Source organism: Brachyhypopomus gauderio, chromosome 2, assembly GCF_052324685.1.
Source record: "Brachyhypopomus gauderio isolate BG-103 chromosome 2, BGAUD_0.2, whole genome shotgun sequence".
NCBI classification, from domain to species: domain Eukaryota; kingdom Metazoa; phylum Chordata; class Actinopteri; order Gymnotiformes; family Hypopomidae; genus Brachyhypopomus; species Brachyhypopomus gauderio.
The window spans coordinates 35,733,412-35,800,100 of NC_135212.1; the positions used below are offsets into that span (position 1 = coordinate 35,733,412).

Consider the following 66,689-nt stretch of genomic DNA (forward strand, 5'->3'; position numbering starts at 1 on the left):
TCTGTGTTGTTTACATTTTATTGTTCTTTTACTGAGAGTGTTGTTTCATTTTCTTTTATCTGTTGTTTTCAGTCTCTTCAATAGGAATACGGTTGCAGTATTTAATATCTACATGTTCAAAAATTGTCGGACTTCCACTTAGGGCGTACTCACACTAGGCACGGTTTGCTCGTTCCGTGCTGGGGCCCGGTTATCCCCCCTCCCCACTTCCCCGCTGGCCTGCACTCACACTCGCTTCAGCAACCCGGCCCGAGCACGCTTACGTCATCACAACGCCGCTTTATTTGGAAAAAAGCGCGCTCGCACAACACTATAGAGTTCACGATTCTCTTTTTATTGTATTTTTGGAGTCGTTTTGGGAGTGCAGAAACACGGTGCAAGCACAGATTTATCGATAATTTAACACAACGATTGTCTGCTAATCGCTTTGCCGCTATGACTGTTTAACGTGAGCGTCGCATCACTGATGTCATGTTTGAGTTCCAGCGAAATGAACCAATCAGACGAGGCACCAAGCGGGCCCGGGCACGGATAGCGCTCACACTAGAAGCGAACCGTGCCCGAGTCCACATGAATCGTGCCCTGGCCCACCTCTTCAAAGCGGGCCCGAGCACGGTTAACTGATCCGGGCCCGGGCACGGTTGGAGCGCTCACACTAGCCAAACGAACCGTGCTTCGGCAGGCAACCGTGCCCGGGCCCGGATCACAGAGCCTAGTGTGAGTACGCCCTTAGATCTTTGAGTGCATTGCACAAACAGTTAACACTGAAGAAAGGTCGGTCTATTATTAATGATCCTTCACATGCTCTTCATTATGAGTTTGAACTTTTGCCTCATGGCCATAGGTATTGTTGTTCTAGATGTCGGACTGTTTGGCGGAGAGTGACCTTTGTTCCTGAAGCCATTAGACTACTAAATGAACACTGATGTTAATCTTTGGATATTAGACTCCTTGCTTGTGATTGGTACTCATGTTTTTTTGTTTGTCTGTCTTGTGATGTTGTGCCCAATATTAATTGCCCCCTTGGGGATAAATAAAGTTTATTCAGTTCAATTCAATTCAATCCCCATTTCTCATCTCATTAATCTCTCACTCACTTCTGGTCATGTTCCCTGCTCTCTAAAACAGGCAGCTATCACCCCTGTCCTTAAGAAACCCAGCCTTGACTGTTCAGATCTACATAACTACAGACCTATTTCCAATCTGCCTTTTCTATCCAAAGTTCTCGAGAGGGCTGTTGCCATCAGTGTTGCGAATAACGCCGTTAAAAATAACGACGTTAGGTAACGGCGTCATTATGTCAGTAACGGGATAATATAATTAGTTACTTTTCCTGTCGTTACAACGCCGTTTACGTTACTGGTCATTAAAAGCGGTGCGTTACTATATATTGATATACTAATGCGAGCGGACCGCTGCCCAGGCTACTGAGGAGTAACAGATCTCGATAGATCACAGTTCTCTGTGTAACACCTGTTTAACTTAACAAGTCAGTAAGCGATTGGCTAAGGCAGTGTTATGCTAGCCAATCAGAGCCAGTGTTTTTACATGCGCGCCGAAGCACGCGAGTCACACGACACAAACGGAGAAGAGGCCGAAATGGCTTCAGGTGCAAGCCGAAGAAAATTGAGCATTTTCAAGGCGATATAAACATTATTTAAGAAAATACATGAAGTTCCTGAATGTCTACCAGACTGGGTATTTGATTTATTTAATTAAGAATAGAGGTTTCATTGTTAAGTTTACTTCTGTTGTGAACAAACCAGTTTTCTCAGGTTGAGAGAATTTTATTTAATTTCATAGATGTAAATGCACTTTATATAGTGTAACTGTTTACTCTTGCATTTTTTTTTCTTCTTTTCAAAGATTTGGGATTTTAAAGGATTTTATCCTGCACTGGTCTGTGGATGTGCAATAAATATCAAAAGTTAAACAACTTTCTGATCTACTCACTTCAACTGACTGTGAAAAATGCTTTAAAAAAACATAATTAATTGGCATATAACCTTTTTTTAACTGTAACGCAAATAGTTACTTTCCCTGGTAATGAGTTACTTTTATTATAGAGTAATTCAGTTACTAACTCAGTTACTTTTTTGAACAAGTAGTGAGTAACTATAATGAATTACTTTTTTAAAGTAACGTTCCCAACACTGGTTGCCATACAGCTACAGGCTTTTCTGTCCACCAATAATCTTTTTGATACATTTCAGTCAGGTTTCCGCTCCCTTCACACCACTGAGACAGCTCTCCTTAGTGTACTAAATAATCTTCTCCTTTCCTCTGACTCTGGCCGTACATCTGTCCTTCTGCTCCTCGATCTCACTGCTGCTTTCGACACTGTTAACCATAACATACTCCTCTCACGTCTTTCCAGTATTGGTCTCTCTGGCACTGTGCTATCCTGGTTTACATCTTATCTTACTGACAGGTCTCAGTATGTTAGTATTGGGAAGCACAAGTCCATTTCTGCTCCAATCACCCAGGGTGTGCCACAAGGTTCCGTTCTCGGTCCCCTGTTATTTATCATATACATACTACCTCTTGGCAATATCATCCATTCTTTCAGTCTTAATTATCACTTTTATGCCGATGACACTCAGATCTACCTTGATTTCAAACCAACAGATTCCTTCCCTCCTTCCACACTGCTGTCCTGTATTCAGGAAATAACACACTGGCTTAGCTGCAATTTCCTCAAACTAAACGCATCTAAAACAGAACTCATAGTTATCGGCACCAAGTCAGCCATCTCTGCCTTTCCTGAGTGCAGCCTAAATGTTGATGACACCTCTGTTAGCCAGTCGCCTACTGTGCGTAATTTAGGTGTTCTGTTTGACTCCTGCCTCATGTTTGTACCTCTCATCAAATCAGTCTGTAAGTCTGCCTTTCTCCACCTCCGGAACATAGCTCGGCTTCGGCCCATACTTTCACCTACAGCTGCTGAAACCCTGGTTCATGCTTTCATTACTACTAGATTGGATTATTGTAACTCACTGCTCTATGGTCTACCTGCAAAAACGCTTCGCCCTCTTCAGTACATCCAAAATTCCGCAGCCAGAGTCCTTGTCTCTGCTAAAAAATTTGAACATATCACTCCAAACCTCCATAAACTTCACTACAAAATTCTCTTAATGACTTTTAAAGCCCTCCATGGCCTCACATCTGTCTACCTCTCCAACCTGTTGTACCCTCACGTTCCATCGCGTCAGCTCAGGTCCTCTAACTCCGGTCTATTAACCATTCCAAGACACAGACTCTCCACTATGGGTGGCAGATCTTTCAGTGTTGCTGCCCCCACTCTCTGGAACTCTCTACCTTCATCTCTTCGCTCCTCTGCCTCTCTTCCTATTTTCAAAGCTCAGCTAAAGACCTTCCTATTCTCTCACTACTTCCACACTCGCTGATACTCCCAACTCTTCTCTCTTATGTTTGACTATGTTTATGTAAAGCGACCTTGGGTTTGTGAAAGGCGCTATAAAAAATAAACTTATTATTATTATTATTAATATTATTATCCTTTATCATCCTAACTTGCTGCACATCCTGCCCATCACAGTTTCTCTGTCTGCCCAATCTGTACATATCCTTTTCCCCTTCCTTAGTGTCCAACTTCATACAGCTTGCTATATGCCTTCTCTTTAGCTTCTGCCACTGCTCTTTTTGCCTTACGACACATCTCCTTGTACCTCTGTCTACTTTCTTCATCTAGCTGAAAATCCCAATTCTTTTTATCCAACCGCTTTCCTCTCAAACTTTCCTGAACTTCCTCATTCCACCACCACGACTCCTTGTCTATCTTCCTCTGTCCTGAGGTCACAGCAAGTACCTTACTAGCCACATCCCTCACTGCATTTGAAGTCTCATCCCAGGTATCCAGAACACCATCACCATTACCCAGTACCTGCCTCACCTCATCCCTGAATTTTACACCACAGTCCTCATCTTTTAACTTCCACCACCTGATCTTAGGTTCTGCTCTCACTCTCTTCCTCTTCTTCACCTCCAAAACCATCCTACATATCAACATCCTATGCTGTTTAGCTACACTCTCTCCTTGTAACACCTTGCAATCACTAACCTCTTTTAGGTTTTGTCTCCTACAGAGGATATAGTCGACCTGTGTGCATCTTCCCCCACTCTTATACGTTACCCTGTGCTCTTCCTTTTTCTTAAAGTAAGTGTTACCTACAGCCATCTTTATCCTTTTAGCAAAATCTACCACCATTTGTCCTTCCGTATTCCTTTCTTTAACACCATACCTACCCAACACATCACCACTGTTCCTTCCACCAACATGTCCATTTAAATCTGCTCTAATTACCACTCTCTCTTCTTTAGGAACCTGCAAAACAATTTCATCTAACTCTCTCCAGAATTATTCTTTCTCCTCCACATCACAACCTACCTGAGGAGCATAAGCACTGATGACATTCATCATCACCCCATCAATCTCCAACTTTACACAGATCACCCTGTCACTTACTCTCTTTACCTCCACTACACTCTTACTAAACTCATCCTTCAGAATTACCCCAAATCCATTTCTCTTCCTGTCTACACCACAGAGGTGTCAATTCCAGATTCAGAAAGTAAAAGTCCTTACCAGGATTTTGCTCAAGCTTGCTAGATTTTCTAATTAGTGCAATACAGGTAATATTAGTAGAATCAACACAATCCAGGAAGCCTGAGCAAAATCCTGGTGAGGACTTTTACTTTCTGAACCTTAATCCCCTGCAATAAACAAAGACTCATTCAGTGTTGACCAAAGCTCCCCCCCCCCCCGCCCCAAAAGAGCACATATCACTTTATAAACAATTTAAAATGCAAATGTACATATGTCTATTTAATCTATTTTAGTGTTTACTTGCTAACTTATTTTGTATTTTGTAAGTTTTTGTAAATTGCTGCCATGGAAAGAGGATGCCAACCCAATTTCACTGCTGCAACACTGTTCCTAACATTGTTTCCTCAGCGACAATAAAAGACAATATTCGAATTGACACCTCTACTACACCATAACAGAAGAGTTTGAAGCCACCACCAATGCTCCTGGCCTTGCTCCCCTTCCACTTGGTCTCTTGTACACACAGTATATCTATCTTCCTCCTCTCCATTGCATCGCTAGCTCTCTCCCTTTACCTGTCATAGAGCCCACATTCAACGTACCAACTCTAACCTCCACCTTCCTGCTCTGCCTCCTCTCCTTCAGCTTCAGAACCCTCTTCCCCCCTCTCCTCCTCCTCCTCCTTGTCCCAACAGTAGTCCAATTTCCGCTAATGCCCTGTTGGAAAACAGCACCAGTGGCGGTCATTGTTAGCCCGGGCCTCAACCTATCCGGTATGGAATTTCTGTTTTTGATCCGCATCATTTGATTTGGCGCAGTTTTTACACCGGATGCCCTTCCTGACACAACCCTCCCTATTTATCCGGGCTTGGGACCGGCACTAAAATACACTGGTGTGTGCACCCTAGTGGCTAGGTTATAACCATGGTTTGAGGGGAGTGATATATCTTGCTGATAGGCAACAGTATGTCTCTGTGGACAGCAACAGATCAAGATACAGCCAGGATGAAGATGATACCTTCAATCTGTCTCATGGTGTTCCCCAGAATTCAGATCTTGAGCCCCTTCTTTTTATCATTTATATACTTCCAGTTAGCGATATTGTCCAACAACACAGTTTTCAGTTACACTGCTATTCAGTGCTATTCAAATCTTCATCTGCACCAGGCCCTCTGATGCATTGCTTCCGAATATTAATTGGTTAGCTGTCTGGTTGATATTAAAAATTGGATGACTAAGAATTTAATTAAATAGTAATAAATCTGAAGTAGTGCTGGTCGATATGGCCAAAAATGTTATCACAATAATTTGTTCTATATTGATCAATCTGAATGAATGTTGTGATATAAAATTTTGTAACACTGTCACAACTTTTAAAGGCAATTTGTCTTTCTAAAACAAAAGCAGACTGAATACTTACAGGCACATTTGAGTATGCAAATTACTCAAACCCTAACTTTAACCCCTAGCACCCCCAAGCTCTGGCCCTCACATCAGCATGTTTGTATTTTGGTGTCAATTGCACTCAGACTTAAGATATCCGAACCACCTCCATATGATGGACATGAATGTTCGATTTATATAGGGCCTTTCAGAATACCCAAGGCGCTTTACAATTTAACACAGGTACAAGCCACAGACAACCAATTGCGCACAGCGTACTCTCTACCGGAAGCCACAGCCCCCTGGGGGACTGAATGGGGTGCAGGAAGGGGAGAGAGGACAGACCCTAGTGGCAGAGCACCATCCACCACTGGGCATACAAGCACACACACACTCAGACACTATTTTTTATTGAACAGAGAGACACAGACACACACTCAGGGAGAATTTGTCAGAGACTGCCAATTTACCTAACCTCCATGTTTTTGGACATGAGGTTTCCTTTCCTTGTCATTGAGAGCAGAAGGCTCACCTTCATCTTCATCACCTTCATTTTCATATGTTCGTTCAGGGCTCTCTCCACTGGCCATCATGCTGTAATGTGTTACTGTTTAAACATCATCCTCCAACTCAGCATGCACATTATCAGTGTGCAGTATGATTGTGCAGCATGATTGTGCAACGTAATAGTGCAACGTGATGGTGCAACGTGATGATGCAGTGTGATGGTGCAGCTTGATTGTGCAGCGTGATGGTGCAGCGTGATGATGCTGCGTGATGGTGCAGCTTGATGGTGCAGCGTGAAGATGCTGCGTGATGGTGCTGTGTGATGGTGCAGCGAGATGGTGCAGAGTGATGGTGCAGCATCATGATGCTGTGTGATGGTGCAGGGTGAAGGTGCAGCATGATTGTGCTGCACGTTTATTGAATTATATTGTGCAAAGCTTATCATCATTATCGAGGAAAGATTTGTTGCGATACAAATCAAGATTGTGTCTTTCATCCAGGACTAATGTGAAGCAATTCATGTTGCATCCCCTGACTCCTTTAAGAAAATTTCTCAGTCTACACTATCTTTTCCAGGCTTCAGAACATCCCTGTGTTTTCAGAACATATTTTCCAGGCTATATTGCATTCCTGTGTTGCTGACCCAGCAGTTGAAACCCCATATTCACCTTTTCATTACATCCACAGTGGATTATTGCAATTGAGTTCTAGGGCTCCCTACCAGCAGTGCAACATCTCACACACTGATTCCCAGGAACACATTAGTTAGAAGACCTCCACTGGCTTCCAGTTCAGTAGCACCTTCAATACAGAATACTCCTCTTGGTTTGTGAATCTCTCCATGCTCTGGCTCCTCACAACCTTTCAGCTCTGCTGTCCAGTGTCAGTGTTATAGTTGTGGAACTCTGTTGAGATTACACACATGATGAAAGGGCTTTCAGAGTTGTAGTTGTGGAACTCTGTTCCCTTGTGTCTCCATCCATTACTTTCTACTTTCAAGAGGCATTTAAATATGAAATGTGTCATACTGCCTGTGTCATGCTGGTCATGGTTGTATTAGATGAATTTGTAATATAATGTTATGACCAAACACTAATCCATTAATGTCATGTCATCTGTGAAGAACCTATTTCTCCTGAATAGTTACCCATTTATTCACAGTATTCTTAAGAAAGCCTTGTTCCGATATTGTGAAAAGTGTGACTGCAGTTGTTGAGAATTACTTTTGCCTCACACAGATGATAAAATCTGATGTCATTGTTTCTGTATTTGCTGATAAATGTCAGGAAATCATGGATCCTGCCCAGCTGAGTTCAGAAGGATGCCCCTTGCTGCGGACTGCCATTTTAGCTTTTGTTTTTGATAAATTTTTCTACAGATCATCTTTTCCAGCATCATACCCCTTCTTTAAGTTGGTTTCAACTTTGCAGACCCCAGAAAAGCTCAGATAAATCATCCAGGTATGTCAGCCTCATCTTTCTTTAACCTATAAATAAATATCATTTACAAAACACCACTCCATGTTGGATTAGGTTGTCCATTTTCCATGCAGATCAAATGACCTCTATATTTTCATTCAGGCATTACACTTTCGGTTGTCACACTACAAAATTCTCAAAAATAAAGTTTACAAAACCAATCACAGCTTTCAATATAGTAATACTGTTCAGCAGATTGTTCAGGGTGGTTATCGTATTATGCAACATTTTTTCACACCTGCCTAAAACATTTGCACAGTTCATACATTCACACACAAACATACATATGCCCACATATTTCCCTTCACATATTTCCCTTCAAACTTCCCTTCACAGGCCTGGGATCATGAGGAACCTGCGCTGCTCATAGTCCTGTATTGTACTGGATGGTGATCTCAGATGTTGTTCCTGGGATCTGCTGGAGCTGTGTTTCCACTCTGGGGGATATACATAAGGATTATGCCCCTAATAACCTATTCTTGCTCAGTATCCAAATGAGTGTACAAGGAGGCTTGTGGATTACTGTGGCACAATAACAGAGTTATTTGTGGTTTGTATCAGGCTTTGCACACAGTAGTGTTTACCATGTGCATAAAAAAGCTGTATGAGATTAACTGATCAAGGCTTAATTCTCATTGCTTTTGTGTGTGAGTTCCATTTCAAATGGAGCTTGAATTTACTAAGAGAAGTAAATCTGGCACTAAACCAGACTACTAAAGTAAGTAAGTAAGTAAGTAAGTAATCTTTATTTATAGAGCACTTTTAAAACAACTTTCGTTGACCAAAGTGCTGTACATAAAAGTAACGAGAGAAAAAAAAGACAATATAAAAGGATCAAGAACAAGAACTGAAATACATGAAATAAAATGAGATTAAAATCAGAATAAATGAAATAAAATCAAATCAAATAAAATCAAATAAAATCACCTCTCACTACTCAAATGCCAGTTCATAAAAATAGGTTTTTAGCTGAGATTTAAAAACAGCAGCTGAAGGTGCGAGGCGGATATTTAGGGGAAGAGTATTCCAAAGCCTCGGAGCATAAACTGCAAACGCACGATCTCCCTTAAGCTTAAGACGAGCCCTAGGAACAGCTAACAAGTTCTGTGAGGCAGATCTCAGCGATCGCTTAGAGGCAGTAAACGACAGCAGATCACTGAGATAAGCCGGAGCTTGACCATTTAGTGCTTTAAAAACAAATAAAAGCACTTTAAACTGTATCCTGTACTGAACAGGCAGCCAGTGTAACGAGGCGAGGACCGGTGTGATATGGTCTCTCTTCTTGGTGTTGGTCAGTAATCTTGCTGCTGCATTTTGGACTAACTGTAAACGCTGCAGTAGAGACTGGTTGATCCCAATATACAACGAATTACAGTAGTCGATTCTTGAGGAAATAAAAGCATGAATAACTTTTTCCAGATCAGCAAAACTAAGAAATGGCTTCATTTTAGCTATATTTCTGAGCTGGTAAAAGCTGGACCTTACCACAGAATTAATTTGCTTATCAAATCTGAGGTCTGAATCAAAGATAACACCAAGATTTCTCACACTCTTCTTCACTGATGTAGACAAACGACCAAGGCTGCCTGAGACACTATCAGCATCATGACCACCACCAAAAATAATGACCTCAGACTTGCCTTCATTCAGATGAAGAAAATTAACTGACATCCATTTCTTAATGCATGGAGATCCCATAATAGATGCATAAATCTCTCTCTCTCTCTCTGTTGTATGTACAGAACAAGGACGATTGGTGGCTTGTGGCAAGCCAGGCACTTTCCAAACATCAAGTGTTAGAAACGATGCTGTTGCTATGGTGACAGAGGAACCACTGGGCTCTTTTTGGCTATTAGTGATTCTGTAAGATGTGCTTGGCGGGTTTGGTGGTGTAGGTGTGATATTTATTGTGAGTGCAATCCAGTGCTGCTAAGGCCAATGGGTGTTTGTGCTGGCTTCTGTTAATGTGGCTTTGATTACATATATGTCCTCTCTCCATGCAAAATGACAATAACTTTATTGTCCTTGTAGTCCTTCACAAGTTTACAATAAAATGGTTTGTACTTACATCTTTCCATGCCAAAACATGACTAGCCAGAATTGGACCATTTATTTACAGGAATATTCTAACAATCTACAAGAAAACTTATATATCTGCATGTATATTTGCTTTGAAAATTACATGGTGTGAAATGTATTCAGAGTGGCTAAAGTGGCTAAGCGGCAAAGTGGCTACATTATTTTTCAAAATTCTTTTGAAAAAATCTGTCATTTACATTTAGAAACTGTCATTTTCTCTTATTTACAGTACTTGCCTTCTTTAACCAAGAGCTGAGAATAACACCGAGCTTCTTCATAAACTGCCACTATCCCCAAAGAGCTCTTTACAAGACTTAGACAAACTCAAAAGTGGCTTGGATGGTCAGAATGTCTCTAACTACCAATCTTAGGCATATGCCGCCCCTAAGAGTTTGTGTGTCCCATATTGTTTCCCAGTCCTGAACCATGCTGACCAATGCTCTTAAGAACCACTCTGACTTCTGACTGTCCTGCCACTGCACAGTTTCAATCGACCACTGGCATGACTGTCTGCTAACACCATGTAACCTCAAATGTCTACAGTGCACTTCCAACCTGCTCAAGCAGAACAGAGCTTAGCAGCTGAGTCCAGTCTAGCTGCTGCTTTAATCAACATCTAGTATGACTTAAAGTCTCATAGATCTTAATTCAGAATGTGTCAGTGGAGGGAGGCCTATCTATCCAATGTTGTCTATTATATTCTAGAACTACACTTTGTGAAAGCTTGTAGACTTTGGAGTGAGCACATCTCCCATTTTTGTCTTGGTTTCCCATAAACTTTCAAGTTTAAAGGGCATTTTTTGTTGAATGTTGCCCACAAGTGTCTGAGGAATGCACAGCTTTGACCCTGAGCCAAGAAATGGTCTTACATTAAGCAAGAGCACTATACAAGAAGATATATAGGCTATATAAATGTGTTGAAACAGCTCGGGTTGGCTTGGAACTGGAGGTTTTCTATCATTATAGTACATTTGCAATGTTTTTGTGGATCTGTAGGCTGTAGCAGTGCTTATAGTCAGAGCTTGAGACTGTGCTCTCTATAAATTAGTTACTATAGGATTAGTAACAGTATGTTCTGATTGGCTCAATCCACTGAGCTGTTTGTGTGAGCACTTGAGGAGGGGTGTTGAGTGTTATAGAGGGCCTGTGTGTGATCGCTGATTGGTGGTGCCATGCCACCACATGCCAGTGACCCTCCACCTCAAAGGGTCACCCAGGGGTGAGACTGCAGCAGGTTGAAGATAAGGGTTATGTGAAGAGGTGGGTTTGGGACACTTTGGTCCAGGCCTTGATGTGCAATCCTCTTGGTGTGTGTCTCTCCCTTTCTGAGAACTGGAGGAAGGTGAGGCTAAAACTTTAGTACCCTCGTTAGCGCCTGGACGTTGCTGCTGAGGTGTGCTGGAAAGATCATGGGGCCCCTGTATGTATGCTGCTGATACTCTCCCCATGTGCTCCCACTCACTCTGGACACACTTCTCCTCATGTTCTCGCCATGTCACAGGCTCCAGTAATACACGCTAAATATTTTATCTTTTCCAACTCTTAAAAACATCTGAGTTTGTTCATGAAGGGATTTATAATAACCTGAAGATATGGATTGGGTGAGTTCAAGCAGGAACAAACAACCAATCTGCTACATGCAGGTTGCCTAATACTAGAAGTGTGTATCACACATAAACAGCTGGTTAACATGCTGGGGTCTGTCTGTGAAACACAAGCTGCTGAAACATGGAAGAGACATGTCAAATTGCGCTCTGTTTGCACACGGCCCTTTCTGGTGGAGAACATGGACACTGAAACCTTGCTGCAGAGGTGTGAGCATGTCCATGTGTCAGATGGGCTCCGTGGTTTGGTTTCCACCACTCTCCTGCAACCCACACTCCAAGTGGCTGGAAGGGTTCATCGTGCACCAACAGTTTTTCCTTTCGTTGACTTCATCAATCACCAGTGCCCTCGTTAAACCTGACAGATTGATCTTTCTTAGAAGATGACTCAGATCTTTCGACACCAACGAAAAGTACTGTGAGCTGAATGACACGCGCACGTGTGTGTGTGTGTGTGTGTATGTGTGTGAATTAGAAAGAGCATGACTATAGAAGTAGAAACACTGGTAACAATTTAAAAGAAGAAGATGAGTGTACCATCAGTAAATTAAAAGGTCAGAGAATCAAACATATCTGAGGCTGCTTTACTCTGCCCCATTTTTGGGGTAGTGAATGAAAGATCTCGGGCTTGTTTGTATATACATACAGGGTTTTACGATTTTGCTTGCACATGAGAGTGAGCGTGTTGGGCAGGGAGCCACCCTGAGCAGTTAAGGCAAGGCACGGCTCACTGTGCGTAGGGATATCTCTGGCCTGTGGTTCAAATTTCAGCTCTCGCATTAGCCCGTGTCTTGAGCTGCTATCAAGACACGGGCTAATGTGCTTCTAATGGGAGCTAGAGCAGCGGGGAGTATATTTAAGACACTCCTAGAGACCCGGTGAGGCCTACAGTGAGTGTGGCTCTGATGGAGATGGAGAGGACAAAAGATAACACCATTAAACCCTGCCACAGCGTCCAGCTGTATTCTGCAGTACGATTTGTTGATTTGTGGTAATGCAGCAGCGAGGCCACCTGCGGGGGGTCTACACCACGGCTGGCTCTAGCCAAAAGCCCTATGAAGGAATGAGACAAATAACAAATAAGAGTGTGTGTTTTGACCACAGGGCTGGTGCCCACCGCTGTCTCACAGGGGGCCTTTAACTGCCAAAGATAACCCTAGAAACACTGGGTTGCTTTTCCTCTCAAATGCCTGCTCTATAGGCTTTTTTAAGCTTCCTGGATTTCAGCTGGAAAACAGGGGCCCTCAGAGAGGAGCTGTTCAAAGAATAGAATACGGGAACACACAGGTTTAGCATCGACAATTTATTATTAAAACGAATTTCTCTTCTTGAAGATGTTTATTACAAAGTATCTAAATACAGGCATCTGAGGTATATCTGTCTGTGTGTGTACAAGCTGAGATGGATTTCTTCAGAGCAGTACTCAAGTGTTTGAAAGGCTGAAGGGCAGTGACTAGAAACGATAGAAACAAAATGCACAGACCAATACGAAAGCCTCAAGACATACAGGAAATGAACGAACAGAAAAACAGTAGCCTTGGGAGTGTACTTCCTTCTCAGCACAAAAAAAACGCTTCAGTCAGAAATCCAGTGATAAAGATTCATAGCTTTCCTTTAACAGGATCCAAATAGCAGTATAGAAAAAGAAGAAAATATACATCTTGTACAACTCAAAAATGAGTTATACATCTTGTACAACTCAAAATTGACATAAATGAGTTAACCGTACATGATCACAATGTGTATCTCAAAGCCATATATACTGATTTTCTTAAAAAATATAAGTCACTTTATACTATGTTTGGCTGTATCTGTAATTGCATGTGAAATTGCAACTAAAGAAAACGGAATTGTTTGGGACCAATATTTGGGAAAATAGTATTTCAGATTATTTGAAATCCCACAAGGTCACAGTTAACTTCTTTGGCATAAATGGTAGCTGTTTACATTGATTAAGCTGAACAGGTCCACCAAAGTTTGTACTTTTCTGTATAATGTAGATTATTGTGGAGAAAGCACTAGTTTACCTTAAGTCATTCTCTCATTGATGGTCAGTAGGTAAAAGAATGTGTCGTACATATACCTACATACATCAAGGCTACCAAAGACCTCAAAAACACATCTCACTTCCTCACACAAACACACACACTGTGCGTGTACACCTTGGCATAAAATACATTTCCTTCCCTCTTTAAATACAATTCTGAATCAAATGTCATATCCTGTACCATGAATCACCAAGCATGTTTAATGTGACTGTATCAAGTCAATGGTACTGGTACATCTGCAAATCTGCAGGTCTTCTAACACAGTATTCTAGTTGTGATTCTAGTTGTGATTGCCTAAGAATTTGGATATTTACACTGTTTTCCTGGATCATTATCCATGTAAATTTCAATGCATTACAAACCATAATCACAGATGAAGAGTCGTAATAGAAAATACTAATTTGAGATTTCAGTTACTTTAAATCTTTATACATTATTAGGCTACTGAAGGACATGTGCATCTAAAGGTACTGTACTAAATTTACTCTGAACTTGTTCATTGTTGTCCTCATCTTTGTCTAGGCACACAATTTGTGGGAATTAATGTAAAATACTAATTAGCTAATCAGATATAATTAGAGTTTCCATACGTAAATATATATTGAATGTTACTGATATTCCAGATTCAGAGTTTGATTTAATCTTTAGATGAACAGACTTAAATCTAACAATACTTTAAAATTGCCTGTAGGTTTTGCAGAACATCAACATTACATGAACAGATTCATGGGTTATGTGATGAGTTTGTTGACTAGAATCAACCGATCTGATCTGACCGAGTGATTTAAGGACTGCACCCCTAGATCTGTGTATGTTTGAAGTGCACTGGTGAATTGAGTGTTTGAGTGTTATCTACCCTGTGGAGCCCATCACATGTTCCCCACCTGGGACAAAGGCAGTCATACAATCAAAAGGGAAAGGACCACCGAGCCCCTGGGCCTCAGGGTTTCACACCCCCCTCATTTCCTCTGGGGCTTGATCACCAGACCTGGCAAGTCTTTTTAGGCACCATATAGTCATTTGCGTTGCACTGGAAAGCTTTGGCAAACTCTGGAAAATTCTGCAAGGATCCAAGAACTCTGCATGTAGGATTAAAAGCAGCTGTTATTATATATTATTATTATGATTATTATTACTATTATTATCATTATTATTATTACTGTTCTTGTTATTGCTATTATTATTATTATTATTATTATTATTATTATTATTATTATTATTATTAATCACTGCACAACCTGAAGATCAATAGCAAATGCATTAGAGCAGAAGCAGACTTGTGTCAATTCAGTGTTCAAAAGACAGAAAAAAAGTTTCTCAGAAGGTGGTCATACCTGAACTTCCCTGGACTATGGTCATCCGTTTTGATTGAGTTAACAGCATGTTCAGGCCTGTGTGTTCCACACCAAACCTGGAGGGTGAAGCATGTGTTATTGGCTATGAAGGTCAACTACCATATGTCTCTGTTAATCTTTGAATATGACATACTTAAATACTGGATATGTTAAGTATACAGTTGCTTTAGGGTGGCATTAGTAAGATAATGGATAAAATTCTCACTTGAGCAAAATTTAGGAAAAAGAGTTGTTCATGGTTAAGGTTAAGTCCAGGTAAAGGAGGTTCCTTTCCGTTCTTCTTGACGTAGTTCTGGTATGCCTTCAAACAGAAACAGCTCTGTGAGATGACTCATCGACAGCAACAGTTTTGCTCTCAGTCCAAATCTCTAAGTTCTGGTTGGTCTGTCTCAACTAGCCATGTGCTTCACACCACTGTTAAGGCCTGCTTGGTCGCTGCTGCACCCTGACAACAGGAATGGGTTAAAAACAAGAGTAATCAAAGCAGCCTTCTTCAGTCAGTGCTAAAGTCTCCTTTTATCCAGTGTGACACAGTCACAAATATCAACACCAACAAAGGCAGAACAAATGAAGAAGGCCAGCTTGAAATGGCACCATATCAGTGATTACCACCAAAATATTGCCAAAATTCAGCACCCTTCAAACTAGTCTCTGTTCTGATAGCTGTAAACCTTGGATGGGCCTGGATCCATGTCTTTCATAGAATAATTGTTATAAGAAAAAGAAAAGAAAAAGACTATAAGAGAAAAGTACATTACAAGTCTCTGTAATGTTTCTGAGGCAATTTTCTCTGATAGAAAGAGCAGGTCAGCACGATGCTGACAAAACGAAGGCTACGATGTCCTGGACTTACTTGATAGGACTGGCGAATTCCCCCGTTATCTGCAATATTCTCACCAAGGGTTTTGTTCCCATTCAACTGGCCATACAAAAAGAAGAGAAAAAAATGAAATGAAAAGAAATAAAGAAAATGGATGAACAAGAAAGAGACTGAAAAGCACACAGTAATTTAGTGCTTTCTTCATCTAAAAAAATTATTACAACGTTCCAGGAAAAGTGATTTGAGAACGACGTGACAGGAATCAGTGCTGTTAGCAGCTAAGTACGAATGATGGAGAGACACAGACACAAATAAAGACAGCTGCCGTGGTAACAAGGACTGCAAACCTGTCTACAAGAAGACGAAGCCATGTTGCCCAGGCACATTTTATCTCTCTCTCTCTATCTCTATATGTATTTGTTAAAAGTAGAATATGTAGCACAGCATCAACAGATTTGTGAATAACCATATCACCATGTCATGTGTATGCATGGCCGGAGTGGGCCACTTTTTCAGCCCGGGAGTTTCATGCGCAAATCCGGCCCAAAATTATTTTTCCATCCCAATCGGCCAAAACTAGACTGACATGAGCCGGCCCATCGGGAATCCTCCCAAATCTCCCGATTAGCCACTCCGGCTCTGTGTGTATGTGCCACACATAGTTGCACAGTAGGCAGTCATGAACCTGTGCTGCCATTGGTTAATTGGAGCTTTTTTATATTAATTGTTCCCAAAGATATTTAGAGCTGACACTTTCAATATCAACTTGTTTGCAGCTCCCTGGTGTTAAGATATCACAGTAAAAACACACCGACCATGGTATGAAGGCAATGTCAACAAGGGCTTTTGAGCCAAAAATGCTGAAAATATAGCCTATAGGAAATTTATTTGTCAGCATGTTTGATGATCCCACTGAGAAAAACCCAATGGATCAAATGCCATGCCTACTTTACAACAATTTGGCCAAATACTGAACAGGGTGAAGAGGGATACTCAGGTCAGACCAGTTCATGTCTAAACGTACATGCTGTCCATTCACCAGGTCCCAAGAGAAGTTGCTATACTGATCCACAATGCATTTCGAGAGCTCCTGGAACTTTTTTGTTGATGATGACGTCCACCAGTCCTTCAGGTCTCCATCTTTGTCAAAGTTACGCCCTGTGAGTGAACAAGCACTTCAGAGTAATGCCTTGCTACAGTAAAAGCTATTTCTGAACATGTCAAAAATGTCATTGTGCAGGTACAGCCTGTTAGGGCCTGCATCAAGACACATTCCTGCTTTGATATTTTCCACAGCAAGTCTGGCTAAACTTTAAAGACTGGATGTTAATTCAACATTGGAGAGTTTTTCTGTATATCTTATATTTCAAATGAAATGAAGCCTGTCACTCAGTTCCTCCAGCTGTAACTCAGTTCCTCTAGCTACAGTACAGCAGGGCTATAGCTCATTTCCTCTAGCTACAGTACAGTAGAACAAGGCTGTAGCTCGGTTCTTCTAGCTACAGTACAGTACAGCAGGGCTGTAAGGTGTGCACAGATAGGTGCCAATTCCTCACCATTGTCGTCAAAACCATGGGTGATCTCATGGCCAATCACCATGCCGATTCCACCATAGTTGAGGGACTGGGGCTGCCCTTTATCAAAGAACGGGGGCTGGAGTATCCCAGCAGGAAACACTGAGAGAGCACAGACCAGCAAGGGTCAGTCGCACTAAAACACCACACCAATTACCAAAAGTATTCTCTTCAGGGTCAGAGTTTTGTTACCTATTTGATTTCTACTGGGTGAATAGAACGCATTGACCACAGCAGCACCAGAGATCCACCTAGGGTTAAATGACACACCAAAAGTTAATAGATGCATTAATAGCCACATGTTAATGTTTCATGAGAGTTCTTCATCATTAAAGGTTTTTTATAGCAGTTACTACACTTAGAGAATGGCTTTCTATTTTTAATGTAATTTGTCCAAATGGAAAAATAATGGCCCATTATTTCAGAAGAAAATTACATCTAGTCTGGGACTAAATTACACTGTCAGTGGGGAATCGTTCTTAGTTAATCTGCTGCAGATAAATCCATTCCAAGAAGGTGAGGAGTGTCTTACTCTTCTTTGTTAACTTTCACCCTCAGCCTCTTCAATCGCTTCTTTTGACCAAATTCCAGATTCTTCAGTATGTTTTCAAAGTATTCCTCAGAACTGTAGCTCAGCTGAAAATGACAAAAGCAACATTTGCTCAAAAACACTTCTGTGGAAGCTAGAAAATTAGATAATATTTGTCTTACTCTGTTGGCATTACACTGGCATTAAATGGTCTTGCTCCCCAATATCTGAGTGAACTCATTGCATACTATAACCCATCTTGCCTTCTTTGCGCTTCCAAAATGCAGGATTTCTCCTGCATAGTCTTCCAGCTCCAATTCAAGATTCTGACACAGTTCCAATCTTTAAATCTAGACTTAAGACTCACCTATTTAATCAAGCTATAACTATAACTATAGAACTATATTTGAACTATAAACACGGACTTATGCAAGCGGGCCGCCCAATGGCATATAATTGCATACCCTGCGGAAGAACAAGCTGTGATGAAATTACTGTCACGATGCAGCCCCTGACCCCTCCCCTTTGGGCGTATGTTTATGTCGTCTGCGTCTAGTCGTCTGCGTCTGTGGATCTTCGTGGGTGTGAATATGTCTGAATGTGTTCATTGGTCTCACCTGTGGCTCGTCTCGTCATCACTCTGGGCTTATGTGGTTTGTCTATTTAATGTGCGTTCACACAGTGTCCCGTGCTCGTCTTTGTCAGAGTCGTTTGAATGTGTAAGTGTTTATGTTCCACGTGCGCTATCTGCGCCCTTGTTGTATGCAATAAAGTAACGTTCATGCCGACGGTAATAGGACTCCGTGCCTCGTCCTTGCCGACGCATCCAACGTCACAGAAAGACGAGCCGACCAAAACATGCCAGGCTATGCGTCCCACACTAAGAAGGGGAAGAGAGGAAGCAAGCACCATCACGCCTCTTCCCCTGCACATCGTTGCGACACCCCCGTAATAGTTGTAGAGATGCAGCAGGACCCCGTTTGTGCGAGTCTGCTGCATCAAGTTCACGAGACCGAAACGGAGGCGAGTGCGGAATGCTTCCAGCTGGCCGCATAGAGGGTGTGGAGTGGTTTGTCGGGGCTTATATGGTTTGTCTATTTAATGTCCCGTACTTGTCTTTGTCACTTTGAATGAGTCGTTTGAATGCGTAAGTGTTTATGTTCCACGTGCGCTATCTGCGCCCTTGTTGTATGTAATAAAGTAACGTTCGTGCCGACGGTAATAGGACTCCGTGCCTCGTCCTTGCCGACACATCCAACGTCACAATTACTCTCTAACTACAGCTCAATAATCTGCCTTATGAGGATGGATGTCAGTTAGAATGCTGCCTGCTTAAACAGCTGCCTACTGTTACACTCACCCTATTTCTCATTAATCATTGTGAAGACACTGACCACTGTACCACCACTGAACATACTGTACCGCCACTGGATGGAGGATCATTCTCACCATTAACACTGATATGGTAGTGCAATGGTTGTGTGTGAAGCAAGTTCAAGTTTATTCATCCATTACATGTCATAGGTGGGTGGAGTGCTATCAACCACCTACAATTATCAGTAAATATCCATCCCACGGGGGTTCTGTGTTGGAGGATAGCAGTCACAAATGGTGCATAGCAACAAACTTATTACAGTCTACTTGATCTGCAAAACTACAGGAAATCTCCAATAACATGTTGAGTTTGAGAATTTTCAAAAGCAGGTAATAGTTTGAATCCATTAGCATCATCTGTTTCCTGTCGTAATAGCAGAGATCACAGCTCACTTCCTTGTGCTCCTCGTCCAGGTACGTGTTGTTCATGATGTTTTCTGAGAATCCAATCCTCTCACGGATGGCCAGGGCCTGAAACATGGAAGGGCCAGAACTGTGAGCTGTGGACTCGTTAATGAAAAGGGCACTCTGTAACGAGATATTGAGGGTCCTGCTGATGAAACACACTAATGCTTTTATCAGCCTTGAAGTCAGCAGCCATGATACAGCGACAGCTTTGATCCTTATCTACACAGAATAGTTTACACAAAAAGCTTTTATCTGTGAAGCAGTATTTAAGAGTGGCAGAAGAAATGTGCTTAATTTACTAACAGAGATTAGAATCGCCTGGATGAGGTTACTTGGTTATATTTCCCTTTGCAGGCGTGCACTCAGCTTGCAATTGTGCCAAGATATCCACATAACATCCGACATGAGCCTCACCTTGTCTTCTGCAGCGGTCCTAGTATCCGCATCCATCCAGGTGAGGTCACGAAGGTTACTGACAAACACTTCTCTGATACTGGCAATCATCTCATCCATCTGAGCCAATTAGAAATCAATTCATTAGTCACATGTTTAGGTTTTGTGCATTATCTGGATGAAATGGTGAAGCACTGTCTACTCTCTGTGTGATCAGCCTACACAAAGAGCATGCTCAGACTAGCGAGGTTCCTTGGTCTCCCTGGAATATGGATTCTGGAGAAGATTGACTCATACCAACAACCGTTTTAACCACAACTGAAGCTCAGCAGGTAATAGCTTGTTTTAGTTTGCTGAACACAATGGAGTTCATTCCTGGCACAGACTACATAAGTCAGGAGCTAAAAACGTTTCTCATGCTACATTATAAGATTATAGACTTGGAGGATGTGAAAAAAGTCACTTGCTGTTCATAAAGATCAGTGCAGAAGTGATGCTTTAAAATCTTTCAGCCCATCTGTAACAATGTTGGGTAGAGTCTATATCCCTGTCACAGTGTTTAGTTAATATTCTTCAAAAAAATCTAATATGGCTTTACACTTAGCTACTGGTTGAAATGGAAAGCAGAAAGCTCCCAAGACTGCATAGAGAGGAGATTATTAGAAGGTTTAAAGAAAAGTAAGCCTCTTTCCCTCAGTTAGCTATCAGAGAGGATAAGCTATCAGGGTAAATGTTAGGAATTACCCTGACATGCTGTTAAGTACACAGTGTCCTTTGTCACCATTGCGAGAGAGACCGCAGGCCGCATGCATACATCAGTCCTAAAATAGCTCTGCATGCCTGAACTGACATTGGCCGCTGAGCGCTCCCTCAGTCACTGATAATGGTGATAATGGTGTACAATATCATGGGCTTGTTTTCACTGGGCTCTCTGGATGTCTCTTTTTCAATTTCATAAACCTACTGGCAGTGGTTCAGATTGTGCAGAGTTCACTTTAATGGAGGCATGCGTGTATCTGCAATGATATCCATGTGACTGAAGATAGAAGGGAAGAGCGGTGTGTGTGTGTGTGTGTGTGTGTGTGTGTGTTGAGGTGGGGCAGAAGAAGAGGTCATCTAACAGAGTCAACACAAGCGCTCATTCACACACTTTTACAGTATAAGTGTACTCAAACACATGCACCCACACACACACAATGAGGAGAATATAAACAACTACCAGACACAATTAAGTAAAATGGCATTCAGTAAAATAAACAGCAACAAGATTTTGGTATAATGCACAGTATACTGTATGGTGAATAAGAAATGTCTCTCCCTGTGACTTAAAGTGCATTGAATATGATAAAGTGAAAACTTGTGTCAGCCATGATGTTCAACATGTGCCAAGCACATAACTATGTCTTGTAAAAACTGTCTTGTTAGAAAGCTACCAGTACACTGGAAATACATTTCTAGCTGTAGCCAAAACCTTAGCAAACGATTAACAGCACTACTTCATGATTCAGCAGTGATGAGTAACCAGAATGTAGCAGTAACGTTTACAGGTACATGCATTTTCACACATGTAAAACCCAAGGAAATTATGTGGAGTTGTTAATTAATATAAGAGTGTAAAAACAGCCGATGCTTATAGACACAAGCCCATTGCATCAGGCTTGGGTCTTGAAGGGGCCAGTGATTAATGGGGTGTTGAGGGCTTAGCTCTCTGACAGGTGGTGCTGACCCACAACCTGCTCCACTGATCCTGTAGCTAACAGACAAGCATGGGTCCACTCATGGCTGTGTGGGTAACACAAACACACACTCGGGAACCTCTTAAACATTCTCAGGCAACAGTGAGTGTATACAGCTTACTCAGAGCTGAAGGCACTCTGCTGCCAGGAGGGGGCATTACACAGCTTTGTATGTGCACAAACGCAATACATACGTTACCAGGCCTCACCATGTCCTTGCTGTCTCCAGCGAAAGCCTCGTCCACGTACAGCCTTCCTACAGCGTTCTCCATGTTGTTGTTGACATAGATGGCACACTGCCTCCATACTGCAGCCTCTGAGGTGGTACCAAAGATGGCCTGAGAAAGAGGACGACAGCATGAGGGTGGAGAGGAGAGAAGGTCAGGGAGAAGAGGAAGGAATAGACAGGAGAAGAGAGAACTCCACACAAGGAGGAGAAGAGAACACCACACAAGAAAGAGAAGAAACAGGGAGAAGAGGAGAGGGAGGAGAAGAGAAGGAGAGGAGGTTGAGAGTAGGTTGGGAAAAAAGAGGACAGAAGAGGAGATGTGCTGGAATGATGAGATAAAGGACTGAAGACAGGCAAATTAAGTCAGTCAGATCATTTTATAATGCTTCTGTTAATTCCACTCCATTATCAGTGAAAGATAAGAGGAGAAATACTAACTTTTCTAAAGGCTTTCCTGGTGTCTCTGTATTGCCTACTCAATCCGACGACCATATTCATGGAAAAACGCCACACCATGTAGTTCTGGATGTCTCTACACACACACACACACAAAGTTCAATAGCTTCTCCAAGAGTAGTAAGAGTTGAGTGTTATTGCATTGATCCCTGTTATGTCTGAAAATGGCGTAAAGGTAAGTCACCTCTTTGTGTATCTGCCCAGGACAGGGTTGAGTCTCCTGAAGTAGTTGGGGGCATAAACAATCACCTGCTCACTGTCTGTAATGGGAATTTTGACTGTTTCCATGATCTTATTAGTGAAGAGGGTCCAGTTGAACACCTAAACAGAAAGAAAGTATCATTATTAATAACCTAGGAAGTGAAATTAAGTATCTGAAGGATTGGTGGAAATTGGATTAGATTGGGAACATAGATGGATATCTTTCACATATATTTGATGGACATCATTTGATGTCTGTACTCTTAATACTGAATCTTGCCTTTATACTTCTAATTTACACCACGTTCACATACTGTCAGCAAATTCAGTATGCCTTACTTGCTGACTGCCAGGCCTCTGGTTTAAGGGATTTGCCACAATACTTAGTGTGATCCTTTTGCATTAAAAATCAATAAAGACTGATGTTCACACGAAAGGTACACATGTCTTACGGAGGCCTGGAACTCCAGGGAGTAGTTGGTGTTGAGTGTCTCCAGGGGCATCTTGTTGTAGAGCAGCACAGGGTTGTTTCTGTCTTCAGGCGTGTCTGTCACCTGTGTGGACAAAAGCAAGCAGCAGGCTGTAGGATTGTAGAGAATGTGTGCAGTGGATGACAATGAAAAAGTACTCCGGGATTTTCAGTTTGTCTCCAGCTTATTCCTTGAGAAATATTTCCACATAAAATGTTCACTTTGCACTTCTGCCAGTTATATTGTTTTGTGATGTGGTGACCCGTACACACCATGTCTATTTAGCTGAATTAAACATGGCTAGAGCCTTGATAAATGGAATTTAAACCTGGTTTAGCCCCATTAGAGCTCTATGGAAGCTTGCTAGAGTTCAGCAGGGTTAGTCCACGGAGGGCTCGGGCAGCAGTGGGGAAGTGAACTCAGAGCACCTAGCTGACAGTGAGTTGTCTCTCCAGTTCCAACATCCCACAGGTTTACGAGACCTCTGTTGTACACACACTGTAAATGTCCAGAGAGTTCAGTGCTAGCCTAATAAACAGCAGTTCTTGCATACATAGCAGAAAAACATGTTTGATTTCTAACACAGCAATCTGATATGGAGCCTTGGGCGATTACCTCAGTACATTGACACGGCAGGTCCTGGGCCCAATAAACGCACCTCACGCTTTCTGCTCCAAACCAACCTCATTCCCTCGTTCAGCTAAATTATTTGTGTTTGGTTAATATGGAGTTCTCGAGGATGTTTACAAAATGTGGTTCATCACTGTAAAACAGTCCACCCTGTTTTGTTCTAAAGATCAAGAGGAAATTATTGTGGAGAACACACAGCACTCAGCCCTTGATCGTGATACCATGTGATTCTAATATTGCACCAAGTATCTAGAAGACGTGAACCTCTTTAAAGTCGAGCGGTCGTAATGGTGCTTACATTGGCGAGATCCTTTTCCAGCTGCATTACCCGAGCCACTTCCTCCCTGATGCTGGTGGCATTCACCGTCAGGCCTCTGTCTTGTCGGACCAACGAAGCAAGGTCAACCATGAAGTTCTCATACGTGACACAGGCCTGTGAACAAACACAGAAACGTCTGTGACACGCTGCTCACGCTGTACAGAGTATCTGTGTGTGGGTGTATGAAATAGAAAGAGACTGTGTGTTCACAATAGTGGATATGCTTTTAAATTATGAACTAATATCTGCCCTCCTGAGGTGTACCTCCATTGGTTATTTAGGAAGCATTCTGGACTTCCTGTGAAGCATTATACCAGCTAATTGGATTAATCCACCCCCCTCCCCCTCCCCCGCTCTATTCTCCTTCTGTCTGTCTCCCATGAAATGATTCTGCCTGTATATGAATATTCATGCATCCTGATTGGCTGAAATAGGCAGAGGAAACAGAGGACAGGAAGTCCATTCCTTTCATCTCCTGTGGGGTGTCCAGTGGGATGGGGCTACAGCATGTGTCTCATTTCCAGCCTGCGTTGTTTCCAATTAGCTGTTGGATCTGTAACACACTGCAGGCACAGAGCAGGCACGGTAGACTGCCTGAGCTGAATCACAATCAGATTCCGCCCAACAACAGCTGTTCTCAGGGTCTTGACACGCAAAGAAAGCCCCAGTACAGGAAAGAAGAGCAAAAACAAGTGAAGCATCATTAACAGAATTCGGTTGGGCCCGAAGTGCCAGGGTGGATGAAGACAGAACTAATGCTTGACCAACATTTGTAGATTTTTGTCTGGAAAAGAAGGCAGAAATATACCAACTGAAATCCTTTTGTCTACTTGGTTCAAGCAATCACTAAAACTAAAAAAAGGGATCTCTGTATTCTTTACCCACAGCACCTTCTACCTGTTAGTACAATGCCTAATCAGCAGCTGTAGCTGTTGGGTAACACATGGTTCCCCTGCCCAGACCGATCATCTACCTGCATTGTGCTTGTTTGGTGTGAATATTATCTAGGGTTCAGCTATAGGGAAGACACACACGACTTGGATTTGCACTCTAAAGTCGGTGCTGGATCACACACTGCGCTCAACAGCCATTTGACTGAGGCATGGAGACTGGAGCGCATAACCTCACATTGCTGCAACTGAATCTACTTAATGTATGCACTTAGAATGTGGCTCTGCTTATTTTAGAAAAGGAAGCAAATACAAAGATGTTTGTGGGGATTTGACACACCTGTGCCATCACAGAATGGGCGACTCTTACCTCCTGGTACGGTCCAGTGCAAGCATAGCTGTCTCGGGAGGGCAGGCCAAGGCTCGTCTGGTCAAACTGGCAGAAAGAATCAGACCAAAACACAAATGGCTCATTCTCAACAGGTAACCCAATGCATCCATACTGCACCCCCCCCCCCCCCAAAAAAAAAAAAAAACACAAAACAGTATCAGTAACTGATTAAAATAGAGAAGTCTCGTATAATCTCTCCCAAGCTCCATAAACAAAGAAGCTACTTATTGGTGAAGATTTTAAGATTTTACAAGTTTTTATGAATGCCTGTCTTTGGCTCATATGTCAATATGAACTGAGTAATACTGGTTGTTCTGAAAATGAGAGCTCTGAAAGTAGTTGAGTGACTTTGAAACAAAGAGAGAGAGAGAGAGAGAGAGAGAGAGAGAGAGAGAGAGAGAGAGAGAGGCTGTTATGAGATGAAGAGAACATTTGATTGCAGGTGTACACCTACATGAATGATATGGGAATTGGAGTCTCTGTCATCTGTACCAATAAAAAAGCTGATTAAGACTTGCTTCCCATATTTCTCATTCAGTTTGGCAATGGCATCTTCTGCCTTCCAATTTGTTCCTGTGGAGAGGACATGTTGTAAATAAGGGTTTAGGCTTAATTCTGCTTCATTCGTTGGGTTTTATGCACAGCACGTATACCATAACACAGTCAAATACCAAATTGGGTGTCCCAGTTGTCTGTTGCCATGGGCCAATCAAAGATGTCTGGCAGCATGCTGATTAAAGGCATCCCTCCTCTCTGTTCAATGAGACCTGTGAGCACAATGTAGAATAATCCAAGAACACTCACTCCTCACAACAAGCCCTGGACACTAAAGAACAGATCATAGCTTATGTTTATAAATGTTAGAATTCTGCCAGCAGTTTTTACTCTCACAGTTTACTCTCTGTGGGTGTGGTAATACTGTTATCCAAACAACCTAGTGACAGAACTGAACCGTAAGTTAGGACTAGTGTCCTATAAGTGCTGGACTCACTTTCATTGGTGCAAGACCTGTAGAGGGTCTTGGCTTTGGATAATGAGTTGCTAGCAGTTGTGCTCTCACTATCTTCTCTCTCCAGTACACCTGCAGGCATAAAAGACATAAGGATTCAGAATGCTAGCTCAAAGAGTCAAGTATAGGAATTACTCTTTACCAACTTTTGACAGTTTCTCTTTAGATTCCTGGGAAGTTGGTTTTTACCAGAGATACAATTTTAAGCCTAATCTGAATGGCAGAGGACAATTTCCACAGGAACCTCATGTAGTCTTGACTGAGTTTGCATGTGGGGGAAAACAAAGAGTGTGATTGGAATAGAAGGCCTTATCAGTAAGAGACATGTTGCAGAGGTGCCAAGAGCAGCTTGAGGAAAAAAGTTTTGCGGAAACAAAGGTTCCTTAGTGCAAATGAAGTCCCAAGTCATTTAATCCACAGCCTAAATATCCCCAGTGCTTCCTGCTCACCACCCACATTTCCAAGGGTTACCTCACCACATTACCACATTCAACCTCACAGTTGGGGATACCTGAAAATCAGATTATCATAGATTGATCATCCAATTGAAATCACCATTCAACTCCCATCACCATTATAATACTACAAATCACAGATGATTACAGATCTTCTGACTTGTGTTTTGTAAACAGTAAATAATGAATGTCTTCAACAGCAGCACTTGCCTGGAGGTTCTACCTATTACGGCACTGTTGGCAGTGTTTAAGGTCTGATTTGGTTTTAATTAGAGCTTTCATTTGAATGTTTCCTGAGAAAGGGCAAAGATCACGTGTGTGCGAAGAGATTAGAGACTCCCTAGAGTATTCATGTTGGGACCGCCTACAGCTTCAAAATGATCACTCTCTTTCTCCTTCTCTTCCTCTTTCATCTCAAATGACTTGTCTTGTTAGAGACAAAATGTCTAGAGTACAGGCTTAGTATCCTCACGATATATATGGCAGGTCCAATTTGTAATTTATTATTATGTATTGATTTTATGCATTTTTGATTTTATGACCAAAACTCAATACTCAAGACTCAAGAAAAAGGTACTGCTCAACCAGACAAGGAGCTCACCAACACTTGGTACATCAAGGGTGGTATCACAAACCCATCAACTAACACAACGCCTAACCCATCGATTAACACATTATTACAGCAGTCGTTTTCACACAGGCAGTATAGGTTTAATTCCTGTCCAAGGATCTGGTCCATAGACATCAGTCATAAATGTGTGCTTGGGCTGTCAGCACATAAAACGTATAAAAACATGTGGCCTTAAATTACAGGCAATTGTAGGGTTATTCTTGTGGGGGGCGGGGGCGTTTGCTGTAGGCTGCACATTTTTCTCAGTCAGATAGTTGAGCTACTAAAGCTAGTGTACACTAAAGTATGCACTTTATGAAATGATTTGTTTCATTCAGACTGAAAGGACAATGAAACATTCAGTATTGGTCATCTGGGAATGCTAGAATTGCTTTTGATCTTCTGTTGTCACAACACATGAACATACACACATACATGCACACACACTAGCTCTGAACAGCTGTGCTTTCTGTAGCTCCAACTCCTCCTCATTCTGCAGCATTGGGAATGGTGCCCTCATGTCACCCACAGGAAGAGGCTCCGTCACATATCGCCCCCACTGTAACTGAGTACGACCGAGTTCTGGATACGACCGAGTTCAGGATACGACCGAGTTCTGGATACGATTTAATTCTGGGTAAGCACAGAAACATGTCACAGAAACTTTTGGGAGTTGGTCCTGTGATGTCCTCACTGTAGGAGTAATTTCCCAGTAATCTGGGTAAGCAGATTGGACATTGTTCTCTGGACATTGGACATTGAGTGATGATGCCGTCTCCAACTGTGGCAATTTCTTTCTGTGACATGAAGCGTGGAAGGGAGGGCCGAGTGCCTCACTGACATTCTGTTGTCCTCCGTGGAGCTGAGGGTACAGCTCAGAGGCCATGTTTGAGTATGCGGAATGCAGGAGACCACCTATGTCAAAGGTGAAATGGTAGTTCAGTGTGCTCTCTTGACTGGGTAACCACTTGAAAATCTGGGGATCTGTACATCCACTAAAAAAGCAGGAACTGATCTTCCTCACACATTCTCTTCTTCTGTGTCTCGGGATAAAAATGTACCTACTTTGTTTGTTTGTTTGTTTTCTGTACACATCCTGTTCTCATTGGTGCTGTATTCTGGAACTGCTCACAGACATCATGGTAGACACATTAAAATGCTGATAATCAATTGTTAAAATTATTGCACCATATTCCACATCTGAGAAACAACTGGGAAACAACTGAAACATCCTTAGTGTCCCCTTTCCAGTCAAACCCACCCCCACAACCTCTGGAACTCCTCAATCATAAAGTATGCAACGAAAATGTCGGTTGAGTGGTCCACCTGGACACATGTCAGCATACACAGCTCATAACAAATGTAACAACAAATATCAGCATGATTATGGTAGCAGAGCCTAATAAAACAATGTTTTGACAGTTACAGATAAGACATTTTTATGAACAGTGGACAGGGTTATCTGACATAAACAGAGGTCCAACTCCTACACTGGCAAATGGGCACTGTCATGTTACAATGACATTTCAATCACATTTCACCACCTCCTATCAGAACACCTGCATCCCATGAGACTTGTGTGATCCTATAGACCAGGGGTAATCAATTAAATCTTTCCGCGGTCCATTTTTGGCAGATAGCTCAGACCTTAGGTCCGGGTCCGCGGTGGCGAACGAAAGTTGTTGAGCGGGGGGGGGTGGCGAACGAAAGTTGTTGAGCGGGGGGGGAACGTAACACTCAAATGGGTGGTGAACGTAACACTGGTCTGAAAATAAATTCTCCGGTTTAAAATATAGTCTCCCGTTAAAATTTTTTTGGCATTTGGGTCCGTATCCAGTTAATCAGGAATGTGATTGGGTCCGGACAGGACGGCGTTCGGGTCCGGATCCAGACCGCAGTCCGCCATTTGGTGATACCTGCTATAGACACACCTGTACACACTGTTTTCGCTCATGCTACGATCATCGCTTCAAAGGAACTGCCTGACTCTCTTCAGAATCTCGTAAAAGGAAGGCATGGTAGGGTCCTCCACCTGCAACCCAAAGTCATGCTAGTAACCCCGAACACATGCTGACAGGTGCCAGAGAGGAGCAGAAAGCACACTGACTGCTCAGATCCGAATGGCATCCAGACTTCTAATTGAGCCTCTAAAATGCACTTATTTTCACATCAACTTTGTGTTTAATTCCTCAAAAGGTCAGTGTGCTGGAAATGCTAACAAGGAGCCTTGGCATCACATCCCTTGTTTCCGTGGGGAACTGGTGATCCTTCAGTTAATTGCCAGCCCCAAGTAATTATTTTCATTCCACACTTGCTTTTTATTGCTGTGACATGCCAGCGATTAGCAGATATGGACCATAGTGGTGGCACTGAAATTGAAGGATTAACTTGAGTTTAGTTGCCAAACGTCTCATTAATTTAATTACAACTTCACTTTTGCCAATGTTATTTTAATCAGGCCAGATTGTTAACCCACCAGATTAGAAGATATTTCTGACTGCAACATATCATTAGTGTCTGAAAGATATGAGAGATATATATTGACAGAAAGTAGAAGTAGAGAGAGGGAGGGTAGGGAAGGAAAGAAAATGAATATTATGGATTCATCAGACATTATGGATTCCTATGGAGCTCAGTGGTAGTGCTAGAGACATGTGACCAAACGAGCCAGTACAATTAGTTCTGGTTGTGTTGTTGGACATTAGAATGTGCAACCATAATATCTTGTCATTTCCTCCCATCTCATGGCCAATTGCAGTCAGTACTGCTTTGAGCTCCACTCAGCCCACACTGTCCAACCCACCAGCAGCACCTCCACCATCATCATCTCTACCACTACCAGCACTTCCACCATTATCATCCCTACCACCACAACCAGCACCTCCACCATCATCTCTACCACCACTACCAGCTCCTCCACCATTATCATCTCTATCACTACTACCAGCACCTCCACCATCATCTCTACCACCACTACCAGCTCCTCCACCATTATCATCTCTATCACTACTACCAGCACCTCCACCATTATCATCTCTATCACTACTACCAGCACCTCCACCATTATCATCTCTACCACTACTACCAGCTCCTCCACCATTATCATCTCTATCACTACTACCAGCACCTCCACCATCATCTCTACCACCACTACCAGCTCCTCCACCATTATCATCTCTATCACTACTACCAGCACTTCCACCATTATCATCCCTACCACCACAACCAGCACATCCACCATTATCATCTCTACCACCACTACCAGCACCTCCACCATTATCATCTCTACCACCACTACCAGCACCTCCACCATTATCATCTCTACCACCACTACCAGCACCTCCACCATCATCATCTCTACCACTACCAGCACCTCCACCATTATCATATCTACCACCACTACCAGCACCTCCACCATTATCATCTCTATCTCTACTACCAGCACCTCCACCATCATCATCTCTACTACCACTACCAGCACCTCCACTATCATCATATCTACCACCACTACCAGCACCTCCACCATCATCATCTCTACTACCACTACCAGCACCTCCACCATCATCATATCTACCACCACTACCAGCACCTCCACCATTATCATCTCTACTACCACTACCAGCACCTCCACCGTCATCATATCTACCACCACTACCAGCACCTCCACCATCATCATCTCTACTACCACTACCAGCACCTCCACCATCATCATATCTACCACCACTACCAGCACCTCCACCATCATCATATCTACCACCACTACCAGCACCTCCACCATCATCATATCTACCACCACTACCACCACCTCCACTATCATCATATCTACCACCACTACCAGCACCTCCACTATCATCATATCTACCACCACTACCAGCACCTCCACCATCATCATCTCTACCACCACTACCAGCACATCCACCATTATCATCTCTACCACCACAACCAGCACCTCCACCATTATCATCTCTAACACTACCAGCACATCCACCATTATCATCTCTACCACTACCAGCACATCCACCATTATCATCTCTACCACCACTACCAGCACCTCCACCATCATCATCTCTACCACCACTACCAGCACCTCCACCATTATCATCTCTACCACCACTACCAGCACCTCCACTATCATCATATCTACCACCACTACCAGCACCTCCACTATCATCATCTCTACCACCACTACCAGCACCTCCACCATCATCATCTCTACCACTACTACCAGCACTTCCACCATTGCAAACCAACTGTGCAAACCAAAAAATAATAATAAATCCACTGCAGTTACAAGATGCCTATAAATACCAAATAGTTCATCTGATACAGAAATAAAGAATCAAAAGAATAATAAGAGTGCAGAGATACAGTTTAACCTAGATTAAACCCACGCAAAGGTTTTAATCAATACCAGTTCATGTTTACTTTTGTTCCCAGTATGCAAATCATTTTGCTTTCCTTCCGACCTCAAGATAGCATCTACAGTTTCACAGACAAATTAAAATGTGTATCTCCTCAGTTCCAAAATGAACTTGGACCAGATGTCACAAAACATTGCAGTGCATATCTAAGACTTCCATTTGGTGTTAGGCATGCTAGTGTCTCTGGGGGTGGAGCTTTCCTGGACACAGAGGCGTGTACCTTTGAGCACGACCTCCAGCTCGTCCCGGAGGATGTCGAAGGTACTGTAGCGTGAACTGGTCTCAGGGATGATGTTTCTCTTGAGCCAGCCTCCACATGCGTACTGGTAGAAGTTCTCACAGGGGTCCGCCGCAGGGTCCATGTTCTCAATGAGACGGGACGCTAGAGCAGTGTGGAGAGGTTTAAGGTACAGTTCTGAGACTGCAACCCTGGCTCCAGTAATAAACAGTGTACAATATTTCCCCTGCTTGTGACAGATGAGTTGAAATCAGGTCGCTTAAAGCAGATAATGCACAGTTCCTTTAGCGTTTAATGTATGGATTCCTCTTATTTTAAACTGTTCAAAGTCTAATCAATATGCTATGCCTAATCCCTTGAGATTATTACAAATTTGCTTTCTCCAAATCATTGGATATGGTAACATGCACACAGTGATCTGATGTTTGTGAATTAGCAGGTGTGACTCTTGGAGAGAGTGTTATTCCTCCAGGAACCTGGGGGTGCATGACCATTTAAACATGCCTGCTCAGCCTTAACTCTTATTCCAAAGTCTCTCATATACGTTGTCTGACTTCTTGAGAAAATTAGCCTCAGTGTGCAGAGTGTGTGCATGAAGGTATGTAGATGTGTGCAGAATAGGCTTACCTGACCGGGTGCAGTCAGCCGTAGTACAAACTCCATCTACAACAAGCCAGAACACAAAACTGCTGAGGAGGTGATGTTCTTGAACACTATTAGCAATGTAATATGAACATGGACTAGAGTGGCCAGTGTAATATGAACATGGACTAGAGTGGCCATGTGAAAGGCATATTGGCACATTTCCAGAATTGGGGAAGTTAATTTCTAACATGAGGGACTTGGTTCAATCAATGCTCATTACCAAACCAAGACACTGGCAGTCTCCAGAGCTCAGTACCTACCTACCACTGTGACACTCTGACCCTCCCATACCCCCAGTCCATCTCCCTCCCCACCCCCAATCCTTCCTTCAGATGTGAAATTGTGAATTGTAGAGGATCACGTGAGGACATTGTCACTGTTCTGTCTCTGCATTTACCCAGTTAACTAATAGTTTCAACACAGGCCTCACTTTCTGAGAGACAGCTGAGAACTGTCTTGAAATTCAGTGTATTTAGGGAACCTTTATTTAGTCAGGCTTTTAAATTAAGAACAGATTTGTATATTTGCATTGATGGCCTGGTTAGATCTAGATTCACTACGATACAGCAACAAACTACCTAGAATGAGTCAGATAATTGTCAAATGAAGTGAAATGCAAATGAGCACCTAAAAAAAGCAAATCCCAAAAATCCTTTTTACCTCATGCACATTAATAATATGTAAATGATAAATAATTAATAATCATTCAAAATGCAAACACATTCTAAGGTGAATTTTGTGACTATTCAAAGTTTATAATTAAGTTTCCATATACAGAAGCATTGGCTCCTGTACATATTCTTGTACTGGATGTTAGTAGAGTCATCCTACAGTGCAATATCCTACAGGGCAGGCTCCTACAGTGCAGGCTCTTACAGTGCAGGCTCTTACAGTGCAGGCTCCTACATAGCCAGCAAGCTGCTTCACAGCCTAAACACTCTGCTGATCTTTCACTTCTAAAGCCCTTTCCTACCACTCTGGTTCCATATAATTTAGACTAGCCCTAAAGTGTCATACCCATCCTGCTATTAGTATCTGAGGCTAGGCCACAGCCTCCCTGAAACCAAGGTCATCGTCTTTACAGAAGCACTTCTGCTCAAACCCAGACATTCATTTTTTGAGAGTCCTAACCCTGCCCACTCACCCAGTCATTCATGTTCTGAGAGTCCTGACCCTGTCCATTCACCCAGTCATTCATGTTCTGAGAGTCCTGACCCTGCCCACTCACCCAGTCATTCATGTTCTGAGAGTCCTGACCCTGCCCACTCACCCAGTCATTCATGTTCTGAGAGTCCTGACCCTGTCCATTCACCCAGTCATTCATGTTCTGAGAGTCCTGACCCTGCCCACTCACCCAGTCATTCATGTTCTGAGAGTCCTGACCCTGTCCATTCACCCAGTCATTCATGTTCTGAGAGTCCTAACCACACCCACTCACCCAGTCATCCATGTTCTCATAGACTTAACCCCACCCACACACCCTCTGATCATCTGCCCCATGGTGAACATACACCACGCCGTGGTTCTCTCTGGTCGGACCTCTTACAGGTAACCAGGCATGTCAAGTCCGTGCATGTCGCTGTGAGCCACCTAGATTTGCTTCAAGACCCAGACCTTTGCACCTTCCTCCGTTCCTATGCCACTCACACTACTGGCTGTCTTTGCACATTTTTTTAAATGCAGCAGATAATAACACAGGACAGAAAATTCCCCATTACTCCTAAGGATTTGGCCCTTCCTTGGAATGCGAGCTACCCGTAATCCCAGAAAAGTTGCCTTGAAATCTTTGCAGGCATGGGACAGAAAAAGCAGAAAAGAGAAAACTGCTACAGGCTGTCAATGGGCCCCCCAATCACTCACCACTCTGCGTGGCAAAGAGGATGATGAGAGCCACAATGACGATGAAGAGCAAGGATACGATAGTCAGCAGGCCGATCTCCAGTGACGTCCAGCCAGATTTCTTTCTCTGGGCATTGTTGTCAGCCATGGCGCACTGTCCTTCTGGGGCAGCCTGCAGCAACTCACCTGAACCACACAGAGGACAAGAAGAGGGGGAAGAAGAGACAGATGGGCACAAGAGTGAGATTGAGAATGAGAGAGAAAGAGAAAGAGAGAGAAAGAGCAGAAAGTGGTAAACAGTGAAGTGCTGAGAGAGGAAATCTCAAAAGCAAAAAGCCACTGCAGGAGAGTTTGTCCTGAGTAGAGCTCGTAGAAGGAGCATACCTCCTGTAAAGTAATCTGCCCTTAAAGCTGTGGTGTGTCTCTCTCAAGCAAGTGCTTCTGTTTTCCAGCCTTCGGACAAATGAGGAGTCTGAAGAGATCGTGCTTCAAGCTGTTAAGTTTATCTTGACAGGCAATTAATCCTTGATCCCTCTATGACGTGTGTGCATGCGCGAATGCATGCACACACACACACACACACATACACACAAACACACACACACACAGTTACAAGCTCCACTAGTGACCTGACCCCACAGATGGGTCTGTCTTGCTGTGTTCTAGCTGAGATGACAGGACCCTAGCCTGGGGACAAAGTCTCTTAAAGTCTCCCTTTAAAGGAGTGAACAGGAGACACCCCCCCCCCCCCAACACACACAAACACACACTCACACACACACACACACACACACACACACCATCATTTTCTCTTTGGGTTAAACAAACTGAACAGCATCTTTTCTACAAGTTCTACAAGTCATTTGATACTGGCTGCTGTGGTTCTAGTCTAGTTGTGTATGGTTCTAGTCAGCAAGCCCAGATTATATACATAAACACATATCTACATACATGTTTTTGGTGCTGTAATTCAAATTCTAAAGCCTTCTAAATAATGAATGCCTTAAAGAATGTTGTGTATTTAAGAAGTGGAAGTTTTAAGTCAAAGAGTATCTAGGCAGAATGACAAGATTCACGTGTGATTATATATCAGCAAGGTGATGAGCAGGAGGTGTATGTATGTGTGAGACACCCGCACACATGCATGTGTATGCATAAATGTATGTATGCATATTCATGTATGTGTGCACATATGATGAACACACATGATTCTCCTGATGAACGCTTTCTTGTGGATGCCCATCACTTCCTGTGAAAATGTAAAATATGAAAAATCCATAATCCTTCACTCTTAATCCTCCTCAAAGCTCAGTGTGAAAGTGAGCAACCAGCATCTGGTTCCCCACAAGGTTGTTTGAGTGTGGTGGTATGGGTGTTCATATTAAGATATTATTCTGGGTGTACATACTTGTGCAATAGAGTGTCCCTGTAACATTACACACATGAACAGAATGCTACACAAATAATCTGTACAGAGAGGCAGTTGGTACGATGCATTAGCACATGACATGCAACACTGTTCATGGCATCCAGTGCCTTTTATTGCTCTAAACAGAACGTGAAATGTTCAAAACTTTATATTGCTTTGACTGAAACTGTAAACATGATTTACTTGTTGGGAAAACAATTTGTTTGCTTTTGCTATTTGTTTGTTTGTGTAAAGCAGGTGGGTTTGGCAAAGAAATGTACTTAACATTAGAACTATCTGTATTGCCATAGAAGGCTCTGTTAGTCTGTCTGCCTGTTGCGGGCCACATGGTACTGTAATTGGTCATTACCATGTGAAGAAAAAATTTCTTTGCTGGATTCAGGTGGACAGGAGCCCACCCCAGTCCTGCCCCAGTCCTGCCCCAGGTCAACCCACTGAACACGGGCACATCTCCCCCACTTCCACATGCTCTTACACGTGCCATTACAAACCCAGACTCTGATCACTTTTGGCCTAACTAAACATTCTCTCTCTGTTTTGGTTGCTGTTTTCAGGTCAGACTCAGGACTATATATTTTTGCCGCTCAAAAGGCAGATAACGTTGCTGTATGTTTACTGTAGAGGTCGTTAAATGTTATGAGCAGGTTCCATTGCTTTTAATTCTAAATAATAGTCCATATTATATTTTTAATTATTTGTTTGTTTACAGTATTTTTTCATTATGTCTTCCTTTACTTTTTTTACTTTTGAGCACATTCTTCATTTTCAGGTGAGATCTATTTATATAGATGAACAATACAATACACTTACAACAAATTATTTCATGTTAAGCTTTTAAAGTTTATATTTTATGGTAAAAGTTATGAGATAAAGGTTTTCAGTATGGTGTGTTTGAAGACATCAAACACACCATACTACATACTACATAGACCTACACTATCCCAAATTCTATGCAATCTCCCCCTAAAAGGTTTTTGGGACAGCCCTGTGAATCATAAGGACACACCTCTCTGAAGCCCATTGGCCTACCGGTCAGAACCTGGCTGAGACCTCGAGACAATCTGGCCGCCCTCATGCTGTGTGAGTGTGGACACACTGGCTGGTGTGATGACATGTGGTGTGTGTTGGCCGGGCATGTCAGGAGGGCCCTGGACACAACAGCAGTTGTGCAGCCTTGCCACTCAAATGGGCGGGGCAAAGGGGAGGGGTTAAGACAGATACAGAAGGATATTTCAGCCAATTGGAACATTGTAAAATAATTGTGGGATGGACTTAACATTTTTAAAACCAGTCAAACAGATACTGTCAGTCTTTTGTTTCTTTATTTATTTCCTTGACAACATTGAGGTCTGAACCCCTGACAACGTTGAGGTCTGATCCCCTCACAATGCTGAGGTCTGATCCCCTCACAACGCTGAGGTCTGCACCCTGAACTCGTGCCAAGTGTCAGTGTAAGTGTGAAAATATCAGGACTTGTTTCCCCTCTTACCACATCACATTGTGATCCTGTTAGTCAGCAGGACACAGTCAGTCAGCAGTCTAGTCAATATCTGCTCACTGTGCTAGGACACACTAGTATTCCTGGAAGACAAATAGTAAATGATTGGTCTCAATCATGTCAGCACACAGAGAGACAGAGAAAGAAGCCCTTGTGCTTTGCATGTGTTCTGAAACAGGGTAGCGCGTTCTGTGCTGATGTAGCATACATATCTCAGACCAGATTTCTTACACATTTAAAATGTTCTATTGAAGACAGTAATTGTATGAAATGAAGATATATTACATGTGCTTAGGAAATATATTTTGCATTTGTTAAAATACCATCAAAATATATTTAGAACTGCCATACCCTTAGAGAAAGCAATCTAACTAATACCTTGTACATATATTTATTTAGTTGTGTGCATCACTCCACATTTATATAATCACATGTATGTATTTTTCAGTTTTACAATAGTTGTATCTCTTCTTAAATATTAAGAGTTATATTAGCCACTTTGACAAATGTTGGTCATTAGAAAGGGAGTGAGAGAGAGGGAGAGAAAGAGGGTGAATGTGAGAGAGGGCTGAGGTGAGGGGGAGTGAGAGAGAGAATGTTAGGGGGAGAGAGAGTGTGAGGGGGTGAGAGAGAAAGTGGGGGGTGAGAGAGGATGAGGGGTTGAGAGAGAGGGAGAGTGAGGGGTGAGAGAGCGTGTGAGGGGGTGAGAGAGAGAGTGGGAGGCTGAGAGAGAGAGAGAGAGAGAGAGAGAGAGAGAGAGACCTCCAACTCTTCTCCACCTGATCCTATGTGACAGGTTGAGCAGTGAGTTGTGGCGGCAGCATTTGCCACATGCACCAGGTGTCGTTGGAGAATGTCTCACGTCTCTCCCACTGACTTCACCAAGTTCCTTGTCTCCTACTATTTCGCAAAAAACATCATATGCTCTGGCTGTCTGTGACAGAACATCAAGATGACCAAAGTTGCATTTACATCATTTGGCCAACATTCTTGTACAGGGCGACATGACCTTGGTGGAGTTAGAGCCTTGTAGTACCTACTAAAACCATGATAAGAATATTCTCTGGACTCAGACGTGCAGGAAACAAAGTTGTGCATCCAGTGACATCACAAACACATAAGATGCTGCGCACCACTGTAACACCCTTCACTCAGAACTCTTTTACTCATTCATCACACACACACACACACACACACACACACACACACTTCAAGTGTTAGGGTACACCTGAAGAACTCATGACGAGACCACAGCCAAAATCTGATCAAATGTTATGTGTTTCTCTTGCTGTCCACAGTGACCAAAGACCACGAGACCATAAACTCGGTTCAGCATCCTTACTATCAACATCACAAACCAGAAGAAAGCATCCAAGCAAAGCACATTTATTAGAGCTCGAGCTATATTAATTTCACTATAGTGGATTCTAATATTGCATCCACTGATAAGTATGATACACCCCTAAATGCGTAGAAATGAAGACATCTCTAAGAGTTATCTAGCAATATGAGATTAGTTTCAGAGCATGTCCATGGAGCAACGGGGATGAACGAGCAAACTGCAGGCGGAGTATTCGCGTCAGTTCCTTACCAAAATCAGAATACACCGCAACTTTACCGCTGCGCTGGCAACCGGTGCATGTAAAAATCCCTCTGATCAGCCCACCGCTGTGACAGATATACGCGACACGCATGAGGGACTTACCAGGTGTCTCTGGAAATTTGCGGTCGATGATATAAATGGGCATCACCAACCGATCAAACATCCATCAAATCCGCGAGAAAGAGACAACCTTCCGGAGAGCGTGCTACTGAAGCTTGGTGATCGACGACCGCACAAGTGTTCCTATCGTTGGTTCCCGTGGGTCGGGAACAAATGGTTCAGTGATGTCAGTGTTCTCCGCTACCTGTTAACGGCGCGAGAAGATCTCGCACAAGGATATCCAGAATCAGACTTGCCTGAGGCTACATAGGCAATATATATAAATAAATGCCAGTTATAATAAACTAGAATTCTTCTACAAAATGAGCAAATGTGTCTCTGCAGGGAAGTACTTAAGTTGTCGCGGTGTCTAACGTTGCCTCCCCCAAAAGGCGGTGTTTAGAAGTGATATTCCAAACGAAAGCAGCGCTGCGTCGACGCTGTAGCCATTAAAGAGCGCACAAACATGAGCCTCTACTCAGCGGCAGCGAGCACGTTTGGCGAGTATTGCGAGTAGGCCTATACAAAACAGGATCTGAGCTAAAACTATGGTTAAGCACTGATACGACCGATACTACAGGGTTTTCTTGGGTTCATCTAACAAATCCGCACAGTACTACGTTAGCTTAAAAATTTTATACATATATGAGTTTGCATTTACATAATTTAAAATTACAATTAAGTAGTATTTTTCTTTATAATAGAGACACCACAGTATTTCACGGCTAGCTATGCTGCATATGATGAAATCAGATTACAGTTAGAATGTAAGCTATGTAACTTTATAGGCCTACGATACTTGGTGCGTCTTTCCTCGAATCTTGACGTTTGTAGGGAGAGAGAGCGAGCGAGCGTGCATTTTCGGAGGTTTTTTTTACATGCTATGTGCATGTTGATTTTGACAGATATCTAAGGAGTTTTGCTTCGTAAGACCCCATGCGACAAGTGTTTGTACTGTACTATACTAATATGAAGAACAGTACTGTTGAAGCCCACAGTCATCTGGGAGTAAAAAATATCTCATTTCCAACTTTGGTTTGTTTATATATTTACTGATTTGTTTATCTGTATTTACTGTGTTTGTCATTGTTTTGAAAGGGAGAAATTTGTTAGGAGGCATTTTTGGAGCCCTTGACGAATCAGAAAATAATTCCCCTTTTATACTTTACACTTCATAGAGCCACCATAGTATGGTGGTACATCAGAGATGTGCAGTATGAACAGACCAGGAGGTTGTTAGACTAATCCCTGAACTGCAGGCATGGTACTGTGTGCACATTGAAGTGTCCACTCTGACCCCAAGCACTGCCCAACCTTGTAGACAGGTGGTTGGACAGGACAGAATTTAGAAATGAGAGAATAAGGAAGCGAGGAACTTGGCAGTCTGCTAGCTTTGAGCCAGGCCAGTGTGGCGGTAATGCCACCTCCGCCTGATATTTAAGAGGCAGACACATCCGCAGAGATGAATACTCGTTATGGGATTTGGGTTTACGTGAAACAGAACAACAGAATAATATGTGAAGGACGACGCACACTTACAACTTGTACAAACTAGACAAAACAACCGAGAACATACACACTGAATAAACACTATAACTCAAAACACTAACATATTACCTAACTAGAAGACAACATGTAGAACTCTTTAAATCTAGGTTGAAAACCCACTTATTTAGTCTAGCGTTTGATAATTAATATCCCCCTTAGATAAAGGTACAGATCCAGGGGTTCATAGACGAAGGGTTTTATGGTAGACTGGGGTGCTGGTGCTGTCATACTGTCACTGCTCGTGGTCACTCAAGTTTGTTGGCAGTGCAGTGGACGGATGCCATTGTCTCAGAATGCCCCCAAGCCTATGTTACCTTCTGGTTCTGCCTTTTTTTAGCTAGGCTGTAATAATTTAACTTAGTGCCGGAGTTGCTGCCACACTCCAGAAATGTTTATAATTTTACCTGTCCCGTATATGTCCTCATACAGAGCTAATTTTCCCTGTTTCATTTCTCCACATGGCTGCCCGCCTGCTTGAGGAATAATGAGATGAGGAGAGACAAGCGATCCATCCTGGCCGGCCACCTCCTGCCTAACCGGATGCCTACACCATGATGGACATTATTACATCTTTTATATTCTGTCTAAATGGACATTATTGCATCTTTTACATTCTGTCTACATTCTGTCTATATTGTTGTTGTTGTCATGGTGACCGGTGTCGGCCAGAGGAGCATGGGTTCCCCCCCTGAGTCTTGGTTCCTCTCAAGGTTTCTTCCTCATGCAAAAAAACTAGGGAGTTTTTCCTTGCCACTGTCGCCTTTGGCTTGCTCACTGGGGGCTAGGACTCGGCACTTGTAAAGCTGCTTTGTGACAACAACTGTTGTAAAAAGCGCTATATAAATAAAATTTGATTGATTGATTGATTGATTGAACTCTTGCATTAAAAGATAACCACACTAGACAAAGGGCCATAAAGATTAACAGACCATACATTTGGGGAACACATTAAACAGACTAAACTAAACACACAATGTAGAGTAGACATTCACCACAAACGCTCACGGCAAACGCAATCAACGAACAAATACAGCACACACATACTATCCCTAAACATATTACAGCATTTCTGAAAATAGATTATATAGAAACATCTTGACATAACCAGTGACTCAGGAAACTCGGTAGTTAATGAACATGAACAAACACAATGACACACAAAGTATCTCTTTAAACAGAACTCATAGATTCTACAACCTTGCCATAACCATACTACAGACAACTCAATGATCCCAGAGGGTAATCTTCCAGACTACTACTTTATATACACACTTAACACGGAACAGCTGGGGAGGCAACGCCTAGGGGCGTGGCCATAAAACACATGGGGGGGGGGGGGGGGGGGCAGAGACGTAGGCATGACAAACAGAAATGGGCAGGGACAGGTGTGACATTGACCAGTGCCAAATTAAACTTCCATTAATACCTGGACACCTGCTGTGAGTGGTCAGCTGGGAGTGGTCAGTTCGAGTGAGGCAGAGTCATACAGTTAACACACAGGAACGATTGAATAGTGGTTTGCCCATGATCATAGTCTCAGTAATATCCTGAAATTTTCACAGGTTTCCAAAAACATTAGGTTGCATGAAAGTTTTCAGAAAAGGTATTCCATTACAGCCAAGACCCTGTCCAAGACTCACTATGTATGCCTGAACAGCTTTAATGGGCCAATGAGGATTGGCGGTCAGCACCATGACTGTCCCAGGGTTGTACAGCCTCAGTTTGAGCAGGCAGGCAGCATGTTCACTGGGGTGTTCATGTGACCCTTCATGACTCTACTGTGGATATATTAAAACTACACTGATTGAAGTTATGGGACTACAGAGGTTACATGCTTCCTGCTTAAACACACCTGGGCCAGGTTTTTTGGGATACAGTCTTAATGTTCCCTTGGTTTGCACATGCCTGAATTAGATATCCCAAGGGCTGAATGTTTTCCAGGCTTTTACGTATATGAATCAGATGTGAGATGGAGGTCACACCCAGGAACTACCAAACTGGGCAGTGCTTAGGCCCTTCAGGCCCAGAGAGGAAGAGTCTTCTTCTTTCCCCTGACTCAGACGTGCCCCATTGCTTGGAGCGCCTTCCGCTCTAATTGTGCAGGCATTCCTTCAGGGAGCCCTGAGCGTCAAGCTTTGGCCACAGCACAGCTCTCTTCTGGTGCCTGCGTCTGGACGATCTGTTTGGTATTAGCATGCTGGCACGGCTTCTTCTTCCTCCAGCTCCCGCAAGGAATATTTCTCAACGTGCGCTTCCGCCCTGCTCGAGTTACTGCGCACGACAAGGAGGCTCGGTGCCAACAACAATCGAACACTTCACCACCACTCCGAGTGCAGTCAAGAAGAAATGCCTGACAGGAACCGCAGTAGTGGGACGTGATGGCCACTTCCACTGTGTTTGGACTTTGTGGTGTAATGTTGTTTGGTGCTCATGTTGAAATGATCAGCACTGATCAGAAAAAAGGAAGATGGATCAAAAGGGATTAGAATTGATCGAAAAGTCTATGTTGAAGCTAGAATTGATCATTCTGTGTGTGTGTGTGTGTGTGTGTGTGTGTGTGTGTGTGTGTGTGTGTGTGTGTGTGTGCATTTGCATGGATATGTGTGTGTGTGTGTGTTCCTTAAAACTGCCTTAAATGGTTCATTCTGCTGACGAGAGCTGTACCACTAAAACCATATTTTGAATCTCAGTGGTGCTATGTGCTGAGGCCCCTGAGGTACATCTACCCATGGAGCGACTAGCATGGCTGTCTCTGCTATTAGAGGTGCAATATCCTTTTCTCTAGCATAATCCTCAAACTTTGGAAAAAGGACAGTTAGCAAACTAGAGGACTGGTGAACTATTAGATGCCAATAGGTAGCCAGTGGTCCATCTGAATCACCCCAATGTCCTAAATATGAATAAACTGGAAACTGGCTATCTTGATTGAAGAAAAGTCGCATATGGAGATATAAACCTGCCTCAAGATGCTGCAGTGTTTCAGCTCATTCCTCAGAGCTCTTGTGTGATGTAAGGTGAGCATGCTCAAACACTGCCTCTTATGTGTTTTCAACTAAATGTTTGGAATTAGTAGGTGTTGCTATTGAATGTCCGGAGGGTTGGCAGGTCTGTTATCACGTTGCGACTAGGGCTTGTCAAGCACAGCTGCTGTGTAAATCACTTTAACTGCCCTCTGGATGATGCGGCGCTAGCTGTATTCACTTATCCAGAGAAGGAATTAGCACAGTGTGCTGCGTGATTATATGTGCTTTCTGTTTGGGGCATGCTTGTTTTCCTTCAGTTACAATAGTCATTTCTCTTGGGGGTGTGGCACAACGATTTTCTTTGTTTTGTTTCATTTTGTTTTGTTTTGTTTTGTTTTTTGGTGTTGGAGCTTTTCCTGTGTGTGTGTGTGTGTGTGTGTGTGTGTGCTCGCGCGCGTGTGTGTGTGTGCGCGCGTGTGTGCGTGTGTGTGTCTGTGATGAGAGAAAGAGAGATTGCACGGCTAAGCTTGTCGGTTATTAGTCTATTCACTTATGGCCCATTTTACCTAATACTGACTCTTTCAAATTGACATTTCAATAGGCAATAGTCATTAACATTGAACTTAAAATACAGGATTTATCTATGCCCTATATAGTATATAGTAGTTGTATTTAGCTAACTGCTATTAAGATGATTGCTTACTATGCTAATGTAAACATAATGTAATGTAATGTTACTTTCTGTGCAAATGTAAACGGTTGGTTTCAGGTAGAGCAGGACTCAGGACTATAAGCGCTATATACTATAAGCACTATACACTCTCTGGCCACTTTATTAGGTAAACCTGTCCAACTGCTCATTAACACAAATGTCGAATCAGCCAGTCACATGGCAGCAACATTTGGGCATGTAGATATGGCCAAGACAATCTGCTGCAGTTCAAACCGAGCAGAATGGGGGAAGAAAGGTGATTTTAGATGACTTTGAACATGGCATGGTTGCTGGTGCCAAATGGGCTGGTCTGAGTATTTCAGAAACTGCTGATCTACTGGGATTTTCACGCACAACCTTCTCCAGGGTTTACAGAGAATGGTCAGAAAAAGAGAAAACATCCAGTGAGCGGCAGTTCTGTGGCTGCAAATGCTTTGTTGATGTCAAAGGTCAGAGGAGAATGGCCAGACTGGTTTGAACTGAACAGCAGCAGTAACTCAAATAACCAGTCGTTACAACTGAGGCATGCAGAAGAGCATCTCTGAGCGCACAACACGTCGAACCTTGAGGTGGATGGGCTACAGCAGCAGAAGACCACACCGGGGGCCACTCCTGTAAGCTAAGAACAGGAAACGGAGGCTACAATTCGCACAGGCTCACCAAAATTGGACAATAGAAAATTGGAAAAATGCTGCGTCTCAAAATTGATGAGTCTCTATGAGTTTGATTATCTTGAACATGATAATGAGTTCACTGTACTCAAATGGCCTCCACAGTCACCAGATCTCAATCCAAAAGAGTACCTTTGGGATGTGGTAGTATGGGAGATTCGCATCATGGATGTATAGCTGTCACGTTGAGGACCCCGGCCCCTTTCTTTTGGGCGTGTGTATACGTTGTCCACGTGCATTGTCTGCGTCAGTGGATCTCCGTGGTTATGGTTATGTCGTGTGATAATATGTCTCACCTGTGACTTGTCTCTTAATCACGTGGGGCTAATGTGGTTTGTCTATTTAATGTGCGCTCGCGCAGTGTCCTGTGCTCGTCGTTGTCTAATGTCTACACGTTCCGTGTGAAGTATATGTTGCTCATGCGCTATTGCGCAATCTTATTTAATAAAAGTGACGTAGAAAAGGAGGATTCGTGTCTCGTCCTTCGTCCCTCGCCGAACGTCACAGAACGACGAGCCGTCAAGAGACACCGAAACATGCCAGGCTACAAGAGCAAGCCCAAGAAGGGAAAAAAGTCCTGCAAGCGGCACCACCGCTCTTCTTCCTCCCCCCCGCGCCGCGAAGCCCCCACCAGACAGCAGTACGAGTGTGGCGGGAGAGACATCCCTCGCCTTCCCGGGAGGGCGAGCTTGGGGAGGAGGAGAACACACCCCCGCACCAGGGAACCACGCTGACGCTGGCGCAGCTCGAGGAGGACCCGATCCCGACCCCGAGGCGGCGGAGAGGTGTCGCCAGGAGGCGGTGCGACTTTGGGGGAAGTACCACCCCTCTTCATCCAGGGATCCCTCGCCCCTGCGAGTGAGCTCCTTTGCGCTCTGCGGGGCGGAGAAGACCCCCGAGAGCGAGTTTGTGGAGGGGGACTCCCCAGGCGAGGAGGAGGAGCTGGACGACGAGGAGGAGGCCTACCCTCCGTCGTTATACGACGGCTCCACAGTGGACTACGGTGGAGAGGGAGAGGACTACCCCCCGTCGCTAGACGATGCGTCCACCGTCGACTACGGGGAAGAGGAGGAGTTCGAGGAAGAGGACTACCTCCCTCCGCCCGTAGGTCCCTCTACCACCGTGGAGGAAGGCGAGGAGCAGGAGTACGACGAGGAGGAGTACCCTCCGTCGGAGTGCTCCGCATACCCCGAGGACGACGGTGGGGAAGAAGAGGAGAACGGGGAGTACACTCCGTCCAAGGGCTCCTACACAGAGCAAGAGGAGAGCCCTCCCCCCTCGGAACTGTCCGCCGGGACGGTGAAAAGGAGGTGGAGTCCAGAGGCGGGCTCATCCCCCGAGCGCTCCCCAGCCAGCGACATGGACTGTTCCCGGGGTGGCAGCTCGGGGCAGCCCATGAGCTGGAGCCGTGGCAGTGAGGAGGAGATGGAAGCAGAGGAAGCCACTCCCACTGCCAGGTCTGGAGGGAGATCCCTGGGCGAGGAGGGATTCCCGTACGGCCCGCCGAGGGGTGAGACCAACCGCGCTGCACCTGGCGCGTCGGCCAACCGCGCTGCACCTGGCTCGTCCGCCAGCCGCGCTGCGCCTGGTGGAGGGTTTGCAGCAAGGGCAGGAGGAGCACCGCCCACTACAGCAACTGCAGCACCAGTGGCTCCTGGTCTCTCTCCCCTAATCGCCCTCCTTCTGGCGCACAGCATGGCGCCACTGTTATGTGTGTCCATCCCAGTTTTCGTCTGTCTTCCCGTATGTGTACCGAATCCCTTTTTCCCGTTTGTTCCTCTGTGTGTAAGTGTTCCTGTGTGTATGTTTGTAAATGTACCGTTTAATGTGTCTAACGTCTTTTCCCCCGTCTTCCCAGGGGGGGTGTGCTAGGCGATTCATTACGGACGCTTCACCAAGGGCAGTCACTTCCCAGACGCAGGACTGAGCGCGTCGGATCCGCCCATCGTTGTGGGTTCGGGGCACTCTGTCCTGTTGGCACCCCAGGACGGGTAGTGCCCTTGGAGGGGGCGTCTGTCACGTTGAGGACCCCGGCCCCTCCCTTTTGGGCGTGTGTATACGTTGTCCACGTGCATTGTCTGCGTCAGTGGATCTCCGTGGTTATGGTTATGTCGTGTGATAATATGTCTCACCTGTGACTTGTCTCTTAATCACGTGGGGCTAATGTGGTTTGTCTATTTATTGTGCGCTCGCGCAGTGTCCTGTGCTCGTCGTTGTCTAATGTCTACACGTTCCGTGTGAAGTATATGTTGCTCGTGCGCTATTGCGCAATCTTGTTTAATAAAAGTGACGTAGAAAAGGAGGATTCGTGTCTCGTCCTTCGTCCCTCGCCGAATGTCACAATAGCCAATAAATCTGCAGCAACTTCGTGATCCTATCATGTCAATATGGATCAGACTCTCTGAGGAATGTTTCCAGTACCTTGTTGAATTTATGCCATGAATGCCAAACCAGTAATAGCTGGCCAAACCAGTAATAGCAATGCCAAACCAGTAATAGCAAGGTGTACCTAATAAAGTGGCCGGTGAGTATATTCTATAAGCATCATATACTATAAACACTATGTATTATAAGCACTACATTCTATAAGCACTATATACTATAAAAACTATATTCTATAAACACTATATACTATAAGTATTGTATACTATAAACAATATACACTATAAACACAATATACTACATGCATTATATACTATAAACACTATATAATCAAATCAAATCAAATTTTATTTATATAGCGCTTTTTACAACAGTTGTTGTCACAAAGCAGCTTTACAAGTGCTGAGTCCTAGCCCCCAGTGAGCAAGCCAAAGGCGACAGTGGCAAGGAAACACTCCCTAGTTTTTTGCATGAGGAAGAAACCTTGAGAGGAACCAAGACTCAGGGGGGGAGCCCATCCTCCTCTGGCCGACACCGGTCACCATGACAACAACAACAATATAGACAGAATGTAGACAGAATGTAAAAGATGCAATAATGTCCATTTAGACAGAATATAAAAGATGTAATAATGTCCATCATGGTGTAGGCATCCGGTTAGGCAGGAGGTGGCCGGCCCAGGATGGATCGCTTGTCTCTCCTCATCTCATTATTCCTCACGCAGGCGGGCAGCCATGTGGAGAAATGAAACAGGGAAAATTAGCTCTGTATGAGGACATGTACAGGACAGGTAAAATTATAAACATTTCTGGAGTGTGGCAGCAACTCCGGCACTAAGTTAAATTATTACAGCCTAGCTAAAAAAGGCAGAACCAGAAGGTAACATAGGCTTGGGGGCATTCTGAGACAATGGCATCCGTCCACTGCACTGTCAACAAACTTGAGTGACCACGAGCAGTGACAGGATGACAGCACCAGCACCCCAGTCTACCATAAAACCCTTCGTCTATGAACCCCTGGATCTGTACCTTTATCTAAGGGGGATATTAATTATCAAACGCTAGACTAAATAAGTGGGTTTTCAACCTAGATTTAAAGATTGTGACTGTGTCAGAGTCCCGGACACATTTAGGAAGATTATTCCAAAGCTGGGGGGCCTTATAAGAAAAGGCTCTTCCCCCTGCTGTTACCTTGTTAATTTGTGCAACTAATAACAGACCAGCACCCTGTGATCTTAGTTGACGTGGGGGTTCATAGTAGGAAATAAGTTCCTGGAGGTATTCAGGAGCAAGCCCGTGTAGTGCTTTATATGCTAATAATAGAATTTTTAAATCAATACGAAATTTAACTGGGAGCCAATGCAGGGCTGATAGGACTGGTCTAATATGCTGAAATTTTCTAGTTCTGGTCAGAACTCTAGCTGCGGCATTTTGAACTATTTGAAGTTTATTTAGATTCCTATTTGAACATCCTGACAGTAGTGAATTGCAGTAGTCTAGTCTAGAGCTAACAAAGGCGTGCACCAATTTTTCTGCATCATCCTGTGATAATGCATTTCTTAATTTGGCAATATTGCGGAGATGTAGAAAAGCTATCCTAGTAGTATTATCTATATATTTATCAAATGATAGGTCAGAGTCGAGTATGATGCCTAGGTTTTTGGCTACTGTGCCAGGTGTAATGGGATAGTCTGCAAGATTAAGCATTAAATTTGGAATTTTCTGTCTTGCGGCCTTAGGGCCCACAAGGAGAACTTCTGTTTTGTCCTCATTTAATTGTAGGAAGTTTAGAGACATCCAGCATTTAATATCTCTTACACAGGCCTCAATTTTTCCTAAACTGAGTTTGTCATCGGGTTTGGCTGATATGTAAAGTTGAGTGTCATCCGCATAGCAGTGAAAATTGACACCATGTTTGTTTATAACTGTGCCCAATGGTAGCATATATAATGTAAATAATAGTGGTCCTAAGATGGAGCCATGCGGGACCCCATATTTAACCATTGTACGTACGATTTGTTAAGTAAGACTGAAACCATGAAAGGGCTGTGCCTGAGACTCCAACCCAGCATTCTAACCTTTCTAGCAAAATCCTATGATCAATTGTGTCGAAAGCTGCACTAAGATCAAGAAGCACTAACAGTGATACATAGCCTTGATCTGATGCAAGGAGGAGATCATTTGTTACTTTAACTAATGCTGTTTCAGTACTGTGATGGGGCCTAAAACCAGATTGGAACTTTTCAAATATGTTATTCCTATGCAGATATAGGCATAATTGCTGGGCAACAGCTTTTTCTATGATCTTAGATATAAATGATGTGTTTGAAATAGGTCTATAATTAGATAGCACAGTCGGATCAAGATTTGGTTTCTTGATCAGAGGTTTGATAATTGCTAACTTACATGATTTGGGCATGTGACCTATTGTAATGGATGAGTTAACTATAGTTAGAAGAGGCTCAGTTACAGCTGGTAATACCTCTTTTAATAACTTTGAGGGAACTGAGTCTAGTGTGCAGGTAGTACAATTTAAGGAAGAAATTATTTTCTCTAATTCTGATTTTGGGAGTGGATGAAAAGCATCAAGTTTTTCTCCCGGTATGTAATTTAAATCAACCAAACCAGATGACATACCAGTTGTATTGCTAATAAAGGGTTTTATATTTTGTCTAATATTCTCTATTTTATTATCAAAGAAATCTATAAATACATTACTAGTGAGGTTTAGTGGAATCTGAGGTTCTGTGCCTGCTTGATTTTTTGTAAGTTTAGAAATAGTATTAAAAAGAAATCTAGGATTGTTTTTATTTTTCTCTATCAGTGAGGCTAAGTATGCTGAGCGTGCTTTAGTGAGTGCCCGTTTGTAGTCAATAATGCTATCCTTCCAGGTACAGTGGAATACTTCCAATTTAGTAGATCGCCATTTCCGCTCTAATTTACGTGCTATTTGTTTTAAGTTTCTAGTTTGGTCAGTGTACCACGGGGCGAGCTTTTTGGATCTAGCTTTTTTATATTTTAGTGGAGCTACTATATCTAGAGCTGATCTGCAGGTATTCTCTAAGTAGTCGGTTAGACTATCTAACTCTCCTGGATCGGATGGCGAGTGGGCTAAAGCAGTTAAGTCAGGGAGGGTTTCAATAAACTGTGTTGCTGTTGATGAATTTATCGAGCGCTTTATACACTGCCAAGGAGACGGGCGGGTATTTATGTTAAGGTGAAAATCGAATTTGACTAAATAGTGATCGGAGATTGCTACGGTTTGCGGGAGTATGTTTATATTATCTACGTCGATACCCAGCGTTAATATTAGATCTAGGGTATGATTTCGATAATGTGTAGGTCTACTATATGCATGAACTAATGAGTAATAATGTCTTCATAAAATCTCCTTAGTCACTTGCTTCCTTGTTAGACTATGTGCTGTATGTTTTATTCCTTATTGATCATAAAACACATGAGATTTGATTAAACAACCAAGTGAGGTGCTTAGATACAGTGAAGTGGCCATAAACAACTGAGCTCAGCTATGCAAACCACACGTTGCATGTGCTGTACTGAGGGTCATAGGAGTATTGTTTATATAGGCATTTTGTTAGATTTGATCTGCATATTGTGGGCCGAGTTTGCTATTGAAGACAATACCAATGCTGCCAAGACCAGCACTGGGTGGGTGTGTGCATTTATGGGTATATATTGCATTCAAGCCCTTATGAATGAAGCCAGTGTACAGCAAACAGGCCCCACTGCCCCGCCACACGGCCCCACGGCCCCGCCACACGGCCACACGACCCCACGGCCCCGCCACACGGCCACACGGCCCCACGGCCCCGCCACACAGCCTCATGGCCCTGCCACACGGCCCCACGGCCCTGCCACATGGCCCCACGGCCACACGGCCCATCCAGAACCGCCATGCAGGGCTAGTGATGTGCAGCCCTGGGCAAATGAGGCTCTTGACTACACAGTGAAAATCTATGGTGTTAACAGTCCCTCCCTCCCATCCCTTATTTCTCATGCAAACACTAGTTTTCACATGCACACACAAGCACACACTCACCACCTGCAGCTATCCTATAAAGGCTATAAATACTGTAGAATAAGGTTGACTTCTGTCTGCTTCCAGGCCTTCCATGAGCAGTGCTCTCCACAACTGCTATATGTATGTACTCAAGCACCAAGCACCATAGCATAGGGTGATATTTATACTACCAAGGCAGCTACAGACAGGAGAACGTAGAATGACATTTTAAAGGCAAAATGCTTATAAGCAGCGCACATGCACACACACATGCACATATACACATATACGTGCATATATACACACCCACATGCACTTATATATACATACATGCACATATACACACACATGCACACACACACACACACACACACACACACATGTAGATATACACACATGCACATACACACACACATACACATGCACACACACACACACATATACACAAACATGCACACACACATGCACATACACACACGCATGCACATATGCACACACACATGCACACAAACATAGATTGAGACATACCCACCGCCCAAGCTCCCATCTCACCTGCAGGCTGTACTGCAGTAGCCATCTTGTTCTTGTTCTACTCAGTCATGCTGAGCGTACGATTGTTTCAGTCATTCATGTCCATCTTTCAGAAGGTGAAGAATGAGTGAAACACACAACACTTGAGTTCTTCAGTAATTGTACCATAGAGAGTGGAATTGTGTATTGGATTAATAGGGTGGAGTAGAGTGGGGTAGGGTGGAGTAGGTTGGAGTAGAGTGGGGTAGGGTGGAGTAGGTTGGAGTAGAGTGGGGTAGGGTGGAGTAGGGTGGAGTAGAGTCGGGTAGAGTGGGATAGGGTGGAGTAGGGTAGAGTAGAGTGCAGTGTTAATTTTGACAGCAATTTTTTATTTAGTTTTAGTCTTAGTCTTTTGACTAAAATGTCATTTAGTTTTAGTCATAATTTAGTCATTGGATTTGTTTTGTTGATAGCACTTTTGTAAGTTGCTCTGGATAAGAGCGTCTGCTAAATGACATAAATGGGTGATGCTGGGTGGAGGCAGGCACGACGAAAGGCTTTGGTGCTGACAGACACATTTATTGTGACAGACAAAGTGAAGTCCGGCGCAATAGCGCAAGCACATGAACACACGTAGCTCACTCAAGCACAAACTTTAGACAAAGACGAGCACAGCGAACGCACATTAAATAGGTGATTAACACAGACCCTCGTGATCTCGAGACAAGGCACAGGTGAGACTACGAACACGCTCACAAACAACCCACACCCACGGAACTACTAATATGGACATAACAGCACGCAGACAACATAACGGCACACCCACAGGGAAGGGTCTGGAGCTGTGACCGTGACAAAATGTAAATGTAAATGTAAATGTTTTTAGTCTTAGTCTAGTTTTAGTCAACTAATTATCATTAGAATTTAGTCGACTAATTATCAAAAGAATCTAGCTGACTAGATAAAATATATAATGGTGTATAAGTCATTATATACACTTGCACAAAATGAAACATTTATTAACCAGTTACAGAATATTTGTGACGTGTGGTGCAGTCACTTTTTTTCAACAGATATTGCGCAGATGGCACACGTAAAACACGTAGCAACACAAACACACGTGTGACTCAAACAACGACGAGCACAGGACACTGCGCGAACGCACAGACCACATAAACCCCACGTGATGACGAGATGACCCACAGGTGAGACGGATGATCACAAGACATAACCGCACCCACGGAGATCCACAGACGCAGACGCGTAGACGCAGAAGATGTAAACACATGCCCAAAGGGAGGGGTCGGGGACCGCAACGTGACAATAGTATTGTTTGTATGTGCAATATATACAAAAACAAATTTTCAAACAACTTTATTGACCTGAACTTATAGTTATTGAGCATAACAATAACAAAACATTGATGACCAGTAGGCCCGCTCTACCTGAAAACATATGGAGTTTGTTATGAACAATGCATTTTACATTCTATATAAAACTGGGTGCTGTAAAAACAATGCCATAGCCCGCAGATGTCGTTTCATTTGTCGTATTTTTCCCGACATCATTGTCCCACATGGTTTACACACCGTCTTGTTTTTCTCAAATTCAAAAGAGAAATGTGTCCATATATCGCCTCTTATCTTTCTCCCTGCTGACATTGTCGAGTTAACTTCGAGTTTAATTTCATGAGCCACAGTTCATAGGCTGGTATGGTCTTCCCGGGTTCTGTACAATGTGAAGACGTTAGTACTGATTGGACGGTTACCCGGTTTGTCCCTCCTCTCCATGTATGCTAAAGTAGTTACGGTTGGATCTCTTATTAACTTATCCCTACCTTTCACTAAACTAAATCAGGTCTGATTAGATGTCGTCGCTGGCCAATATTTTTGTCTTGTTTTTATTCATTGATGAAAATGTCCATTCATTTCCTCATCGTTTTTATCCCTTCGTATAGTTTTATTTAGTTATCGTCTTGTTTTCGTCATGAAAAAAAGGTTTGTTGACGAAAACTATGACGAAAATTATTCATCAACGAAATTAACACTGGCAGAGTGGGGTAGGGTGGAGTAGAGTGGGGTAGAGTGAGGTAGGGTGGAGTAGGTTGGAGTAGAGTGGGGTAGGGTGGAGTAGAGTGGGGTAGAGTGGGATAAGGTGGAGTAGGGTAGAGTAGAGTGGGGTAGAGTGGGGTAGGGTGAAGTAGGGTGGAGTAGAGTGGGATAGGGTGGAGTAGGGTAGAGTGAGGTAGGGTGGAGTAGAGTGGGGTAGGGTGAAGTAGGGTGGAGTAGAGTGGGGTAGGGTGGAGTAGGTTGTAGGAGAGTGGGGTAAGGTGGAATAGGGTGGAGTAGAGTGGGATAGGGTGGAGTAGGGTAGAGTAGAGTGGGGTAGAGTGGGATAGGGTGGAGTAGAGTGGGGTAGGGTGGAGTAGAGTGGAGTAGAGTGGGGTAGGGTGGAGTTGGGTGGAGTAGAGTGGGGTAGGGTGGAGTAGAGTGGAGTAGAGTGGGGTAGGGTGGAGTATGGTGGAGGAGAGTGGGGTAGGGTGGAGCAGGGTGGAGTAGAGAGGGGTAGGGTGGAGTAGAGTGGAGTAGAGTGGGGTAGAATGGGATAGTGTGGAGTAGAGTGGGGTAGGGTGGAGTAGAGTGGAGTAGAGTGGGGTAGGGTGGAGTAGAGTGGGTTAGGGTGGAGTAGAGTAGAGTGGGGTAGGGTGAAGTAGAGTGGGGTAGGGTGGAGTAAACACACACCCCACGACCATCAGAAACCCAGCAAACACACACCACATGACCATTAGAAACACAGCAGTCACAATAATACAGGAATGACAACAATAAGACAATAAAAGAGTGGGTATAAAGTGAGGAATGGATTAAGCATAAGGTAGATTACAGGTTGATCACTGACGCTATGAAGGTTAAACATAGGAACAGTGAGGAGACCAGCAACAGAAGACCTAAGTGACAGGGTAATGTGAATGTAGTGAGTCTCTCACCCAGTTTAAAAAGAAGCATATCACATTCAACTATAGGTACATGTCATAATATGCAGACCTCATAGCTCTGAAGCTAGAGACCTCCTGTATGGTTTCACAGGTGGAGGGAGAGGTCCAGGTTCAGTTTCAGGACCACGTAAACAGAGGAAGTCAGCTGTGAGAGGCTGCCTGAGTTTCCCAGACCTGCACTGCACATTTGAGTGTTTGTAGCCCTCTAGCACACTCATCCTAAACTCATGAAGGTTGTGTTAATTGGCTGACGTGTTGAGTCACATGTGTTGAGAGCAGGGGCCTCTCTGAATGTGCAGGTGTTCTGGCTGGGGAAACACCCAACATCCATGGGAATTTTGGCCTGCTATGCACTGTTTTGTCAGGAATCCACGTTTTCAGAATTTCTCATATAATCTTTGTTCCAGTAAGCACACGTCAATTGGAAAAGCAGTACCAACAAAAGTCGATCTCTTCTCTGAAGTCAGATATATGCAAAATTCATGCATGCTACATATTAGACATCTGTACACATTTTAATAGCAATGCCTACATAATGTATAAGTAATGTAAAATTAAATTGCCTTGTAACTTGAAAACCATACACAAATTCTAAAATCAGCATAAAAGTACTGTAAGGTCCATCAAATGTTTTGTTGAAATTTTGTAAATTATGAGTCACAGTGATTCAAACAACAGCTCACCCACCTAACCACAGCAAGCATGCCAGGTCATTAACAGCTAACCAGGTGCATTCCACCTGAGGTGCAAAACACAAGTGAAACATACAGGGTTTAAATACACAGATAGTTAAACTAGACACAAATGATACCAGTAACAAGGGGTGGTGTATAAGTGTATAACAACACTGCCTCCCCTTTTTTTTCTTTTATTCTGAAACTACTTGATTCTCAATTTCTTTTTCTTAATCATCTCAGGTTTCTTAAAGTCCCACGGGTATTTTAATATTTCCTCACTAAATTTTCTCAGCAACTGGGTTGTGTGAGGTTTCTCTCAGATGTTACATCTATTGTTTCAAGTAAAATGTCCTAGGGGAGATTTATGTGCACTTAGGTTGATGGTCTCTACCAACTCTGTAGGCTGTATAGTGGTATGAGTGTATATCCCCTCAGTCAAAAAATGGCAAAGACAGAGGAAACGGATATCGGCCTCCTGTTGCTTGCTAACACTGTTTTACCCAATTCACCAGGTATTGCACCTGGCTTGCCCATTTCCTGGAGTCCAGAAACCGAAGAACAACATAAATAGGAATATCCTGGGCCCCAACCAGAGGGTGAGGATCAGCGTCTGGCAGGACATTGTCCAATGGAGTGGGGATAAAAGGGTTGAGAAGAGAAACATGGAAGAAATTTGATTCGTGATAACGCCCAGGTAAGTCAAGCCAACAGGCAACACTGCTTATCTGCTTTGTAACTTTGAAAGGCCCAGGATATTTGGGTTGGAGGTTCCTACACCACTTACCAAAACTGAAGTTCTTGGATGATAGCCAGACGTTATCTCCAGGTTGGAATGTGGAAGCCTCCCACCAACATCAATCCTCATGGACCTTGCGATGATGGCAAACCACTTTGATACACTTTTGATCTATCCTCTTCCAGACTCCCTCACTTCGCCATATCCTGTCATCAAAAGGGACACTGGAAGGGTCAGCAGACCAGGCCATGAGAGGGAGCTGATAACCAAGCGAGCATTCAGTGAAGCCAGTGGCAGAATTCTCTCATCAATAATTTGAGTAGTTGCTGTTGGGTTGGTGTCTCCCAGGGTGACCTGAAGACAGAATGGAGTGAGCCCACCAGGAAAATAACATTTGTCAGATGGACATAACTACTTCTGACAAATGATCAATCTCTTAATTGACCTTCAACACAGTGGAGACTACTAGGCAATCAGAGGGCATAGTATTCTTATTTGAGTTGTGTAGGGTAATTCTACAATAAGCTTGGTATCCAGAATAGAGTCTGCCGTTGTGTAACATACACCAGGTTGACAGGATGTGGAAAGCTGAAATTGGGAGCAGAGCAGTCACCAATAAGCTGTCAGGGGTTCATCTGCTTAGCATTATGGTGGCAGTCAAAGTTCATATGATCAGTTAGACCTCAGGCACTGGTGAGAACTTGACAGACATTGTAAATATCTGTGATTAAATTGGTGGAATAATATAGGATGTCATCTGTTTTACTCTATGATTGTCATGCCCTATGCCATTTCTCAATGCTTGGGAAACAGACGGGGCATTACAAAGTAGACAGGGCATTACAGCGGCAGGCGGGGCATTACAGAGGCAGACAGAGAAACATAACCAAATATTTGTATTGTCAGTCTTTGTATTGAATGCCATTTAAACCCTCCTTGACGCAGATGAAATTATAAGTGCTTCTGTGGTCTAATTTGGTAAAAGACATCACTCCACAAAGTTTTTCTAATGTCACTGGAACAAGGGGCTTATTTGTTTTTTAATAGCATTCAGTCCTAGATCATCTTTACATCGGCAAAGTTTCTTACAAAGTTCCTACAAAGAAAAGTGCAGCTGCAGCAGGAGAGGAAGGATTCTGGTGGTGCTGCATGGAGCCGCCATCAGAACTACAGTAAATTAGCACGGGACGCTGAGAGACTTGAAAGTCACTTGAAGGTGAGACATCTCCAAGAAACTCACTGGTTTAGTTCATGACTTCATGCACAGTCCAGGAGTTGAAGCATGATGGACACTCAGTCTGATACTGCAATTGTCCGGTACAGGACATGGTTCACTGCCGTAAAGGCAAAGACTGCTGTGTAGTCTTAAACCAGCCAGTCTTAAAACTAGCTTTGGCCAGTTATCAGGTTCCACAGTAGAGGTCTGCACTCCCGCGGTAATCCCGCGGGTCCCGCGGGACCCGACAGAATATCTTGCGGCGCGGGACAGAATTTAATTGTTATTGGCGGGAGCGGGAGTTGAATTAGTCCAGGCGATGCGGGAGCGGGACCACATATACATGTAGAAAAATCCCGCAAATTAATAGTCTAGAAAATTATAATAATAACAACGCAATGATTTCCATGCAAAAGGAACAGGACGAAAACAACTAATCATTCAGTAAGTAAGCAATAAACCAATTCAAAATATTGGCTAAGCAACTGATCATGTGAACATGAAGTGTGTCATTTTGTCATTTTGATACAGACTGTAGACCAGGGGTCGGCAACCTTTGAGACATGGAGTGCCAACTGTAACATGTCCAGTCAATGAGTGTGCCACTATGGCCGCGAGTTTAAATTGTTGACCGAGGAGGGGGGAGGTGTAAATGGACACAAATTAAGTATTATATCGCGATCGATCGCCAAGTATAAACGCCTCCGCCGTTCGCGCGAGGTGTGCGTGCGGAGTCGCGCGCTACGGTCACTCGCGAAAGTATAATCCATTAATATAATAATTTATATTAAATTATATATATTTTTGCTGATGCTGGTCCAGTGTGTCGCGTGCCAGTGACTATGCCTCGGCGTGCCAATGGTGGCACACGTGCCATAGGTTGCCGACCCCTGCTGTAGACGGTCAACCGTCTATTTAAAATTCTATTAAAACAGGCGAATACACCACAATTAAGCAAACTACAGGAAACTACTGATGTATGGAAGTCATATTCCATTGTAATTAATGGAGATGGAAATCGGCTTGTTGTGATAGATGTCAGAAAGTGTTGGTGTACGTCACCTGACGGCACGTGTTTGGACTGTGCTAAGAAATGGGACAGCGCGATCCATCGCTATATTGCTGTTTTAATTAATACATAAGAAAATTTCAAGTACTAAATCTAATTAATTCAATTCATATTAGGATTGTGGGCGGGGGCGACAAAAATATATATGTGGCAGGCAGGTGCGGGATTAAAACAAGCGCTTTTTTGGCCAGTGCGGGCGGGAGTGGGATTAAAACAAGCAGGTGCGGGCGGGAGCGGGATGAAAACAAGCAATTTTTTGGCGGGAGCGGGCGGGAGCGGGTCTAAAACAAGCGGGAGCGGGCGGGAGCGGGATTTAAAAAGCAGTCCCGCGCAGACCTCTATTCCACAGATTCACAGGGACGAGCACAACATGACCTGATTTCCATTTTGTCTCAATTTGTCTCCATTTGTTCTCTCTTAAGTGAGAACGATGAGAATCCCTCTTCCCTCTTACACACTGCTTGTATCCTTGGCCATTCTCAGTCAAGTGCCTTCCCCATTAGATCAGTCTCTGCACAAGATATACATGCTTGATCTGAGCTAAGAGGAGAACAGTTAGCACTTAAGTAAAAATACCCTTGCGTTCATTTGGCCTACCGTCATTTGGCCTACCATTGTCATACTTGCTCACTGGGGTGAAAAAGTCTCACTTGTCTGGGAATTCGTAGAGCTTACTGGAATATACAAAGAATGTAAGGACTGGAGAATGATGAGCAGTGCCCTCATGTCCTGTGCCGTATGGACCACGTATGGATCAAATGTTTCGGTTGAGTCTCTGTTGTTGTATAAGATAATACCTGACAGGGTAAACCCCTCAAATCAGTCGGACGACAGAAGTCAGATGGCATCAGTTAGAGAGTTTCAGTATCTGCATGATGGTGAAGTGTTCTGCAATGCTCCAAACTGGAAGTGATTTCGCAGGTAAGATTGATTGATTGTGCTCATCATCATTACCAGCTGCTGTCAGAGCTTGCGTAGATCATTAGGCTACAGACAGAACATATGGAGAACACAGTGGAGAGAATGGAAGAACAGGCCAAAATTTACAAAATGAGAAGTCCATGAGAGGGGCCCCAGCAGAGCAACCCTGGTAATGCAGAGGTAATGCTTGGTTTGCATGAGACTATAAAAGGTTGGCTCCAAGGTTGGACTGCTGTCAGCCACCAGAGGGAGCCTATGAGGCAATCATGCCAAATGAGTCTCACCTGGTGGTTAAGCTTTTTAAGGGCTGGGAAAACAGACTCATGTCATTGAGTCTTTGTTCAGAGTTCTGGTATACGCATTGGTAGGAGCCCTAGGGATTTCCCCTCAAGTTCCTTTACACTCTCTCTTCTTGAGTCATTTTCTTCTCCCTCGAGTTGTCTCTCTCCTGTCTCATTTTTCAAAATAAAAGATAAAGGACTAATCTGTCCGTTTCTCTTTTGTTTCTCTGTTATTGTTTTTTTGGTTGGGAAATCAGTTCCCATGCTGAGTTGGGAATGAACTTTCACACTATGCATTCCACACACACACCCAACATACATACACACATACACATGGACACACATACACATGGACAGACACACATACACCCAACACACACACATACACATGAAAAGACGCATACATATGGACAGACACACATACACCCAACACACACGCACATGAAAAGACGCATACATACGGACAGACACACATACAGACATACACACACAGACAGACACACACACATATATACACACACAGATACACATCCTGACACACACACACAGACTTCGGTTCCTCTCAGATGCTGGGTCTCTTGTTTCAAGTAAAATGTCCTAGTAGAGATTTATCTGCACTTAGTTTGTTGGTCTCTGCCAACTCTGTAGGCTGTATATTGGCATGAGTGAATGGCATGAGGATCCCTGCCTGCTTTTACCATCTAAATGCTGGAATATCATTTCCTGTGTTTCCATCTAAATGCAGGAATGCTGTTTCCTGTGTTTCCATCTAAATTCAGGAATACTGTTTCCTGTGTTTCCATCTAAATGCTGGAATACCATTTCCTGTGTTTCCATCTAAATGCAGGAATACCATTTCCTGTGTTTCCATCTAAATGCAGGAATACTGTTTCCTGTGTTACCTTCTAAATGCAGGAATACTGTTTCCTGTGTTTCCATCTAAATGCAGGAATACTGTTTCCTGTGTTTCCATCTAAATGCAGGAATACTGTGTCCTGTGTTGATGTCATCCTGATGCTGATGACACCTTCACTGCCTCTCACTGCACTCTTTTAAGCTGAGCTATTATAATGTCCTGCACTCTTTTGAACTGAGCTACTATAATGTCCTGCACTCTGCTGACTTACCCAACAGAAAAGGAGAGCTGAAATAGAACAAAATAAGAAAATCAGCAAAGACATTTCCTATGAATCCGATCTGGTTTGGGATACGATGTCTGATTCCGCTCAACATCTTAAGCCATCTTGTGTTGTCACAAGCAGATCAGCACTTAAAACCAGGAATGTCCCAGCCAACCAAAACAACATGTCGCTACACATGACACTGCATTAAAGCCACTCACCCTCCAACCACCTGATTGCAGTGACATTTAGTATTGAAAATCCTCTGACTGAGCAGTCCGACTGCATAAAGGACCCACTGAGCCCAAAATATACCTTCTGCTTCTGAGTCAGATGCTTATGACCACCATGTTTAATTTTCTATTGTGCTTCCTGGTAAAAGGGGAAATGTAAGTCAGCTGTGATTACGGTGCTGGTGGGCTTTTGCACGGCGCCACGGTGACCGCATTACTGACCACGCACGGACAGGCATACGCTGCCCAGACTACAGCACAGGTCTCTCAGGTGTTTGTTGTTGCTGTAGATGAAGATGTCTCAAAACAAAACGGCATAACGTGACATAATAACTTACTGGAAGGAGAAGGGCTGCAAAATTTGTGTGTGTATGTGTGTGCGTGTGAGTGTGTGTACGTGCATGTGTAGGCACGTATGTGCATGCGACATGCATGCGTGTGTGTGTGTGTGTGTGTGTGTGTGTGTGTGTGTGTGTGTGTGTGTGTGTGTGTGTGTGTGTGTGTGTGTGTGGATGTGCTTTGGTATCTGTCTGTATGAGTGCATTAGATAAGAGGTAGACTGCAGAGAACTACACACCTCCCCCTTCGCCTCCCTTCACCTCCCCTTCACCTCCCTTCACCTCCCCCTTCACCTCCTTTCACCTCCCGTTCACCTCCCCCTTCACCTCCCTTCACCTCCCTTAACCTCCCCTTCACCTCCCTTCACCTCCTTTCACCTCCCCTTCACCTCCCTTAACCTCCCCTTTCACCTCCCTTCACCTCCCTTAACCTCCCCCTTCACCTCCCTTTACCTCCCTTAACCTCCCCTTCACCTCCCTTCACCTCCTTTCACCTCCCCTTCACCTCCCTTAACCTCCCCTTTCACCTCCCTTCACCTCCTTTCACCTCCCCTTCACCTCCCTTAACCTCCCCTTTCACCTCCCTTCACCTCCCTTAACCTCCCCCTTCACCTCCCTTTACCTCCCTTAACCTCCCCTTCACCTCCCTTCACCTCCCCCTTCACCTCCTTTCACCTCCCATTCACCTACCCCTTTACCTCCCTTAACCTCCCCCTTCACCTCCCTTCACCTCTCCCTTCACCTCCCTTCACCTCCTTTCACCTCCTCTTTCACCTTCTTTCACCTCCCCTTCACCTCCCTTTCACCTCCATTTACCTCCCTCTTCACCTCCTTTCACCTCCCCTTCACCTCCCTTCACCTCCCCCTTCACCTCCTTTCACCTCCCCCTTCACCTCCTTTCACCTCCCCTTCACCTCCCTTCACCTCCCCCTTCACCTCCCTTCACCTCCTTTCACCTCCCCTTCACCTCCTTTCACCTCCCCTTCACCTCCCTTCACCTCCCCTTCACCTCCATTCACCTCCCTTTCACCTCCCCTTCACCTCCCTTTCACCTCCGTTTACCTCCCCCTTCACCTCCCCTTCACCTCCCTTCACCTCCTTTCACCTCCCCTTCACCTCTCTTCACCTCCCCTTCACCTCCCTTCACCTCCATTCACCTCCCTTTCACCTCCCCTTCACCTCCCCTTCACCTCCGTTTACCTCCCCCTTCACCTCCCCTTCACCTCCCTTCACCTCCATTCACCTCCCTTTCACCTCCCCTTCACCTCCTTTCACCTCCCCTTCACCTCTCCCTTCACATCCATTCACCTCCCCTTCACCTCCCCTTCACCTCTCCCTTCACCTCCCTTCACCTCCCCTTCACCTCCCTTTCACCTCCGTTTACCTCCCCCTTCACCTCCCCTTCACCTCCCTTCACCTCCCCCTTCACCTCCTTTCACCTCCCATTCACCTACCCCTTTACCTCCCTTAACCTCCCCCTTCACCTCCCTTCACCTCTCCCTTCACCTCCCTTCACCTCCTTTCACCTCCTCTTTCACCTTCTTTCACCTCCCCTTCACCTCCCTTTCACCTCCATTTACCTCCCCCTTCACCTCCTTTCACCTCCCCTTCACCTCCGTTTACCTCCCCCTTCACCTCCCCTTCACCTCCCTTCACCTCCATTCACCTCCCTTTCACCTCCCCTTCACCTCCTTTCACCTCCCCTTCACCTCTCCCTTCACATCCATTCACCTCCTTTCACCTCCCCCTCACCTCCCCCTTCACCTCTCCCTTCACCTCCCTTCACCTCCCTTTCACCTCCTGTTCACCTCCTTTCACCTCCCGTTCACCTCCCCTTCACCTCCCCCTTCACCTCTCCCTTCACCTCACCTTCACCTCCCTTCACCTCCCTTCACATCCCTTCACCTCCTTTCACCTCCCGTTCACCTCCCCTTCACCTCCCCCTTCACCTCCCCCTTCACCTCTCCCTTCACCTCCCCCTTCACCTCCCTTCACCTCCCCCTTCACCTCCCCCTTCACCTCTCCCTTCACCTCCCCCTTCACCTCCCTTCACCTCCCCTTCACCTCCCCCTTACAACTCATTCCTGGGGAAGCTTAATGAGAACAAATTAATTGATCACGTGTGCTGGCTATAGACTGGAGCACACTGCCTGTGTGCCTGCAACACTGTCTGTGTTGGTCCATCTTCCTGTGTGTGACAGTTAAAGTCTGCAACTGGTCAGTAGTGCACAAGCCACCGTGACCGGTGGAAGTATGCTGGTGAATGGGGAGTGTGTTGGTGAAGGGGGGAGTGTGTAGGGAAGGGGGAGTGTTGATGAAGAGGGGTGGTGTGTTGGTGAAGGAGGGAGAGTGTTGGTGAAGGGGGAGTGTTGATGAAGGGGGGTGGTGTGTTGGTGAAGGGGGGAGTGTGTAGGGAAGGGGGAGTGTTGATGAAGAGGGGTGGTGTGTTGGTGAAGGAGGGAGTGTGTAGGGAAGGGGGAGTGTTGATGAAGGGGGGTGGTGTGTTGGTGAAGGGGGGAGTGTGTAGGGAAGGGGGAGTGTTGATGAAGGGGGGTGGTGTGTTGGTGAAGGGGGGTGGTGTGTTGGTGAAGGAGGGAGAGTGTTGGTGAAGGGGGGAGAGTGTTGGTGAAGGGGGGAGGACATGGAGTGACCCCACATAGTCGGCTGGGACTGGGACTATTGTGCCTGTGTCGTTTTAATCAGTGTTGTTCATATAACCATTGTCCAAGCATCAGGAATCCACAGATCTACAGATCTCTGTGTGTGTGTGTGTGTGTGTGTGTGTGTGTGTGTGTGTGTGTGTGTGTGTGTGTGTGTGTGTGTGTGTGTGTTTGTGTGCAATTGTGTGTGTGTGTGTGTGTGTGTGTCTGTGTGTGTGTGTGTGTGTGTGTGTGTGTGTGTGTGTGTGTGTGTGTGTGTGTGTGTGTGTGTGTGTGCGTGTGTGCATGTCTGTCACTGTAACTCATAGAGGCCAGTTTAGTAAATGCATCGTTGAGCAGGAAATATTTCTAAAATCATTTCTCAGAAATACACTAAATAAAACCTTTCACTGTTATGATTTATGGACAAACCATTGCTGATATATTTTAGGTCCCCCTTTTTTTACTACCAGTGATTTGAAATTACTGCCCTCTGGTGTACAACAGATGAAGAATTCTCTAATAATTTAAGATATGAACTAGGAAGACGAGGTTGGACCTGACATGACATGTATGATGTGTCCACTGAAGCTGATTAACGAAGTCTCCAGATTCGTCCACTCATCCTGCAGTGTGGCTTTTTGCATACTAATCACTCTGGCATACTTAACAATGACAAAGTACTTTATTGAAGTATGCATTTCAGACTGTAAACTGTATATACTTCACAGGTTATTGGGAAGTATATATCCTCTATAACAAGGTATGATGTGTGACACAGCATCTGTGCTTTCCTTGATTTCCTAGACTTAATTTATGAATAAATGATAAATGATTTACAACACCCTTTGCTTTGTGTTTTCTGGCTGGAATAAGGATAAAAATATCTAATTATTTTGACTAAAATAGTCTAAAATAGTCTAAAATTATGTATTATCTAAAATGATTATTTTATATATAATTATTAACATATTCGTAAATATACTATGTGCATACATATATTAATGTAGTGTGTATTTTAGTAGACTGAAATGTTTCAAGGAGAAAACAAATGTAGTTTTTGTGGACCCTTTTCACAATGTATTATGTGACATTTACACTGTAACAACAGCATGTTCATTTCTGTTATTGCAGGTAACCCCAGTCCTGTGGTGTTTCTTGTTTGACTCCACTCACCAGTACGTTACTGTAAAGATGAAGCCCCACATCAACCCCCCTCTCAAAGGTTTACAGTATCTTCTACAATATTTACCAAAACATACATTAGCAGCTTTTAATTTTTTAAGGTCTTCATAGGTGCTGACACCGGTGTCTGAGCAGGCAGCCTAGCCATAGCCCAGCGTAGCCTCATTAAACACGTCATGAGTATTAATAAAGTCTCCAGAGTACAGACAATGACTAATTAATGACATGTTTAGTACAGGTACACATACACACACAGAGTGTCCCTACTGGGAACTCAACAATCCCCAGTACAATACGCTCTTGGAGGAATCTCCTTTATCCAGCTCTCTCATCACCTCTCTCGTTAATGGAAAGTTCTTTTTTTAAATCATAGCCACGGCTGTTCTTCAGGTGGCCACAGATCCCGACAGGGACAGTCACAGAACAGCCAGGTGGGGAGGTGTGAAAGATATAGGAGTGTGTGTGGAGAATGAAGAATTGGTTTTTTTATGTTTTGTTTGTATTTATTTTCTTTTTTTTGTCTTTTAATTGCTTTTTGTTGATATATATCTGTCATCTGTGTGCTTTAATTATCTTTTGGTTTGCTTTCCTAGATGGCACTGCATGAACACGTTACATTTATTTGGGTCATAATGTGTGCGTGGGTTGCCATTTCTCTGTAGTGCCTGTTTGTTATTTTAAATCATCCTTACCAATGTATTCATAAGCACATAAACTAGGTTATTCCATTTTGATTGCAGAAGTGAACACCTGTACAGATGTAGCACAGTCAGAGAACAGTCAGAGCACAGTCAGAGACTACAACACAGTGTTCAAAAGGAATAAGATAGATGAAGCTACAATAGAGCCTGTCCAGAGCAATCAGTTAGATGAAGGTTGGTGGACAAACAGCTCCATCTATTGGCACATGATTGAATGTTTTTTTGGAAACTGGGAATTTGGTGTTGGATTATTGGTGTTGCATTATTGGTTTGAATATATACTCAATATACTATATTTCTGTGGACTCATTTCCACATTCATTGATGGTCATTAAATAATGTATATGTGTGTGTGTATATGTGTATATGCGTGTATGTATTGTATATTGTGACGGGGGTATAGAGGCGGCCGGAGGCACTGGTTGCATGTCAGGAGCTTTATTATCCATGACAACGAAAAACAGAAATGAGCACGAAGCAAAAC

The 66,689-nt window shown here is 43.7% G+C and overlaps 1 protein-coding gene across 3 annotated transcripts; it reads right to left on the reverse strand.

The window, feature by feature from the left end:
* Positions 1-12,906: 12,906 nt before the first annotated feature.
* Positions 12,907-39,775, reverse strand: LOC143501414 (neprilysin-like). Of its 3 annotated transcripts, XM_076994993.1 has the most exons (25): positions 39,291-39,775; positions 37,577-37,668; positions 35,043-35,192; positions 34,680-34,844; positions 32,802-32,837; positions 32,157-32,318; positions 26,433-26,522; positions 26,113-26,208; positions 25,896-26,014; positions 25,421-25,486; positions 24,140-24,274; positions 23,194-23,295; positions 22,725-22,861; positions 22,523-22,616; positions 22,065-22,193; positions 20,141-20,239; positions 19,712-19,789; positions 17,948-18,051; positions 17,608-17,666; positions 17,398-17,517; positions 16,866-16,999; positions 15,875-15,940; positions 15,227-15,322; positions 15,001-15,077; positions 12,907-14,745 (listed from the first exon to the last, which is right to left on the reverse strand). In XM_076994993.1, the coding sequence occupies exons 4-25, from the start codon at positions 34,804-34,806 to the stop codon at positions 14,646-14,648; spliced, it is 2,226 nt and encodes a 741-aa protein (XP_076851108.1). In that variant the 5' UTR covers positions 34,807-34,844; positions 35,043-35,192; positions 37,577-37,668; positions 39,291-39,775; the 3' UTR covers positions 12,907-14,645. The 3 variants fall into 3 exon arrangements, with proteins under 3 accessions (XP_076851108.1, XP_076851115.1, XP_076851105.1); XM_076995000.1 differs by lacking the exon at positions 37,577-37,668; XM_076994990.1 differs by lacking the exons at positions 35,043-35,192; positions 37,577-37,668.
* Between the last annotated feature and the right edge of the window lie 26,914 nt (positions 39,776-66,689).

Coding starts and splice junctions, on each gene's coding strand:
- LOC143501414 (XM_076994990.1), bottom strand. CDS start 39,351: ATGTTTGATCGGTTGGTGATGCCCATTTATATCATCGACCGCAAATTT. Junction 22,617..22,724: donor CTGGGCAGATACACAAAGAG/GTGACTTACCTT, acceptor GTGTGTGTGTAG/AGACATCCAGAACTACATGG. Junction 15,323..15,874: donor GAATTCGCCAGTCCTATCAA/GTAAGTCCAGGA, acceptor TTCTGTTTGAAG/GCATACCAGAACTACGTCAA.